General features: G+C 37.8%; 3 protein-coding genes, 1 long non-coding RNA gene and 2 pseudogenes across 4 annotated transcripts; 3 read left to right on the top strand and 3 right to left on the bottom strand.

Annotated features, from left to right (window-relative positions):
* Positions 1–7,208: 7,208 nt before the first annotated feature.
* LOC101351647 (olfactory receptor 51B2-like) lies at positions 7,209–9,387 on the bottom strand. Its single transcript, XM_012559277.2, has 2 exons — positions 9,317–9,387; positions 7,209–8,176 (listed from the first exon to the last, which is right to left on the bottom strand). The coding sequence occupies exons 1-2, from the start codon at positions 9,385–9,387 to the stop codon at positions 7,234–7,236; spliced, it is 1,014 nt and encodes a 337-aa protein (XP_012414731.1). The 3' UTR covers positions 7,209–7,233.
* A 1,054-nt stretch (positions 9,388–10,441) lies between these two features.
* Positions 10,442–23,556, top strand: LOC111822906 (uncharacterized). Its single transcript, XR_002825994.1, has 3 exons — positions 10,442–10,548; positions 20,623–20,735; positions 23,529–23,556. It is a non-coding gene; the product is annotated as an uncharacterized LOC111822906 (long non-coding RNA).
* Positions 23,557–25,079: 1,523 nt separating this feature from the next.
* LOC101351386 (olfactory receptor 51B5-like) lies at positions 25,080–26,124 on the bottom strand (annotated as a pseudogene).
* A 2,790-nt stretch (positions 26,125–28,914) lies between these two features.
* On the bottom strand, positions 28,915–30,186 carry LOC101351122 (olfactory receptor 51B5-like). The gene is given in 3 exon segments (XM_012559276.2): positions 28,915–28,944; positions 28,946–29,131; positions 29,133–30,186. Coding segments are annotated over 3 exon segments (957 nt in total). The 5' UTR covers positions 29,874–30,186.
* Positions 30,187–50,558: 20,372 nt separating this feature from the next.
* On the top strand, positions 50,559–51,792 carry LOC101356845 (olfactory receptor 51B6-like). Its single transcript, XM_012559300.2, is given in 2 exon segments — positions 50,559–51,209; positions 51,212–51,792. Coding segments are annotated over 2 exon segments (936 nt in total). The 5' UTR covers positions 50,559–50,854.
* A 956-nt stretch (positions 51,793–52,748) lies between these two features.
* LOC101350862 (olfactory receptor 51B5-like) lies at positions 52,749–56,889 on the top strand (annotated as a pseudogene).
* The last annotated feature ends 4,507 nt before the right edge of the window (positions 56,890–61,396 follow it).

Genomic DNA, 61,396 nt, shown 5'->3' with positions numbered 1-61,396 from the left:
ATTTCTAATTGTTGTTTTTGTATGATTTCTAATTGTGAATTTATTTTGGCATTTTGTTTCTTCATTATTTTCCTGAATTCTTCCATTTTTTATCCATATTTTCCATGAATTTATCTGCCTTTTCCATGAATTTGTCTAATTTTTCCTCATTTTTGTATGCTTTTTGCTTCAACTCTTGGATAGCTCTGAATTTTAGAGATTTGAATTCCCCATCAGGTAGTTCAGAGCCTTTTCTTCTACTGGAACTTCATCTGGTGTTTTATTTTGGATGCCAACTGGAACCATCCTGTTCTGTTTTTGTGTATGTTTTGATATTGTCTGCTATCTTCAGGGCATTTGGTAGTTATTTTACTCTTTATTGATTGTAGATTTGTTTGTTTCGTCCTGCTTTTGTATTTTGTTTGGTTATGTCTGAGCAGGTGGGCTGTGTGTTCTTTGTTGTTTGCTCATCTGTGGGTATGATACTTTTCACCTCCTTCTCCAATGGGCAGGGTCAGTCGCTCAAATATGGTACAGCAGGGCAGGTGTAGCTGAAGAGGAGTTGCTGGGATAGGTTGTTTATGGCACATACTAGGGCTAACAGGGCAGCCAGGAATCAGTGAAGAGCAGGTTCTGGTAGGCTGTGCTTGTGCTGATTGGTGGTGTAATGTTCAGCACATGGTGCAGGTAGGTAGGCTGGAGTGGGGAGATTTTGATATGTGGACTAAGATGGGTATGGGAAAGAGGAGAGAGAAGGGAGAGAAACAGGAGCTAAAAACATACAAACAAAAAAGAATGCTAAGGTAGCTTGATATTGGAGTGGAGAGATGAGAGACTGAGAAATAGAGAAAAACAAAAAGGAGAAGAAGAAAAAAATGAATAAATAAAAATTAGAAAGAAAAAAAGAAAAGAAAAGCCCCCAGGGATCCCACCAGTGTAGCTGCAAGGTCTGAGAAGGTGCTCCTAGGCCTTGAAGTACAACCTGGCAAAAGGGGTAGAGTTATCACTCAGTGCCAGATATTCAGGAGACAGAGAAGGTAAGTATAGAGAGATGATAAACTGAGTAATGAGAAAGACAAAAAGGGAAAAAGAGAGAAAACAAAACAAAACAAACAAATAAAAAAAAGAATAACCCCCGCCAAAAAAAAACAAGAAGAAAGAAGTACCTTCAGGGATACCTCTGCGCGTCTGCGCATCTGTGCAAACTGCAGGGGTAGGTCCCAAGTCACGCAGTACTGACTGGCTAGAATGGGCTCCCAATTAAAGAAAAGAAAAAGAAAACAAAGAAACAATTCAAAACAAACAAACAAACAAAAGCCCCAAGATCCCACCAGCATGGTAGCACAGGCTGGGAAGCAGTCCCATACTCGAGCGGTGCTTCACAGCCACTCAGGAAGAAGCAAAGATGGTGCACAGAGCCAGATGTTTGAGAGAAAGGAGAGGGAGGTGGTGAGATGTATGGAAGAAATCAAAAGAAACAGAAAAAAGCAACACCAGCAGCCTACAAATGGTGCTCTGGGAGCCGGCCAGTGTGGGCGGGTGGAATCCAAGCAGCAGGTGGCTGAAGCCGGTGCTTGCCGGCTAAAAGACTGTGGCCGCAGGAAGCAGAGGAGGCCAAGTGGGGGTGAAGAAGGGTAGGGGGTGGGAAAGCATATATTGCTGGTTACCAGTTGTTCTGCCTCCTGCTGGAAGCTCCATGAAGCTGCTTTCCTGTACCCCCTGTACACCGATCTCCAATAAGAGTCCAAGATGGCGTATCTGTGCTGCGTTAGCTGATATGGACCTCTGCATGTGTCTCTCCTCACTCTCTGTTCTCTGTCAGTTTCTTATTCTGTTCGTGCTTGGCTGAGTTCTTTATCTCTTCGTTTGATTCTTAGGGTTTCAGGATTGATGTTTTCTCTGTTTAGCTTAGTTTTTTGGATCTTTGCTTTGGAGGGTCAGTGTGGTGCTTCCGTCTATAGTGCCATGTTTCTCAGAAGTCTGACAACTTACATTTCTTCATATAGACTGAAAGACATTAAAATCTGCTTTGAAAAGAGACTTGTTGATATCTACATCTACCTATGGTTGTAATCAACTCACTCAAACTAGCCAATATGATACCCAAGAAGAGACTTTTATTTTCATTAAAGTACTGTCCCCAGAGGATATATTAACAGAAAATAAATGTTTTCTCTCTTTCTATGATTTATCAGCTCTGTCACTATATGTGTACAGAAATATAATCATATTTGAAATCATTGAATAGAACTTTGCATACAGGCAGTGTAATTAAGCCTGATGGTCCAGGAAGAAGTCTGAAAGAAGATGTTTTAGTGTGTTCAGGGTATTTAAAGGAAGATGCCTTGCCTGGAGAATATGAGGGAAAAAAAGTGTCATGGTAGATCTGGTCCAATCAGATGATGGAAAGTGGAACTGCTAACCCTGTGCTCATGGGGTTGGCATGATACCTGGGAAATATCTGTATATTTGTATTAGCAGAGTTGATAATTTAGAGCACTTACACTTTGAACTCCTGTTAAGTAAGAATATATGTTAACTAAATACATTGCTAAGGAATTACCCTCTCCCAGAGTCATTTTAAAAAGTTCTCCTTTAGCAACAATTGCAGCACCTAGAACACAGTGCACAATCTCTAAACCAAAGTTTGGTGACAACTTCATCATAAATCTACCTCCCTAGTCACCTCCCCCCATTTTGGAAACAACCCTGTTTATCCAACAGTGAGAGTTTCTCCTGCACCTCTTCAGAGAGACTCAAACACTGTCATGTTTCTAACTCACTATGTGCCCTAGCAAGCACATCAGTGATCTTAGTCGGCCATAGTTTGAATTTCCCTTCCTCTCACATGTAAGCGACAGAGAATTAAACAAAATTTAACTTGAAGGTCCATGACAGATAACTGGTATATTTTTCACTTAGTGTGAGACAACTACTAGAATTTTAACTTAAAGGGACCTGATCAATTCAGCTGAGGCCCATTCCACCAATGTAGCACTGTAAAAAAGGCAGCCCATGCCTAAAATTTAATTAACAGAGGGAGAAACTTTATCACGATAACTGGTGTCCACCACCAGAGCCATGAGTTTCTCATAGCTCTATTCTTCAAACATGACTTGCAAAGCCAGTCACTCCTCAGCCACAAGAGTCTCTGTACCTCAGTCGACAAATCTAGATGGACATGGCCTGGAGTGGGCTTTTCTGTGACCACACTTGCAAGCATTAATGGCCTCATAGGCACACTATGAGAGGACAGAGGAAGCCTTTGGGGGATAACTAGACTTTAGTATTTAGAGTTATATTCAGCTTCTAAGGCTTCAGCATTGTACTGTGGGATACATAGTTCTCCTTATGAAATTTGTGGAAGAATATTTCAGTTTCACAAGTAAATCTGAGAAAGTTTTTGTACATGGGCATACAGAAGTTCTCTCAAATCCTATTTCTTAGGCATTGCATGGATTGGATCTCAGTTCTCTCCAAATTTTTCTAATCTTTCCAATATAGAGATCTGCACAGAGGATGCCAGAGCAAATGTTTGGTGTATTGAAATTCCAACTTATTATCTTTCTTCTTGAAAAATGTATTAATAAAATATGGATGTTTTCTAGTTTTTAGTTCTGGAATGCTTGTAGTTTTCTTTTTTCTGTATAGTCTGGACACTCCAGCCACAGTCCTCAAGTCAAGTGAAAAGTTTATTGCAAAACACATAGAATTTTCTTCTTCGAAGAGTCAGTTTGGAAAACAGAACGCTCAAAGTAGGGGGAGGTGGAGAGATATATTTTGGTAGGATCTGGGCATATTGTAGTGAAGACATCCAAAAGGAACCAAAGTTTTTGTAAAACTCTCTGTTTGTGAGTGATTTAAGACATTATTAGGAAAACATGAAATGTAAATTAGAGACTCAGAGATGCACTTAACTTATACTACAGATGTATTTTAAAGAAGAGGTGGATGTTTTGATTTTAAAATAAATAAATACACTCATTTCACATCATTAAATTTACTGTTTAAGTAGAAATAAAGGAAATTTTTAATACCAAAAATGTTTAAAATATAAAAAGGTTGAAAACTTTATCATTGTTTTTATACATGCACACATACTCCATCACACACACACACATACACATTCAAACACCAGTGTAAATGCTCTTAGATTTTAGAGATGATTTATTCGTTTTATTCATATAAATTGACTATAATAGTTTATTCCACAAGTTCAGCTGAAGAAAAGAATTAAGTGTAGAATTTTTCAGTACCGTGTGGTCTTCCTCAGAGATCTGTAAACAGCCATCTATGAAGATGTGTCCAAGCTCTATGGTAACTTACTGAATCCCTTGTGAAAGATCTTCAATTTCCAGTGTATTATTGGTATTTGCTCAGAGAGTAACCCAGGCTTTAGTCATTCATCCTGTCTTCATCATTGCGTCTGTATCTGATTCTGTGTCTCTAACACATTGCATCCTCTCATAATTTATGTATTATCACATATCTGGAAATATTTTCATTGGACTACTGATTTAGAGCTAGCTCATTTTTTTTTTCTTGAATTCCCTCCAATAAGAATCACCAAAAAGAAACCCTGATGTATCCTGCTCTCTTCATGGAGAGGAACCCAAAGGTCTATGTGGTCTGTGAACTTATTTTGATATCAGCAACTTGTTTGTTTTTACTGTCCTGCACCCTGAAACTCTCAGCATATACTCACAAACGCCTTGCTTTGCCATGATCTTTTTATTGTTGTAAACATATATATATAATGCAACATTTGCTATGATTCTTAATGATCAGGAAAAATGAACCACATATGAAATAAGTATTTAATAAATATACTAATGTTTTGTTTAAAAAAAGTCCAGTCCTACAGCTTACAGTATTTTCATTTACACACTTTATTACATTATAACCTTATCATTTGGATTCATTCTCAAACTTCTAAATTTAAAAAGAAAATTATAACTATTCCTCTGATTGATGGATTTAATGCATGACCAAGTATTGCACTTCCATTGATCCTATACCCACCCAACCCATTGCCATTGAGTCGATCAACTCATAGAGACCCTTTCGGACAGAGTAGAATTGCTCCAAAGAGTTTCCAAGGTTGTAAATCTTTACAGAAGCAGACTGCCACATCTTTCTCCTGTGGAGTGACTGGAGGATTCGAGTTGCTGGCCTTTCCATTGCAGCTGAACACTTAACCTCTGTGCCACCAGAGCTCCTCCCATTGGTACTACCATACTTCAAATAGTATAAACTAGAAGTCTAGGATTGTCTTTGCTCCTTCACAGACTTTTGTTCCATATAATTTTTTAAACAACCAAAAAGCTTATTATTTTTAGACCCTAAAGATGTCTCATAGCTATCCATTACTTTCCATGTTCCCTTTCTTACATTAATTTACTATTGTCTCTTTTTGAAACAAACCCGATATCCTCTCATGGTTTTCTTCCCCTCTCTTACCTTTCTCAAATACATTTTATACACAGCTCAAATGATATTTAAAAGCATCAATGAAATTTTATTAGTCCATTCAATAACTTCTCATAATTCTTTGGTTAGATACAGAGTCCCTTGCCACAACCAACAGGATCCTATGTTATTCGGCCTCTTCTTCTTCTTTCAGGCTCTTTTCAAAGCAATCATCCCTTATCTTCCAAGACTCCATCCCACCAGAGTCTTCCACACATACCACTTTCTGCTACAATTATTATTTCCATTTTTTTTCAGTTAAGTTACACTCCCTCTTCAGATCTCAGCTTAACATACCCCAGGGAAACTTTCCCATATCTCAAGCCAGAAGATGGTGTATTTTGAGACCCACAGTCTGAAAGCAGTTTCTTCTTTCTGTTTTATCACTAATTCATGACATATTTTAAACTTGGAATTATTTGAATATTTGACTCCAGAACAGATGGATATCTCCAATAGGGAAAGATTACAGTCCATTTTCTTGCAGTAAGATCATTTTTGTTTAGCATATTGCCTGTCCCAGAGGAGTGTCTTAAAAAAGTGTCCAAGTGAATAACTGAGTATTACTGTTACTATTATGAAAATGGACACAGTGAGGACTGATGTGACATCCTTATTCTCTCCTAGTATAATATAGGATACGTAAAGTATGCTAAAATTTTAGGAAATATACAAACAAACCCAGAATCAGGAGGCATTTACCTGTATGATCCCAATATCTCAATTGATAATAAAGTAAATAATTTTTAAAATTCTATATATATGAACTTTAAAATAATGTATGTAAAAAGAAAAACACAAAACTGGGAAAATATTTGTGATATAAATAACACTCGGGTTAATATATAATGAGCTTCTACAAATCAATTAGAAAAGGATAAAACAGCAAAAATACCATCAGACAGGTCGAAGTGAGATATAAAATAGCTACAAAAAATCAAAAATTGTGCTTTATAACAATAAAATTAAACTGAATAAACAAAATCTACAATATTAGACTACATTTATCTCCCAGATATTCAAAGATGTTTATCTCCTAATCAGCATTTAAAGAGAACACAGGATGAAGAGAAATAAATAAAATCATAAAGTGAACTAATGGCAAATCAATGAATTTATGGAGACTATTCCGTAAAAGAAAGGAGCCCTGGTGGTTCAGTGGTTAAGCAATTGGCTGCTAACCAAAAGGTCAGAGGTTTGAACGTACTAGCCACTTCACGGGAGAAAGATGTGGCTTCATAAACATCATTGCTTGATTTGGAAAATCAAATCCTGCTTTCACATAAAGAGGATTTAAGATGTAGTGGAGTTCCATGGCCTTTGATTCACAATCTCTATTTTACATTTTTATGATCAAAATATGAGGCTAAGATTGCACATGTTTATATAGGCTATGCTGACCCAGGATGGCTACTTAACTTGGCCTCTTCTAAAATGGCCTGGTAAGACTTAGCAATGCAGGATCTGAATGATCCTATTTTCCCTGCATACATTCTAGGGTTTTTATCTCTATCCTTTTCTCCAAAGATAAATGGTGTGTATATATATATGTGTGTGTGTGTGTGTATGTGTGTATATATATGTATATATATGTGTATCTTCCATTGATATATAACAATGTATATGTGTTCATTGTATTTCTCCTTAATTCAGTTTGTAGTTTTATGTAAAATTTACAGCCTCATCTAACTCTGAAAAAATAGATTATGTATAAATCCAAGGCACCCTTCCAATAATAGGAAATCCCCAGTTGTCCTGAAGAGCTCAAAATTCTGAAATAGAGCCTCAGGCTCTATTTTGCACAGAGAATAAGCGAATGATGCTTCTCTGAATCTGCTTTGTCTTGATACTGTATATAATGGGGTTCATAAGTGGAGGAAAGAGAAAGTAGAAATAGCTCATGGTAAGATGGACCATACATGGTGCATGTTTTCCAAACCGGTGGATGAAGGTCAAGCCTATGACAGTGATGTAAAAAACTAAGACACGGCAAATATGGGAGACACAGGTGTTGAGGGCCTTAGCTAGCTCCTCTCTGAAGGCAATGCTCATAACTGTCTTAAGAATTAGGACATAAGAAAAGACAATGATCATAACATCTAGGAAGAAAGTCAAAGCAACCAGAACTACAGGGTACAGGCGATTAAATGTGATATCAGCACAGGCAAGTTCCATGACGTCTTGGTGGAGGCAGAAAGCATGAGAAAGAACATGGGAATGGCAATATGGGAAAAAATAGAGTGGCATAATTGGGGGCAGAAGCGATGAAAAGCCCCTCATTAGTACCCCCAGGCCTACCTTCATTACCCGGGAATTAGTAAGGATAGAGTTGTATCTCAAAGGGGTGCAGATGGCAATAAAACGGTCATAGGCCATGGCAAGCAAGACACCTGATTCTACGATGGAAAGCGAGTGGATGAAGTAGGCCTGCAAGAAGCAGACCCTCTGACTGATCTCCCTGTGATTCAACCATAAGGTGCCCATGACAGTTGGCATTGTGGTCAGTGTCACCATGAGGTCTGTGCCTGCCAGCATGGCCAGGAAATAGTACATGGCTTCATGGAGACTGTGGTCATCCTTAATGAGGTAGAGAAGGGTGCCATTGCCAAGAAGCACAGAGAAGTAGACTGCAAAGAAGGGGATGGAGATCCAGTGATAAGCTATTTCCAGACCTGGGAAACCAGTCAGCAAAAAAGGGGCAGCACTAATATTGGGCCACTTAGTTGGCCTACGGGTGAAGAGCAGCTTTCTGGAAACAATGAATTCAGTAGCCCAGCTTTTTCAGTTTTCACTACCTTGTTGTGGAAAGATATCACAGCAGCCTCAACCACAATCTTCATGCTTAGGGATAACTAACTCATAGGATTGCCATGGTTCTGCAACTACTTTCCTGCAGAAAAAGAGTAGAGATTTACAGGCTGTACTTGTGATGATGCATAATGGTGTTCAAAGAATAAGATAAGGCTAATTGTTAAACTGTTCTCAATTTTTTTTAAATTCTCAATTTTTATTATAACATCAGGCCCCTCTACTGTATGTATGTTAGAAAAATGTTTGCATCCATAATGATAATTTTAAAAAGGATAAATATATACAAACGAATAACAATCTTGCATAGCCAGAGGGCTTTTTTTTTTTTTTTTTTTTGGTTGCTCATTTTTTGACACATTTAAACTTTAATTTTATATGTTACATTTACGAAATAAAATTTTCATTTCAAACATAGTTTTTGGTTAAAAAAAGCTAGTTTGTTTTGACACTGAATGTCAGTGTTTTATAGATAGCTAAGAAAATTGGACCATCTATTGAGAAAAATGAACAAGGATATTTCCACTTTTAGCCTCAAAGAACTCACAATTTTATTGAAGCACATCCATGTGTTCTACTTTAGAAACCCAAACCTTCCATGATCACATTTGCTGAAAAGACAGTGCTGTAGGTATTGCAACCTCACTTCATATCTGTTCCTCTATACAGACTCTTGAAAATCTTTCTAACCTTTTCTTTTGTCTGGATCTAAAATCAGAAGAGAGAGAGATCATCCCATACTTCTATTCTTAGCACTCACCCAGTCCGCAGTCTTGTTGCTGTAATGGGGACCTGTTTCTGTCTTATTTGAGGACTCAGTCCAGATGCTTCCATCTGAAAACCTGTTCAAGAGGCCCCACTAGAGAGCTTACGTATATTGAAATCACCTCCCCAGAGTTTCAGCTTTCCAGCCACCCAGGAGATTCCTTGATCTCCCCTCCCTCTCTCTTCTTTCAGGCAGAATTTGGGCCACTAAACCAAGGTCTTCAGGCCTTTTAAGTATTTCCCCAAGGATGGGGCAGCAAAACTGAAAATTCAAGTGCCAGCAGGAGTAGGATACCAGAGCTTGGTTATGTGAGCCTCAAAATCCTTGGCATCAAGGTTTAGGAAATCTGTGCTAGTCCTTCCCATCGTCTACCTCAAAAGTAAAGAATTTACCACTTGTTCTCAGTGATCTTATGTGTTGTTGATGGTCATAGAGCTTATGAATTCTAATATCATTCTGCTTTCTTTCTTTTTCTTTTTTTTTTTTTTAGGGGGATATTATTTCTGATCCAGAGGAACCTCCAGGTATCTGTTAACAGCCATGTGAATGAGGATATCTTATATTTTGTCTTAAAATTACTTTGTTTATATTCAGTTCATTGCCTATTTTGTGTAAATTTCAGGGTGAGGGACATGTTTTGTTCATTCAGAGAACTTAGAAATCTAATTTGGATTAGAAATAAAATATTTTCCACAAACTTCCATAGTACTATCATTACCGCATAGAGGTATTGTGCAAGGGGGAACACATAGAAGGTATCTCTGGGATCCCAGAGGAAGTAGTATTTAACCTGAAAGTTGAACAATGAAGATAAAAAAATACAGTAGTTGTAAGTGTAGTATAATACTTGTTGCATGTAGAGGAAAAAACATGGTATGCTGGGGCTAGAGAAAATATGGTGAATGTGAGAAAAAAATAATTTTTATATTAAAATTATACTTAAGAATTTTAGTGTTGCTAGAACAACAGAACATAAGGGAAAGCTTGACATAAAATGTGTTTGTGGTAGCAAGTTTGGGTCACATAGGTTCTTACAAATCACGTAAGGAGTTTTGACTTTATACTAAGGCTCTGACATAAAAGGGTGGACTATGATAAGATAATCATTGTTTAAAGGTCATGTTGGCTACAGCATGAAGAGCATATTGGAAACAGGAAGAGTGAGTAAAAGTAACAGGTTACAGAAATCCAGGTGAGAAATAGTATTGATTTGTATGTAACTAGGGTAGTTAATAAGGTTGGATAAAATATTCTATTTTTCTGTCTTCCCAACATAGAATCTTGCACAGAGAATGCCAGAACAAATATTTGGTGCATTGAAAATCTGAGTTCTAAAATTTCTGCCTGGAGATGTACCTACAAAATGTGGATATTGTATATTTTTTGTTCTGTAATAATCATATTTTCTTTTCTCTATATAGCACCGACACGTTAGCCCCATCTTTAGGTCAAGTGAAAAGTTTATTTAAAGCATCGAAACTACAACCTCCTTCCTCCAGGAAGTGTGTCCAGTTTTCTCCTTCAAGGTCAGATTGGACAATAGAACATCCATAGAGAGGGGCAGGTGGAAAAAGATATTAAGCTTTTTTTTGAAATTATCTGTTTAAGTGACTTATGACTTAGGAAGAATATTAAATAAAAATTAGGGGCCTACAACTCTTCAGACAGGGATTGGACTGAACTGTGGGACATAAAGTGATGCTGGTGAGGAGTGTGCCTCTTAGCTCAAGTAGATACAAGAGAGTAAATGGGCAGCTTCTGTCCGGAGGTGAGACGGGAAGGCAGAGAGGGTTAGGAGCTAGTTGAATGGACATGGGGATCGGGGGTGGAAAGGGGGAGTGTGCTGTCGCAGTATGGGGAGAGCAATTAGGGTCACATAACAATGTACGTATAAATTTTTGTATGGGAGAATAACTTGAAGTGTAAACTTCATTTAAACGGCAACAATTAAAAAAATATGAAGAAAAAAATATTTAGGAGCCTAGAGTGACACCTAACTCAGACTAGGAGGTATTTAAAAGAATATTTAACCCGCTGCCATCAAGACGATTCTGACACATAGCAGCCCTATACGACACAGTAGAACTGCCCATAGGATTTCCACTGTGCACTTGGTGGATTCGAACTGCCGACCTTTTGGTTAGTAGCCAGCCAAGCTCTTAACCACTGGGCAACCAGGGCTGTAAAGAATACCTAGACATCATAAATTAAAAGTAAATTCAGAATACTAATTTATCTTCATTAACTTTTTTGTGACAATAACAGAAGAAATGTTTTCAGATCATAAATTATTTATAGAGAATAACAAATATGTATTCTTGTTTATTATACATATGTGTATTAACATATATACACACATACACATATAAGCACATGCACATACCAGTGCAAAGCTTCTTCTTTCCTAGAGATGGTTTGCTACATTTGCTCATAGAATTCGACTATGGTGGCTAATTTCCCAGGTGTACTTGAAGCAAGAATTTAAGTATAGACTTTTTCAATTCCATGTGGTCCTCCTCAGAGATCTGTGACTAGGCTTCTATGAGGATGTTCCCTAACTCTATGCTAACTTACTTAATACCTTTGGCGGGGGTGGGGGGGACTTCATTTTCCAGTGTATCATTACTATTTGCTCAAAAAGAATCCAGGCTTTAGTTCTTCATCCTGTCTTTATCTTAGTGTCTATGTCTGGTTTGTTTCTTACCCACTGTCTCATATCATATTTTATGAATTATTTTATTTTGAATATTTTGTTAAAGTTGTTCTTTTAACACTAGCTTATATTGGGGGAGAGGTCATTATAGTGAAAATTCCCCAATAGAAAGCCTGTTTTATCTTGTGCTCTCCCTAGACACGGATGCAAAGACACTTGTGTTCTCTAAGTTTCTTTTTGTGTCAACAACTTCCATTTGTTTCTATCGTTCTGCACACCCTAGTCTTCCAGCACATTTGCCTGGCTTTTACTGTGATTCTTAATAATCAGGCAAAAAGAAACACATGCTAAAAAATGATTTCAATGGATGACTATTTAATAAATACATTAATGTCTTCTCTTAAAGGCTCAATCCTACAGAATAGAAAGTTTCCTTTAGCAATTTTAATAAGTCACAATTTTATTATTTAGATTTTAATTCATCCTCATATTTCTAGAATTTTTAATTAAAATTCTTTTGATTAACAGATTTAACACTTTAATGACATTGATGTTTCTAAAGTAACATAATTCAGAAATATAAGATTCTCTTTGCTTCCTCCCCAAATTTCCTTTCACATAATTTTTTAAACTATCAGTAAATCCTATTAATCATAGATTCTAAATATTTCCCATTTTTATCCACTGTATTCATCTTCGCTTTCCTAATTTTATCTACGAGCATGTCTTCCTAGAACTACTAAAATATCCTCTTGTCGTTTTTCTTATATCTCTCTCGCCTCACACAAATCCACAGCCACTGAAATTACAATCTGTAAACATCAATGAAATTAGTCACTCTCCTGCTTAAAACTCTTCAATAGGTTCCTGTGATTCTTTAGGAGTATACAAATTGTGACTACAAACAAAAGATGCTATATGATTTGGCCTCTTCTCTTCAGTCTTTCCTCAGACCCATCTCCCTCTTTGAGTTCCCACATTCTCTGGAAGTTTCCATGATTCATTCTTCATAAGGCCCCTGCACATGTTCTTTTGTACTTAGAATATTCTTATTTCTATTTTCACCAGTTAATTTCTAATCCATCCTCAGACGCCAAATGAAAGAACTTTTTTCCAGGGAAAATTTCTGTTACCTCAGTCCAGATGTGGCCCTTTTTGAGACCCACTACCTCAAAGCAATGTGGGTTTTTTTTTTTTTTTTTCTGTTTGATCATTGATCATAGGAGTTATTTTAAATTTGGGTTTATTTGATTTTTGGCTTTCTGGTGGATTCCATTCTACATGAGGGAACAGTTTATGCCTATTTGTTTCCAGTTAGATACATTTTGCTTAGCATCATTCCTATCTCTTGCCCTAAAACATTGACCAAATCAGTGAGTGAATATTAGTGCTACTACCACAAAAATAGAGCCCTGGTGGCACAGTGCTTAAAAGCTCGGCTGCTAACCAAAATCTGGCAGTTCAAACCCACCAGCCACTCCTGGGAAACCCTATTGAGCAGTTCTACTCTGTCCTATAGGGTCATTATGAGTCAAGATCAACTCGATGGCAATGGATTCGATATTGGTACCACAAAAATAGGCACAATGAGAAATGATTTCAGTTCCTTACGCTCAACCAAATACTAACCTATCGTAACATGTTATTGTTAGGTGCCGTCGAGTCAGTTCCGACTCGTAGTGACACTATTTACAACAGGATGAAACGCTGCCTGGTCTGCACCATCCTCATGACCGTTGTTATGCTTAAGCCCGTTGTTGCACCCACTGTCATTCCATCTCATTGACGGTCTTCTTCTTTTCTGCTGACCCTCTACTTTACCAAGCATGATGTCCTTCTCCCGGGACTAGTCCCTCCTGATGACATGTCCAAAGTACGTGAGACAAAGTCTCACCATCCTTGCTTCTAAGGAGCATTCTGGCTGTACTTCTTCCATGACAGATTTGTATAGGATATGTATAAATAAATTAAGCAAGAAAAATAAGAAAACGTATAAATAAACCTGCAATTGAGGAGGCCTTTACATATGGCCCCAGAATCCTAATGTTGTTGTTAGGTGCCGTCGAGCTGGTTCTGACTCAAAGTGACCCTATGTACTACAGAATGAAACACCGCCCAGTCATGCACCATCCTCACAAACATTGTTATGCTTGAACCCATTGTTGCAGCCACTGTGTCAATCCATCTCCTGGAGGGTCTTCCTCTTTTTCTCTGATCCTCTACTTTACCAAGCATGATGTCCTTCTCCAGGCACTGATCCCTCCTGATAACATGTCCAAAGTATGTGAGATGTAGTCTCGCCATCCTTGCTTCTTAGGAGCATTCTGGCTGTACTTCTTCCAAGACAGATCTGTTTGTTCTTTTGGCAGTGCGTGTATATTCAATATTCTTCACTAACACCATAATTCAAAGGCATTAATTCTTCTTCTGTCTTTCTTATTCATTGTCCGACTTTTGCATGCAGATGAGGCAATTGAAAATACCATGGCTTGGGTCAGGTGCACCTTAGTCCTCAAAGTGACATCTTTGTTTTTTAACACTTTAATCTACTCACATAATTTTTTTTTATTACTCCTTCACCATCTGCTGGTTCTCTTTCTGTGTTCTGCCCTTTCCAAAATAATTTGGCATAACTAAATGCTCAGGTTCTTCCTTTATGTCTCCACTAATCTTTCCCTTTCTCTCTCTCTCCTTTTCTTCCAACAGTTAACTCCTGAGGAGTTATTACAGACATGTGACTGGTCAGATTCCGATGTTCCCACAGCCTAAGAATGTCAGTTCTCTCCACTATTTTCATTTCCTTGGGTGCTCCAACCCAAAATAAAAAAAGCCTATTATCTACAGTTGCAGTCATATTTCATTGTAAATTCAGAAGCGTGAAGGCAAGCATTCTGAGCAGTGGAATGCTTCCATTCTTCCTAAGATGGCCGTAGGTATCAATCAGAATAAATCACATATAATCTAACTCATGTGTGAGGAAATACTCTGAGGTACATCTGTATGAGACTGGTGTTCATTGAGATAAAAATCACCAATCCTGGGAGTCCCCTGAAATTAAAGGACATTTAAGTCAAAAGGAGATTTAAATTATGATTATTTCACAAATGTTGTTCTACTCCCAAAAACTCATTTAGGCTCAAAAACATAAGAAAGCAACCTATAAGGGGAAGAGAAGACTGCTCAGGGAGTTAGAGAATTAGTGGTATGTATCCTGAGGGTTGCCATGAGTTGGAATCCACTCAAAGACACCTAACAACAATGACAACTAACAACAATGACATCCTGAGGGTAAAAATAGCAGAAAGATATAAAGTCCTGGATTCATTTAAGAAAATAATTTCTAAACGATTAACTAGATTTCCAGACTAAAGAGACTTTGTAAAACTCAGAAACATTTTTCATCTTCTCTCTGAAAATTAATTGGGTCTCCTCAGAAACAGGTAATTCAACTTCAAGACAAAAAAGGTCACGTGCATTTACAATTTTCTTTAATAGAACGACTTTGAGAAACAGGGAGGCTACATTTCCTTACATAGCCAAGCTTGACTTATAAAAATAGTAAGACATAGAGAAGTTTACAGAAGCTCTAAGAATGTGAAAAGCTGGCCATGTCCCTTACGCTTTTGCAATAAAGGAAAAACACAAGTAGAAACTTGTCCAGGACTAAGAGAGGACTCCAATATTTATCCAGAGTAGGTATGTCGACTTCTAGGGGCACAAGATAGAGGTCCTAGCTATTTACCTCAGGGATAGGACCATACTGCATACGTCCTTACCTAGCCTACCCTACATAGCAAAAATTCCATAAAGAGAGCATGATTATATATGGGTTTGTTTTTTCACAACTATTAATAAAATTAGTTCAGAAGTGCAAGACCTAGTTTGTCTACATGGGTGTAGGTAAGGTATGGTTCTGAAATTGATAGTAGCTTCCAACTTAGAACATGTATTTTCTTTAGTGACTTCCTAAGGTCCTGGCTTATCAATATCAAGGGGTTCCTTACACACGAAACACCTATGAAAGCACCATTCCTCAATATCATCTGGGACTAGTGGAAATATCATTCCTTTGACTCAGCACAGAATTATTGAGGGTATGCTACATGGCTGCTAGTGTATTGCTTGCTGGAATAAGCATTTAATAAGCCGGTCTCTGTCCTGAAGAAGCTCACAATGTTGACCAGAAGTTTATAACTGGGCCTGATGACCACCCTGAATTTTTATGTAAAGTGTTGCCCATGGAGGTCTCAACAAGGTCCATGATGCTGAAACATGAAACAGCACAGAGCTGAGCCCTATTCCTGGACTCTTTCAAGGTATTCTACAAGCTGATTTTCAGATGATGGATTTTTTCTAGGTATATAGGATTCCTAGATGATATAACAATGCCCCCCCACAACACACATACACTCACATGCCTCCATGGAAACAGCTCAGTGTACTCAGTCTGAGAGAATAACTTGGCTCCAAATGGTTATGGGAAAAGGAGAAGGGACAGAGAGAAACTGGGTGGGTGAGAAACAAAAGATTAGAAAAGATATCTGGGACTCAAGAGGAAATATTGTATTCAACATGAAGTCCAAGCAAACAAATGAACATTTACTTTCTACATATGTTCTGTTCATCCTAAATGAGATGAGGATAGGCCATGATAGATTCTAGCATACAATGGCCAATGCTAGGGCCTCAGGGTTTTTTGGAATGAATCCTATTGACAGCAATCCATGCCCTTTCCAAGAAAGTAGTCCTTTAAAGAAAAAAAAAAATTCTACTTATCCTATTTCAAGATTTGTTGTTTGCATCTAATAAAATCTATAAATAAGCCTCTGCCCAGATAAATAGACAAGAGCACACAAAGTCACATTTAATTCATGGCATTTACAGTTGTCCTTATATATATCCAAGAATCCCAGATTAGAAATTCCAAATGAAACACAGTGCCTTAAACACATCTGTTGAAAAGAAGGAAAGTCTGGACTCTAGATGTTGCCCGCCTCAGCTGGGATATGTCCCTCTCTGCAGGCTCCTATAAAATTTTTCTATCTTCTTTCCTTGTCTGGATCTAGATTGAGAAGAGAGAGGTATCATTCCATATTTCTGTTCCTGCACTCACCCAAACCACAGTCTTGTTGCTGTAATGGGAACCTGTTCATGTCTTATCTGATGGCTCAGTCCAGATACTTCCATCTGAAAACCTGTTCAAGACAACCCACTAGAGAGTTTATGGATGTTGAAATCACCTCCCAGAGTTTCAACTTTCTAGCCACCCAAGGAATCCTTGAGCTCCCCTCCCTCTCTCCTCTCTCAGAGGAGAGCTGGGCAACACAACCAGTATCTTCAGACTTTTCAAGTATTTTCCCAGGGACTGGACGGGAAAAGTGGAAACAAATATCAGCTGATGTGGTACCCAAAGGCTTGGTTATGTGACCACCAGAAATCTTGGATCAAGGATTAGAAAATCTGTGAATGTTCTTTCCATTATCTGCCTCAAGGGTCAAGGGTATACCAGTTGCTTTCAGGGGTCTTATGTACATTAGTTTGTTCTCGAGCTTATGGATTCCAATTGCATATTTGTCTGTCCTATTTCTATGAGTAAATCAGTTCTGAACCAGAGGAACTTCAAAGGGTCTGTTAACAATCATATGAACGAAACCGTTCCATTTCTTGTCTTAAAATCACTTTGTTTATGTTCAAATCATTGCCCATTTCATTCCATATTTAGAGTGAGTGAGATGAGTCTTTTTATTCACAGAATGTAAAGATCTAGTAGGAATCAAAAAGAAAACGTTACTATAAATTTCCACAACACTATCATTACTACATGAATGGTAGTCTGCTAGGGAGAGCACATAAAAGATATTTCTGAGATCAGGGAAACTTTTCAGAGGAAGTGACATTTAAGACAAGAATAGACAAATGAAAGAAACAAGGTGATTGTAGGTGGGGTCAAGTGGTAGTTCCTCACAGAGGGAAAAATGTGAACAGAGGTATCAGAAAATATGATGAATTCAAACAAAAATAATTTTATCATAACTATGACAACAAAACATGAGGAAAATTTTGACACAAAATGAATCTGTGATAGCAGATTCTAATCATGTAATGTCTTAAAAATCATGGAAGGAATTTTGTCTTTATTCTGAAAGCAATGAGTGTGAAGTAATGGTGATCATGATTAGATAATCATTGTTAAAAGTTTGTTGTTGTTAGTTGCCATCAAGGGGTTCTGACTCACAGCGATCCTGTGTAAGAGGGTAAGTACAAAGTATCACCACAAAATCATAGAAACCTTTATTAAACAAAAATATTAAAATGTGAAGCTATTGTTTCTTGACAAATCCTCCATCTAGGTCTATACACTTCTGAAGGCATTGTTTCCATCTCTCTATCCCCTCCTCGAAGAATTCTGCCATCTTAGATTTACAGCATGTCAAAATGGCAGTTTTGGCATCCTCGAGGGACACAAATCACGTTCCTTTTAAATGTTCTTTGATTCTGAGGAACAAAAAGAAGTCTAAAGGGCAAGATCAGGGCTGTAGGGTGGGTAGGGTAAGGTTTCCCAATGAACCTCTCGTAGGGCAGCCCTTACTACCCTCAAAGAATAAACAGGTGCACTGTCGTGATGGAAAAAAATTCCTTGGTGCAATCGTCTTGGCCTTTTTCTCACCAATGCAGTTTTCAATTTTCTTAAAACCTCTTCATAATAAATCCCATGATCATCTAGTGTCCTTCGAGAAAATCTATTAAGATTACCCCTTAGGAAGTATGATAGTTGCCTTGTCCTAAACCCCTCATGGCACAAACAGTTAAGCGCTCAGTTGCTAACTGAAAGGTTGGCAGTTTGAACCCACCCAGTGGCTCCATGGGAGAAAGATCTGGCAATCTGCTTGTTGAAAGATTATACCAAGAAAACCATAGGGGGCAGCTCTATTCTATCCCATGGGGTCTCTAAGAGTCGAAATCAACTCAATGGCACCCAACAACAACGAACCGGCGTACAGTTCTGACCCCCAGAAGAGGAGAAGGCAGGAGGAAGAATCTGAGCACCGGTCCATGCTGCAACACCTCAGAATTCTCTAAAGTCAGCTTCTGGGGGGCCTGCACATCATGCCTTTCTGGCCCATCACCAGGACTCCCTTTTTGTTTGTTCTGTATGTTTGTTTTTTATTGTGGTAAATGTACATAATGTAGAATTTGTCATTTTAACCATTTTTAGGTGTACAATGTAGTGGCATTAATTAATTAATTATTGTCAACCATCACCATTATCTATTTCCAAAAGTTTTCATCACCCTAAACAGAAACTCAGTTCCCGTCAAGCAATAACCCCTCATCTACTCTCTGTCTCTACGCATTTTTCTATTCTAGATATTTCGTATAAATGGAATCACACACACATAAAAAAAAAAGGTTACCCCTTAGGCTAATCCCAAAATCTTCTAAGCAGTCTTCTCTCTCAGTTTGACCTTCCTTGAAATGCCTGAGCCATCTAAAAACTGTTGCTTTATGTGGGGCAGCATTTCCATAAACTTGTTGCAAAGCTTCAATAATTTGGGAAGATGTCCACTTGAGTTTTGTCAAAAGTTTGATATTAGCCTTAACCTCAAAATCATTTTTTCCATGGCACAAAAAGTATCCTTGTTTTTTGGAAGGCACCCTTAGGAGAGTCAGACAAGTGTATTCCTGAGACAACTTGTCAGCAGCCATCCACTGATCACAGAGACATGTTTAAATACATTTTGTTTGGAATAAACCCGTGCATGTATGAACTAGAACCCTAGTAGCAATATTTTTTGACTTAGCCTCGTACATCAGAATGAAACACTGTGCTGTCCTTACAATCATTCCTGTGTTTTAACCATTGTGTCAATCCTTCTCATTGAGGGTCTTAAAAGTTTACTATGGCTAAAGTATTAGGAAAGAAGGAAGAGTGAGTGAGTGGAGTAATAGGATACAATTGCAGTAATCCAAGTAAGAAGTAGTGTTGGTGTGGATGAGACTAGGTGTTGTCAGCAATGTTGAATAGAAATGGTCGGGAGAAGGATTCTATGATTTACAAAGAAGAGAACTTGGTGATTGATTATTGTAGATTAAGGAGACAGAAAAATGAAAGATGACATTGGCATTTCTGATTTTAGCTGAGTGGGGGGAGTTTCTATTTACTAACAGGGATTATAGCAAGAAAGTGGCTTAATTCATTAGTCAAAAGTTAATTGTTGATTGACTACTTTGCACTAAGCATTGCTTTACATGCTTATTTTGGATTTATATGCTGAATTTGGATAAACTTATTTATATGCTGAATTTGGATAAGAGGGAGGAAAATCAATTAACTTTGGGACATTCTGTGTCTGTAAACATCCAGGTAGAGATGTCTCCTAGCAGTTACATACGTGATGCTTGAGTTTAGAGAACAACTATGAGCAGAAGAGATTTAAGAATGATTAATAACCAGATTAGACTAGATTAGATTAGAAAATTTATTGCAAATTACTAGAACTAGTTGTTACGAACATGGGGTCTGGAGGAGACTGCCTGAGTGTGAATCCCAACCCTGCTTCTTACAGGTTTTGTGTCTTTACACACTTAACACTTTAGCTTCCTCATCTCTAAAATGGGGATGATGAGTTCTTGAGAGGATTGTCGTGAAAATTAAATAAATACTCCGAAGAATTGCAAAACCTGTTGCCTTGGAGTTGATTCTGACTCATAGTGACCCTTTAGGGCAGAGTAGAACTATCCCATAGGGTTTCCAAGGAGCGGCTGGTGGATTTGAACTGCTGACATTTTGGTTAGCAGCCAAGCTCCTAACCACTGGGCCACCAGGACAATGGGTAAAAATTATAGTAAAGATTAAATTAGTTATTTATGTAACTGTTAAGCACAAAAGTACAAGGTCTAGCAAATATTAAGAGCTCAATAAAAGATTGTTTTTTTTTTTCCTCAGAGCGTATAAAAGCGTGAAATGTCTGGAATGGATTGAAAATGGGCAAAGGGATATAAGATATTGGCATGAGATTCTCTAAGGACTAAACAACACAATCCAGCTAAGATATGAAGGTAAATGAAGAGAGGAGTGAATCAGAAATATAAGGGTCAACAGATATGAGGACACAATGATGTAGAAAAATTCTATATTGGGAGCAATAGAGGGAGAAAATTGGAAGAAATATGATTATTTGCAAAGATTATATAAAATTTTTCATAGTATTAATCTCATTTTTTGCATATTTAATCAAGTGAAAGATTCGTAATATATTTAATAATTTTCCATTTGCTGAATACTCTTCCCCCTAAGTATTTAAGTGCTAAAAGATCAAGATATTTAGGTGTTTGTCTTTGTCAATGATAGCAATGTTAATATAGTAAGAATAACATAAAAATGTTCACATCTGTAGAACACATTTATAAATATTGAATTACCTTTTCTGCTTTATAGCAAAGGAGCTCTGGCGACACAGTGGTTAAGTACTCCGCTGCTAACTGAAAGACCAGTGGTTGGAACCTACTACCCACTCCAAAGGAGAAAGATGTGGCAATCTGCTTCCAGAAAGATTGTTGATGTTAGTTGTTGTTAGGTGTCGTCCAGTTGGTTCCAAACTCGTAGTGATCCTGCGTACAACAGAACAAAACACTGCCCAATCCTACGCCATCCTCACAATCACTGTTATGCTTGAGCGGATTGTTGCAGCCACTGTGTCAATACATCTCTTGAAGAGTCTTCCTCTTTTTTGCTGATCCTTTACTCTATCAAGCATGATGTCCTTCTCCAGGGACTGGTCACTCCTGGTAATATGTCCAAAGTATGTGAGACAAAGTCTCACCATCCTCCCTTCTAATGAGCATTCTGGCTGTACTTCTTCCAAGACAGATTTGTTCATTCTTCTGTCAGTCCATGGTATATTCAATATTTTTTGCCAACATCATAATTCAAATGCATCAATTCTTCTTTGGTCTTCCTTATTCAATGCCCAGCTTTCACATGCGTATGAGGCGATTGAAAACACCATGGCTTGGGTCAGGAGCATCTTAGTCCTTAAAGTGACATCTTTGCTTTTTAACACTTGAAAGACATCTTTTGCAGAAGATTTACTCAATGCCATGTGTCATTTAATTTCTTGGCTGCTGCTTCCATGGGCATTGATTGTGGATCCAAGTAAAATGAAATCCTTGACAACTTCCATATTTTCTCCATTTATCATGATGTTGCTTATTGGTCCAGTTGTGAGGATTTTTGTTTTCTTTATGTCGAATACAGCCTTGTAAACCCTATGGGGCAGTTCTACTCTGTGCTATAGGGTTGCTGTAAGTCAGAATCGACTCAATAGTAATGGGTTTGGTTTAACGAGTTTAGTTTATAGCAATATATACTCTTTCAAATCTTCACAAGAAAAACTACAAGGTGCATTTGGTTATTGTTAACTGATGGATGAGATTACTGAGGGGCAGTGATTAAGTGACTTGTTCAAGGTCACAAAGATTATAAATGAATGAAACAGAGGTAGAACTGCTTTTTTCTTCAAAGTTACAATCTTTTCACAATACATTTTTTTTACAAGTTTTATGTATTCCTTGAGGAAAATTTAGCAGAAGTAAAATTACTGTATCCAAAGATATGAAAATTATTACAGTTTTCAGTTTTAACCTTTTTAAATGTGATAAGAATCTTTTTTGTGTCATTACATATAGTTTATTTATGTTACCTAGGAAGACCAAAGAATAGAATGAAAGGGTCTTCAACAGGATGGATTGACACAGTGGCTGCAATAATGGGCTCAAGCATGACAGTGATTGTGAGGGTGGTGCAGGATTGGGCAGAGTTTCCTTCTGTTGTACGTAGGGTCACTGTGAGTCAGAACCAACTTGACAACACCAAACAACAATAGGAAGGTGAGGGTAAAGGTTGCTTTTGTTGTTGTTAGTTGCCATTGAGTCATCTCTGACTCATGGTGATCTTATGTTTAACAGTATGAAATATTGTCCAGTCCTGTGCCATCTTCATGATCATTGGTATGTTTGAGTCTTTGTTGTGACTGTTGTATCAATGCATCTCGTTAAGGATTTCCCTCTTTTTCACTCACCCTCTACTTTACCTAACATGATGTCCTTATCTAACATTGGTTTTTCCTGATGATGTTTTCAAAGTAAGCAAGTTGAAGTTTCTCCATCCTCGATTCTAAACTGCATTCTTGTTGTATTTCTCTAAAAGTGATTGTTCTTCTGGTAGCCCATTGCATATTTAATATTCTTCATGAACACCGCAATCCGGATGCATCAATTCTTCTTTTGTCTTTGTTTTCCACTGTCCAGCTTTTACGTGCACATGAGGTAATTGAAAAGACCATGGCCTAGATCAGGTGCGCCTTACTCATCAAAGTGACATCTTTGCTTTTTAAAGCTCTAAAGAGATTTTTTGCAGCAGATTTATTCAATATACTATGTCATTTGATTTCTTGACTCTTGCTTCCATGGGCATTGATTGTTGATCCAAGTAGAGAGAAATCATTGACAATTTCAATTTCTTCTTATCATTTTACAAATATATATTGTAAAAGTTAGAATATATAATAAAGTGATGCACAGCATTGATTGATAATTACATTTCTATTAATATCTTCATACTTTTCTCAGAGGTTTTGCCTTGTATATTTTGATAATAATAGAATAATGACATTCCTGTTTCATCTTCTTTACATATTTTATAAATACTGAATTAACTTGTCTAGTCTATAGTTTACCACTGAATTCATTTTCAGGTATTACTATATTAGAGATAATTATTACATTAAACTTACTAATTTCATTTTCTTTTATGATTGTTTTAAATATATCTTTTTATTCTTTTGCTTTTAGGTTCCTGTTACATAAAAAACCAAACCCATTGCTGTCGAGTTGATTCTGACTCATAGGGACCCTATAGGACTGAGCAGAACTGCCCCCATATGGTTTCCAAGGCTGTAATGTTTATGGAAGCAGACTGCCTCGTCTTTCTCCTGAGGAGCAGCTGGTGGATTCAAACCACTCACATTTTGATTAGCAGTCGAGAACTTAACCATCGCGCCACCAGGGCTTCTTCCTGTTACTAATCTGTTCTTTATTTCTAAAGTGAGTGGATTATACACGTCCATTGTTGTGCTCATTCTCTTTCCTCTTAAAAAAACAATGGGAAAATCCTAATTAAATTGAGAAAAAAATCTGAGTAATTTAAGAATGAGAGCATACAGTGATGGAAGATTTAAGTCAATGGTTTTCAATGTTTATTTTTTTAAATAACCATTTTCAATGGAGGGATAAATTTCCTTGAAAGATAATCTATTAGTTATAGAAAACCATTCTAGGAATCCTGATAACACATAAGAAGTATTCAACTCCTTCTCAAAAATAAATGAATAAATAAATAAATGAATGAATAAAAGTCATGAACTAATTGTTGATTGAATGCGTTGGCATTTTATTTGCCAATACACTTCCTATAATTTGGCTTAAAGTGCATCATTATCCCTAACCCTGCTTACTTTGATGACCTAATAAAATATAGCTTATCTTCCAATGTTGCTAATGTGCAGATTCTTATCATGTTGACCCCTGCAAGAAATAAAATGAATGGGAAGCCATACCTGAAATTTCCTTAAATATCTTGTTTGTTTCAAGATATTACAATTACAGTATTTCCTGAAGACAGTTTATCCCACTACCCTCAATCCAGACTATGTCCAAAATATGTCATGAGAATTCCTTGGTGGGTGGTAACTCTTCTTCATTAAGCATGTATAGAGGCAGTGAATTGAAGACCACAAAACATAAACTCAGGTGTGCAAGAATGGAACTTTATTTTAATATAAATTATTTGCAGTCCTCATCCCATCAGATGGCAGACACCAGATCTCATCAACTCAAAGCCTTCTAACTGACAATTTGTGATCATCTAGCCACATTGGCCTTTGCTGGAATCTGAGTTCTTATTTGGTATTGATTGTTTTGAAAGCAAGGACTTTCCTGGTCTAAATATCTCATTCTCATCTACTTCTGATTCACTCTAGGGTCATGCAGTACCAGTGGGGTTATCTAAGACCCCTTTTAGACACTGTCAGTCACACAGAAAATTATTGAACTGGTTTTCACACAGCATTGGGGAATTCTATCAAACTATCTCATCCTCTTCTGTTTCCATAGACTCTGCAACCATTTCATGTTTATTATCCTCAGATAGCCATAGAGACAAATGACACTTTCAGAGCAGAAAATGACAGAATAAAGCATTCAATCTACCAGAAACAAAGCAACAGAACTAATAAACTCTTGGGGTGGAGAGTGGGGATAATCTGAGAATTAGAGCAATGGCTCTATGTCTCTTAAATGACATGAATGTCATTCTGAATGACATTGGCATTGAGTAGTTCATCCTCCCAAGAAACACATCCCATAATGCAGAAACCCCCAAAGTCATCAATCTGGCTCAAATTCTGTGAAAAGAGAGGAATTGATTGATACCATTCTGGATCTCCTTGGTCTTAATACTATAAATTATTGGATTCATAAGTGGAGGGAAGAGGAAGTAGATTTTGCTCATGATAATATGAAGTATATGTGACACATATTTCCCAAACTGCTGTGTAAGAGTCAGCCAAGTCACAGTGACATAGAAAACCAACACAGCTAATATGGGAGATACAGGTATTCAGGGCCTTGGCCTGCTCCTTATCTGATGTAATTCTCATGAGAGTTTTAAGGATTAAGATGTAAGAGATAAGGATAAGCATAGAGTCCAAGAATGAGAGTAGGTTATAGGATAGAGTCTATTGAAGGTGATGTCAACATAGGCCAGTTTGATCACATCCTGGTGCAGTCAGAAGGCATGGGAAAGTACATGAGAGCTGCAGAAGTGGAATTCAGGGAGGGTACAATGAGTATAAATCCCCTCATCAGAACCACGAACCCTATTTTCACCACCTTAGCATTAGTGAGGATGGAAGTGTATCTCAGGGGATTACAGATGGCAATCAAATGATCACAGACCATGACAAGCAAGATTCTGGACTTAATAAAAAAAATGAGTGGATGAAGTAAGTCTACAAGAAAGAAGCCCCATGGCTGATTTCTCTGTCATCCAGCCACAGAATACCAAGCATGGTGGGCATTGCTGTCCAAGTTAATCCAAGGTCTGTGGCTGCCAATATAGCCAACAAGTAGTACAAGGGCTCATTAAGAGTGTGGTCTTCTCTGATAAGGTAGAGAATGGTACCATTGCTGAGGAGTATGGAGACATAGATGAGAAAGAAGGGGATGGAAATCCAAGGATGAAAAATTTCCAAACCTGGGAAGCCAGTAAGTAGAAAAGGGGCAGAGCCGATGTTTGAACACATGGTGGGTCCCTGAGAAGAAACAAAAAGAAAAATGTCTCTAAATATTGTGTAATCTCCCTTGTATGCAATACCTAGAACAGGCAAACGTATAGAGATCAAAGGTCAGTAATGGTTACCAGTGGCAGGAGGGAGGGGGGAAAGTGAGAAGCATTGTTTAGGAAGCAGTGAGTATCTGTTTATGGTGATGGCAAATTTGACAATGGATATTGGTAATGGTTGCACAACATGATTGATGTAATTGGTATCACTGAATTATACATATGAAAATGTTGAATTTGCAAATCTTGTGTTATCTATATTTTTGTAATAAAAAAAAGCTGTCTCTAGACTAGCATTACCTAGTAGAAATATAATTTAAGCTACATAAGTAATTTTTAAATTTCTAGTCGCCACATTAAAGAGAACAAACAGGAAATGAGAGAAAATTAATTTAATAATATATTTTATTTAATCACTATATCCAAAATTTTGTCACTCTAGAATATGATCAATATAAAATTTTGATGAGATATTTTACATTCTAGTTTTGTATTAATTCTTCAAAATCTGGTTATAGTTTACACTTATAGCACATCTCAACTCAAACTAACCAGAAGCTATAATAACGGATGGCGTAACTCTAGACAATGAAAATTATTTTTACCATATAATTTTTAAAAATAAATCACAGAACCTCTATATGGAATTGTGCCCAACTTATAGTCGCCTTTATAGATAAATTTCTTACTCCAGTACTATAATTCTACTATTTTCTAGTTCCCCTGTGGCTTGGTTAGAATCCTCTGCTAAATCTTCCCCAAAGGTCTGTCTAAATCCCACATAAAACTCATTATTACACTTTGTTCATGTTCTGCTTTGGTATTGATTTCACTCATATTTTCTCCAGCACCAGCCCTCTAATGTTTGTTTGTTTTTTCCCCCCTCTGTACTAGAAACATATCTTATAGTGAAGGAAAGGAGTCAGTACTTTCATTTTGGATATATCATTCATATCAGTCATTCGATGAATCAACAAATGGTATTGAACACCTATTTAAAGGAGAAACTAGACTGCAGCTTAAGGATACAAATCTCATGATCATATGAGAAACAAAGATAAGCTCCCCTCGGGTTATATTATCTCTACTTAAACCGAAGTTCACATTGTAACATTTTGTATAGGTAAATGAATTACGAATCCTCCAAGTCCTAACTTCTCAGGGAACCCCTAAGTGGTGCTTGAACTCTTTTTTTTTTCCCCCTTCTCTGCTGTGAATAGATCAGTTGATTCTGATCTTGCTGAACTGTTATATTACTAAGCTTTATGGAGTTTATAGTCTTGTGCTTCAAATAAGCATGTGCATTTGCCTCCAGGGGATAGAAGATAGAAATCTTGAAGTGGCTCTGCTCAGTTGTTAAATTCTATCTAACAGCAGTCGTATTTGTCTCTTTCTACGTGAACTGACATTTCTTGCTTCTTAAAATCTCACGGCTTTGTGCTAAATGCAGTGACTGTTCTAGTAAAGGAAACAGGTAGCATCCTTGAACTCTTATATCTAACAGATTAATGCGATAGATGCGCATTAAACATTTGATAGTCTTAATAACCTTATATGAAAAATAAAAATGACAATAGCGATAGAATGCCTACATATCATAGCAAATGCAGAATAAATATTTTTGTTGGTCTTGTTAGGTGCCATCGAGTCAGTTCCGACTCATAGAGACCCTATGTACAACAAAATGAAACATTTCCCAGTCCTGCACCATCCTCACAATAATTGCTATTTTTGAGGACATTGTTGCAGCCACTGTGTCAATCCATCTCATTGAGGATCTTCCTCGTTTTCTCTGACCTTCTACTTTACCAAGTATGATGTGCTTCTCCAGGGACTGGTGCTTCCTGATAATATGTCCGAAGTATATGAGACAAAATCTTGCCATCCTAACTTCTAAGGAGCATTCTGGTTGTACTTTTTCCAAGACAGATTTGTTCATTCTTCTGGCCAAAAACCAAACCCAAAGCCACTGCTGTCGAGTTGATTCCAACTCAGAGACCCTATAGGACACGGTAGGACTGCCGCATAAGGTTTCCAAGGAGCAGCTGGTGGATTTGATCTGCTGATATTTTAGTTAGCAGCCATAGCTCATAACTACCGTGCCACCAGGGCCCTGATTCTTCTGGCAGTCAGTGGTATACTCAATATTCTTCGCCAGCACCACAATGTAAAGGCGTCAATTCTTCTTTGGTCTTCTATATTCATTGCCCAGCTTTCACATGCATATGAAGCAATTGAAAACACCATGGCTGGAGTCAGGTGCACCTTAGTCTTCAAGGTGACATCTTTGCTTTTTAACACTTTAAAGAGATCTCTTGAAGCAGATTTGCCCAATGTAATGCACCATTTAATTTCTTGATTGCTGCATCCATGGGTGTTGTTTGTGGATTCAAGTAAAATGAAGTCCTTGACAATGTCAAACTTTTCTCCATTTATCATGATGTTGCTTATTGGTCCAGTTGTGAACATTTTTGTTTTCCCTATGTTGAGGTATAATCCATATTGATGACTCTGTTCCTATAACCCATCTTTCTAACCTGAAAGACATATATGTTAAGTGACATTATAGAAATACCTATAGACACCTAAGATATTTTTATCACAGGTACTGAGTAGCTGGTAGAGAAAGATATTCAGTAAATAAGAAAACAAAAAAATTACACAAACTAGGTCAAAAATCTGGACATAAAGAGATACCTTAGGGCAATCTGTAGCTTTCCCACTACAGCTATTTTACGAAGGCTGCTAAGCATAGGTATGAGACTCCTTTGCTCCTTTGCCAAAAATCAGAGCTCTTACAGAATGGGGGAGTCTGTGATCAACCATAATGACCAAATATCAAGCTCCAACTCTATAGGTAGTAAAAAAAATGGAAAATGCCATGCTGGGTCTGCTTGGTCTTGACACTATAGATTATAGGGTTCATTAATGTAGGGAACAGAAAATCGACATAACTCATAATAAGGTGGACAACATGTGGAACCCGCTTCCCAGACCGAAGAATCAGAGACAATCCAATCACTGTGACATAAAAACATCAGGACACAGCAGACATGAGGGACACAGCAGACATGAGAGACACAGGTATTGAGGGCCTTGGATCTCTCCTCTTTGGAGGCAATGCTCATGACACTCTTGAGTATCAACACATAGGAGATGAGGATAGTCAGAGAATCCAGCACAAATATGAGGACCACAAGTACAACTGGATACAAACGATTGAAGGTAATGTCCGCACAGGCCAGTTTGATGACATCCTGGTGAAGGCAGAATGCATGGGAAAGGATGTGGGACTGGCAATAGGGGAAAAAATAGAGGGGCATGATTGGGGGAATGACAGATACAAATCCCCTCTTCAGAATTCCCAGTCCAATCTTCACCACTCTAGTATTGGTGAGGATGGAGGTGTATCTAAGGGGATTGCAGACGGCAATAAAGCGGTCATAGGCCATGGCAAGCAAAACACCAGACTCTACAAAGGAAAGTGATTGTATAAAGTAGGCTTGGGAAAAGCAGGCCCTGTTTCCTATCTCCCTGTGATCCAACCAGAGGACTCCCAGCACTGTGGGCATCGTGGTTAAGGTCAGCCCTAAGTCTGTGGCTGCCGGCATGGCCAGGAAGTAGTACATGGGCTCATGAAGATTGTGCTCTTCCTTGATGAGAAGGAGAAGGGTGCCATTGCTAAAAAAGACAGAGATATAGACAAAAAAGAAGGGAGTAGAAATCCAGTGGTGAGATGTCTCCAAGCCTGGAAAACCAGTCAACAGGTAGGAACCAGAGCTGCTGTTTGGCCACATGTTGATTTTATCCTGAAGTAAATGTCTTTCTCAGTTATGACCACAGAAATGCAGTTCTACTTTCAAGGTATCACTCCAGTTATGCCATCTCAGAATTCTTTCTTAAAGGTAATAATTACGTCAATATAAGCCATTGTTTCTTAAATATAGTCTTAGGACAACTTGTAGGTTTTGTGTTCTTAATTGCACACTCTTAGGCCCAGTTCCTACTTAATCAAATCCTTGGTACTTCTTCTGAGCATCTGCATTTTAATAAGCTCTTATACTACAACTTAGAAACCATTTCTATCAACTATGCAGATTACATAAAAGAATCCACACTCTGGAAGGGATTGTAAGGAAGCCAACCTTAATCTTAGTCCAATCTACTACTCAGAGCTATAATTACCTTCACGGTAGTGATTTCTATCCCATATTATCCTGCATATGAACTATTTGTCTGAATTCTCTACAAAGTTCCATGAGCTTAACGGAGAAAATACAAGAAGAACAACTGTGTCACTACCATTTTTGCTGAGGAGAAAACAGATGTGAGGAAGAGACACTTTACCCCCTCATTCTATGTACTGTTGTTGTCGTTAGGTACCATCAAGTTGGTTCCAACTCATAGCGACCCTATAGGACAGAGTAGAACTGCCCCATAGGGTTTCCAAGGAGTGGCTGGCGGATTTGAACTGTCGACCTTTGATTAGTAGCCAAGCTCTTAACCACTACCAGGGTTCCATTCTATATATTAGTGTTTGGGAGAAAAAAAAAAATGTGTACATCAGGTATTTATTAGCTACTTCTGGGACACTGCAGAATTACTACCTGTGATAACAGCCTAGAGTAATTGTAAATTAGACTATTTTAAATGCTGGGGCTGGAATAAATGCTTGGTTCAGCCAAGGAGATGACTCGTTATAGTGCTTATCCTTCAGTTTGAAAATTTTGTTTTCTTGGTTTTCCATGTAGTTTCTTTCTCTTTCCCCATTCTCTTTCTGTAGTTCCACTGAAAAGAATTCCCCAGAACCTGATCTTCTCTCTCCCTTCAAGTTCTCCCTTTGTAGTTAAACAACCATCTTCCTGGTCTCCCTTCATTTACCCCAAGTCAATACTCAGTAAGAGCTCTATTGCTGCCTAAACAGAGAGTTGTCTGTAGAAGAGAGAAGATGCATCCTTTAAGCAGATGTTGGAATTAGTGGTTTTAACATTTCTTCTGCCACCAGACTATAGGCTCCTTGTGTGTAGAAACAATATTGTATTTGTCTCTTTCAAACCAACAAAGTAACTAACATGTGGCATGCATTCATCTGTTAGTTCACCCAATAAATATTAAGCACCCACATGTGTTAGTCATAGCACTTTGAGCACTGGAATTAAATAGTTTCCAAGATCAAGTGTCCAACCTTAAAAAAAAACCTACAAACTAATTTAGAAAATAAATATGACAATTATAGATAAATATAAATGCAATTTTAAAATAGAATAATGTAATGTAATAAAGATTCATTGGGATGGAATGAATATACTTTAACATAATACTTTGGGTTGTCTGAGACTGTACCTCTGAGAAAGTGGCACTTGAGCTGAGACCTGACTAACAAAGAGGAGCTGACCGTATGAAGATCTAGAGGAAAAACTGTTTCATTCAGAAGGGAAAACCAGTATGGCTGGGGCTCAATGGGCAAACAGGAGAGGGACAATAAGTAATGTTAGAAACTTAGGAAGTGGTCAGGTTTCATAGGGTTTTATAGGTCACAAGAAAGAGTTTTGTTTTTATTAAAAATGTCATGGGAAGTCATTGGAGAGTTTTAAAAATCAGTGTAGAGAAGGGAGTGGTGATATAGACTGATTGACATTTCAAAATTATTTACTTTGAGCGCTTCGTGAAGAATGGATTATAGTGAAGCAAGACAGAAGAAAGCCATGGAAATCATCCAGGTAAGAAGTGATGATGACATTGACTAGGACGGAAGTAGTGAAAATGAAGAAAAGTTAACAGATAGGGATATATTTTTGAGATAGTACCAAGAAGAGTTCCTGATGACTTGGAAATGGAAGTGAGGGGAAAAAGAATTGAGATTAATTCCAGATTTTGACTTGAGCAAATGGAAGGATTACTAAGTCATTTACTCAGGGTGGGAAGTCTGGGAAAGTCTGAGGATGTGGAAAATCCAGTCATGAGTAAATATGGCTACGATGGAGCAAATGCATGTCCTGGTTATTTCTTGTACTATACAAAAACAGTTTCTTCAAGCTTTTTAAAAATCAAATTCAAAAGATGGTCACATTCAAATGTTACCCTTTCAAGTTATTTTCCAGTATAAGCCACAGCCCTTAAGATGTCTCCAAAGAGAACTTCTTTCTACCTCATACCTGTACAGGTGAGATCTAACTGCAATGAATTCCAGCAGTGAAGAATTGTCCGACAACTGGGCATGAGGAGATACTTCAACCCTCTTGCCTTGATTCTAAGGTATGAAGAATTAACAGAATCATTTCTAAGTCTCCATGCTCTTTCCCCAGTCATGAAATACATAAAAATGTAGTATCCATTGAAAATGTAATGAGTAGTCCTTATTCTTTGCTCACTGGATACAAAGATAATACCACATAGATCCTCCTCTTCTTCTGTGCTCTAAACATAACTGCATTCCTCTGTCCTCGCTTTTACTTTCTTAACCCTTCAACAGTTATATTTTTTAACCCAATCTCTTGCCATACTGAATTTTGTGAAGAATTCCTTCTTGTAAAATAATAGGTAGCACAAGTAATGAAGAACTACAGAAAAAGCTACCCAAAGTGAGAGGGATTCTTTCTATTTTGCCACTAACCTGCAACTCAAAGCTTTTCTTTCTCTGTTACCAAGAATGTCATGTATATCTACCCTGTTCTGAAGCTATAAGAGAGAGCTATAAAATCACCATACTTCACACTGTGAGAAATGCATGTGTCCTCAGCTAGAAGCTGCTCTTGGTTTCTGAGAAGGATTGTGAGGGAAGAGACAAGAGCTGAGCAAAGATCATAGAGAGGGAAAGAGATTAAAAAGGTTGAGGATTGCATCAAGAGGAAGAATCTATTGTTGAGTCTGTGGAAAGTCGAGCAATTTTCTCCCATTTACATCAGTACCCCTTCTTCCTCATTTAAGTCTGGTAGATCAAGAGATGCCTCTGTTTTTATCTCCCAGATGGGAGAGAAGCAAGGAAGAGGGTCATCCCCACCCCTATGTGGAGAGGTCACAATATGCACACCATGGGCATGGTAGGAGTTGGCTACTCATGGCCAAGTCTCTTTCCAAGTGCTACCAACCTCTGGCTGAGACCTATGCACTTGTCCAGCACTATGGAGTATGGAGGGACTACTCTGCCACTCTTTATCTTTCTTAGTAGAGAGTTTACAGAGGAGCCTCCTAATACCTTCTTTCTGCATCTTCTGGGAATTTCCCTACACTCACCTGTACCATAGCTTGTTTGCTGGGTTGAGAAGTAGAGTTCTTAGGTCCTGCCTGAAGATTCAGATCAGATGGCTCCTTCTCAAAGTCAGGTAAGACACTCAGTCAGTGAGTTTATTAGTACAAAAAACACCTCCCCAGAGTTCTACCTTTTTTAGACAATTGGGATCTTGATAAATATTTTCTGTCTCCTAATCCCTCCTAAGAAGGAGATGAGACACTTGATTATCTCCCCAGGGTTTTAAAGCATCTTCTGCAAATAAGGTATGGGGTTACTAGAGCCTCAGGTGGCAGGTTTGTGCATGGAGAATCAGAGTTGATTCTCATGGCCCCAGCAGACCCTGTTATTACCTGTGGGAAGCCATTTATTTCTCTACATCTGCCTCAAAGGACAAACATTTCCCAGTTGTTGCCAGCAGAAATTTATGCATCTTCTTGGCATAAGTCTTTTGAATTGTAATTATATTTTCTGCCTGGTTTATCTCAGAGCCAGTTTGAGAGTGGAAAATTAGATAGAGTAGAGTCAATGCAGTAAAAGCCAGGCAGTCATCCTTAGGACACACATAAACCCACAATCTGCAATCTGTACTTACTATTTTTCCTAATTGAATTCATCTTGCTAGCATTATTCTTGTTTCCCAGATATGCAGAGAACATACTTATTAGACAGTGCTGCAAATAAACATGCTCCATAGCTTTAGCTCTAGAGATATAGTATCTGGTTTTCCCTCCAATCCTGACAGGACCCACCCTGCCTGTTACAGGTTTTAGGGGAAATAAGCATATATAACAAGAAGAACAAATTTCCCGCCCATGAAGAAATACTTCAGTCGTTACCACACTTTGTTACAATTAAGGTAATGTTTAATGTAAATCAGAGACCTAGACAATTCCTACTGAAATCATTAACTGGTTACTCTCAAAGTAAATTTAAACAAGTTACTTAACCTCTTTAATATTAAAGTGCAATTAGATGTAAACTTACTTAAATGCGTATAATCTGATGCAGAAAATTACAAAATGTTAATGAAATATATCAAAGTAGACCTAAATAAATGGAGAGGCATACTATGATCATGGACTGAAAAACTCAACATAGTAAAAATGCCAGTTTTCCCCAAATTGATCTATAGGTTTAATGCAAGTCCCATCAAAATCCCAGTAAAGTTTTTTTACAGACATAAACAAGCTTATTCTAACAATTATATGGAAAGACAAAGTCCTAGAAGAGCTAAAATAATTTCAAAAAAGAATAAAATGGGAAGGATCATTCTACTTGATTTTAAGGCTTGCTATATAGCCGTGGTAATCAAGACTGTGTGGTGTTGGTGAAGGGATAGATCAATGGAATAGAATAGAGAACCTGAAATAGACTCACACAAATATGCCCAACTTATTTTTGGCAAAGATGCAAAAGAAATTCAATGGAGGAAAGGTAGATCTTTCAAAAAATAGTTATGAACCAACTGATTGTTTGTTGTGGGGAGACCTCAACTAAGATATCCTATTTATGCAAAAAATTAACTCAAAATAGATATGGATCACATACTTAAATGTAAAACATAAAACTCTAAAAATTTTAGAAAATAAACAAGGTAAAATCCTTGGGGCCTAAGTCTAAGCAAAGAGTTCTTAGACTTGACACCAAAAGATCTTATTAAATAAATGAAAAGAAAAGTAACAGACTGGAAGAAAATATTTGTGAATTATTTACCCAACACAAGTGTCTAAAATATTTGAAGAACTCTAAAACACAGCATTAAAAAAAAAAAAATCCAATTAGAAAATGAGCAAAATTCATGAAAAGACATTTAATTTAAAAGAATACATAGATGGCAAATAAGCACATGAAAAGATGTCAACATCATTAATCAACAGGGAAATGCAAATTAAAACCACAAATTAGATATCACTACACATCTTTCAGAGTCCCTGAGTAGTACAAATGGTTAATGCACTTGGCTGCTAACTGAAAGGTTGGAGATTTGAGTCCACCCAGAGGCACCTCAGAAGAAAGGCCTGGAGATCTAGTTTGTAAAACTCAGCCATTGAAAAACCCCATGTATCACAGCTCTACACTGACACATACGGGGTCGCCATGAGTCAGAATTGACTTGACGGCAACCGGTTACACACCTATCAGTATGGCTAAAGTAAAAACAAATGAATAAAAAACAGTGATAGCACCAAAATTTGGAGAGGACACTGAGAATCTGGATCACTCATCCATTGCTGGTGGGAATGGAAAGAAGAAAATAAGTGACAGTTTCTTATAAAATTAGACATACACTTACCACACAACCCAGTAATTGAAATGTTGGGCATGTACTCTAGAGAAATAAAAACTTACGTTTATATAAAAATCTATACATGAATTTTCATAATTGCTTTTTTATAATAGCTAAAAACTGGCAACAAGCTAAGTGTCTTTCAATAGGTAAATAGTTAAACAAGCGATACAGTACTTCCATACCATGAATTACTACACAGCAATAACTGAAGGAACAAACACATGATATAAACAACTTGGATAGGTCTCAATAGAATTATACCGAGTGCCAAAAAGCCAATGATTCCATTTATAAAACTTCCTTGAAATACCAAAATTATAAACATGGAGAACAGATTAGTAGTTGCCAGGGATTACAAATAGGGAAGGAGGAAAGAAAGAAGACTGATATGGCTGGCTAGAAAGGGGTAGGATGACGGAGCCTTGGAGAAATAGATCTCTGGTTCTGTAACTTGATTCTGGTAGGTCTTATATTAATTCACACGTGAAAAAATTGCATAGAAATGCACACACACACAAATGAGTGTACTGCATGTAACACTGATGAAATCTAAATGTCTTTCAGTTGTACTGATATGTATTTGCTGACTTTGATATTGTACTATGTTGTTGTTGTTGCTGCTGGTCGACATCAAGTCAATTCCAACTCGTAGCTACCCCATGTGACAGAGTAGAACTGCCTCATAGGGTTTTCTTTGCTGTAATCTTTACAGGAGAAGATTGCCAGGTCTTTATCCTGAGAAGCCACCAGGTGGGTTCAAACTGCCAACTTTTTGGTTAGCACCCAGGCACTTAAACTGTGCACCATCTATAGTTATGTAAATGTTACCACTAGAAAAATCTGGGTGAAGGTTGCACAGAACCTCCCTGTATATATACAGTAATGCATGGCTTAATGTCCATGATACATTCTCTGAAACAGGATGTTATGTGATTTGAACATTGTGCGAACACTGTATTATATACAGGCAATATTTGGGTTAACTGAACTTCTGACTTATGTACAATCTGTAGTCAAGAATCAGCCCCCTCCAAAGCCTATAATATTAAAAATTCGAGATACATACAATGGTTCATAATAACAAAAAGTGTGCTACTTTGTGATGTGCATCAAAACATTATTATTATTATTATTACTGTATTATTATATTACACTAAAGATGTTTTAGTGCATCTGAAAGTGTTTCTTTGATGTTTTTTATGCATAGACAGGTACATCAAAAATACTATATACTAAGAACAACATTTGACTAACATTAGATATGAACCATACCTAACTGTTCCTACTTAAGTACAAATTCTACTTAAAGACAGACTTAGGAACAGAACTTGTTCTTAAAGTGGGTACTGCGATCATAACTTTATGGGACCATGGACCTATATGTGGTCAGATATTGCCCGCACAGACATTATGTGGTGCGTGACTGTATTTTTACAACTTATGAATCTATATTTATTTTAAAATAAAAAGTTAAGAAAAAAATACCCTTAGAAAAATATTAAAAATTAAAGTCTTTTTGTTTTGTTGTTGTTTTACTGTTTTCTTCTTTAATGGTTAAAATAGCAAATTTTATTTCAAGCATATTTTACCACAATTAAAAAGAGGGGGGGAGTACTACGAAGGACATACTTGTATTTGTATCCTCATGCAAACGTCAGTATTTCTGTATGCAAGAGTCCCTGAAGTGGAATTGTTGGTACACTTTTTAAATGTGTACTTTATTTACTTATTTATTTTCAACAACATTCTATTTATTCTCAATATAACTTGTTCTGCAAAGAGCCATTTGGGTTGCCATGAATCTGAATTGACTCTCCGGCAACAGGTTTTTCTTAAGAATGAAGACTTCCTTAATATTCTTGGTATACCTGGGTTTAACATGCTGCTATATAAGCGTTTGCTTATTGGCTGTATTTTTTCTTCTTGTTTTTTTTTTTGTCATTTTCTTTTTCTCTTTCTTCTTTTTTTTTATCGTACGTTGGATGAAGGTTTACAGAACCAATAGTTTCTCATTAAACAGTTACTACACGTATTGCTTTATGACAATGGTTAACAACCCCATGACATGTCAACACTGTCCCTTCTCAACCTTGGGTTCCCTATTACCAGCTTTCCTGTCCCCTCCTGCCTTCTAGTCTTTGTCCCTGGATTGTTGTGCCCCATTATTCTTGTTTTGCTTTGTGAGGCTGTCTAATCTTTGGCTGAATGGTGAACTTCAGAGGTGACTTCATTACTGAGCTAAAAGGGTGTCCAGGAGCCATACTCTCAGGGTTTCTCCAGTCTCTGTCAGGCCAGTAAGTCTAGTCTTTTTTTGTGAGTTAGAATTTTGTTCTACATTTTTCTCCAGCCCTGTCTGGGACCCTCTGTTGTGATCCCTGTCAGAGCAGTCAGTGGTGGTAGCTGGGCACCATCTAGTTGTACTGGACTCAGTCTGGTGGAGGCCGTGGTAGTTGTGGTCCATTACTCCTTTCAACTAACTAATCTTTCTCTTGTATCTTGTTTTCTTCATTCTCCCTTGCTCCCGAAGGGGTGAGACTAGTGGAGTATCTTAGCTGCTCACAGGCTTCTAAAACCCCAGACACTACTCACCAAGGTAGAATGTACAATATTTTCTTTATAAACTGTGTTATGTCAGTTGAGCTAGATGTTCCCCAAGACCATGGAATCCACAGTCCTCCAACCAGCAATTCACTCCCTCAGGGAGTTTGGACATGTCTATGGAGCTTCTATGACCTTATCTTGTACAAGTTGTGCTGGCTTCCCCAGTATTGTGTACTGTCTTACCGTTCACCAAAGTTACCACTTATCTATTGTCTATTTACTATCTCCCCTTCCCATCCCTCGTAATGAACAAAGATTGTTTCTTTTTGTGTGTAAACGTTTTTATGAGTTTTTACAGTGGTGGTCTCATATAATATTTGTCCTTTTGTGATTGACTTATTTCACTCAGCATAATATCCTCCAGTTTCTTTCATGTTATGAGATGCTTCCCAGATTCATCATTGTTCTTTATTATTGCATAATACTCCATTGTGTGTATGTACCATAGTTTGTCTATCCATTCATCTGTTGATGGGCATCTAGGTTGTTTCCATTTTTTGCTATTGTGAACAATGCTGCAATGAACGTGTGTGCGTATGGTCTATTCGTGTGACTACTCTTATTTCTCTAAGATATACTCCTAGGAGTGGGATTGCTGGATAGTATGGTACTTCTATTTCTAGCTTTCTAAGGAAGGGTCAAGTCATTTTCCAAAATAGTTATATCATTTTGCATTCCCACCAGCAGTGCATAAGGGTTCCTATCTCCCAGCAGCCTCTCCAACATTTGTTATTTTCAGTTTTTTTTTATTTGTGCCAGTAATGCCTGGGTGAGATGGTATCTCACTGTGGTTTTAATTTGCATTTCTCTAATGGCTAGTGATAGCAAGCATTTCCTCATGTTTATGTTGGCTGTTTGAATGTCTTCTTTGGTGAAGAGTCTGTTCATTTCCTTTGCCCATTTTTTAATTGAATTATTTGTCTTTTTGTTGTAGAGGTGTTGGGTTTTCTTGTAGATTTTAGAGATTAGACCTTGTCTGACTAGTAATGTCTAAATTTTTTTTCCCAGTCTGTAGGTTCTCTTTTTACTATTTTGGTGAAGTCTTTTGAGGAGCATAAATGTTTAATTTTTAGAAGATCCCAGTTATCTAGCTTATCCTCTGGAGATTGTGTGTTGTTGGTTATGGTTTGTATCCTGTTAATGCTGTGTATTAAGGCCTCTAGTGTTGATCCTCTTTTTTCTTCTATGAACTTTATAGTTTTTGGCTTTATATTTAGGTCTTGATCCGTTTTGAATTAGTTTTTGTATATGGTGTGAGGTATGAGTCCTGTTTCATTTTTTTTGCAGATGGACATCCAGTTTTGCCAGCACTATTTGTTAAAAAGACTGTTTGCTCCCCATTGGATGGACTTTGGGCCCTTATCAAAGATCAGGTGACCATAGGCAGATAGATTTACATCTGGGTTCTCAATTCTGTTCCATTGGTCAATGTATCTGTTGTTGTACCAGTACCAGGCTGTTTTGACTACTGTAGCTGTATAGTAGGTTTTGCGGTCAGGTAGTGTGGGTCCTCCTACTTTATTCTTCTTCTTCAATAGTGCTTTACTTATCCGGAGCTTCTTCCCTTTCCATATAAAGTGAATGATTAGTTTTTCCATCTCTTTAAAGAATGTTGTTGGTATTTGTATCAGGATTGCATTGTATTTGTAAATTGCTTTGGGTAGAATTGTCATTTTCACAATGTTGAGTCTACCTATCCATGAGCATGGTATATTTTTCCATGTATGTGGATCCCTTTGGGTTTCTTTCAATAGTGTTTTGTAGTTTTCTTTGCATAGGTCTTTTACATCCCTGGTTATATTTATTCCTAAGTATTTTATTTTTTAGGGGCTATTATAAACGGTATTGTTTTCCTAATTTCCTTTTCATCATTTTCTTTACTGGTTTTTTTTTTTTTATTTTTTTAGTAGAAACCATAAAGAAACATAGAAGCAAGCAAGCTTACTCTCCTATGAAACTTAAGGAACCAAGTACATTGTTAAGAGCTGGTGAGATCCTGGAGGTATTGCTTTTATATCTGGAGAATATGTTCCAATTGTCTATTGGTCTGTGAGCCAATGGTAAAGGTAATTAGATTAGGGGATATGAATCTGAAAGGTCTTGAAAAATAGCCTCCAAATATGGGATATCAACAAGGGAACTGTTGTAGACATGGCGATGTGCAGCCTAGATTCCCCTTCAGTGAAAGACTTGCTACCCAGCTCTGGAAGTGTAGTCAGCTGAATCCTCCAACTCCCAGTTAATTCAGAGTTTCCCTCAGCTGCAGAGAGCTACTGTCCCCCAGTCATGACCTTCCTGGGGCAGTCCACATTTGGTGACTAAACAAGAGGGATTTTAAAGGCCCATCTTTTCAGCCCAGCATGGGGTAATACTGACAGGTAATACTTGCTCAAGAGCTTCCTGCCAGGTTGTTGAAAGCCTTGGCAGTTGTGTATCAGTTGGATTTCATCCTCTGCCTAATTCTTCTTCCTCTTTCATTCTTTCCAAGGTTTTGATCTCTAATAAGCACATTTTACCTCGAGCCCTGTCTCAGTGTCTGCTTCTGGAGAGTCCAATCTCTTCCAAGAACATGGTCAGATATCAAGTGGCTTGGCCATCTGTGAAAATATAAACTTATTGCTTCACAAGAACATAAACTTTCTGGATAGAGAGCTACCATAGGTAATAAAATATGACATCCCACAGTTAATACTATAACTGTTCTTGCTAGCAAGATAATAATTGTGACTATGTAAGAGGGTGCATCCTGGAGTCAGAGAAGAATGCAAGCTGATCAAAGTCACAAAATTAATCTAGACACAAAATCATTCTTGATTTCTAACTGACACCATAGATACAATTCATATTGTGGGGGCTTTTAAATCTCAGGTGAAAGGTAAAACATAGATATTATAAGACAACAGAAAAATTTAAATTCATTGATTTAAGGCCATCAGAAATGTTTTTACTGCTATACTACAAGCAACATAAATAAATCTGCATTCAAGTTAATAACTTTTGTGAAAATATATCACTAAGACAATAAAAAGACAATCTAGAAAGTAGAAAAGATATTAGCTGTGTATATATCTAACAAAAGATTAATGTTAACAATTTATAAATAATGCATAAAAATCAATAAGAAAAAGACAACCTTTTTTTTAATGGGCAAAAAAATGGAATAGTCATTTCACAAAAGGAGCAAGCGATCAATAAATATATGAAAATGTGCACATTATTAGCCATCATAGAAATTCAAATCAAAATTACAATGAAATAACACTACACACACACTCACCAGGATGGGTTTTTTTTTTAAACATCTTGAAAATACTCAATGTTGTTATAGAAGTGAACAAACTGAGTCTCTCTTGAACTGCTAGTGGAATACAAAATGGTATAGTTACTTTAGAAACTGTTTGACAATATCTACTATAGATGAACATACATTTGCCCAGGAATTACATCCCTAGGATTAGGCCCAACAGAAATTCATATCCAGATGCACAAAACAAACAAACAGGTTCCAGAATGATCACTGTGGCACTGTTTATAATACCCCCAAAATATTGCTGTTGACTGCTAAGAATAGAAAAGTAAATAAAAGTAAATAAGAGGTGTATTCATACAATGGGATACTGCATAGGAATTAAAACAAGCTGTTGCTAAATGTAAAACCATGGATGTTTCACACAAACTTATGATGAGAAAAACAAAAAACGTAAAAAAAACCCATTGCCATGTTGTCGATTCTGACTCATAGCAACCCTACAGGACAGAGTAGGGTTTCCAAGGAGTGACTGGTGAATTCGAACTGCTGACTTTTTGGTTAGCAGCTGAGTTCTTAACCACTGCGCCACCCAGACACACCCAGACACTACATACAGTATGATTCCACTTACATAAAGGTCAAAACTAGGCCAAACTAACATATGGATCTATATAGTGGACAGGTGCAAAAAGAGGCTTTTGAGATGCTGACAAAATTCTATTCTTTTGCTGGGTGGCAATTATATTGGTGGATTTACTTTGTAACAAATTAATTGAACTATGCTTTTACGATTTGTGCATATTTCTTTATGTAAATTATACTTCAATAAAATTTTTACACACACACACAAATGCTTGTTGAAGTCTTTCCTGTCTATGTTTATCTATATTTTCTAACAACTATTTTCTTCCTCATTGCACAAATAATTACATGCATACTTGCATCTCATCATTTGCTTTATGAGAAAATGAATATGTCTGTGTGTTCATTCTTACACTTTTATACACGCATATATGACTAGCACATAGGAGACAGTAAAAAAAAAAGAAAAATCTCTTTGCTAAGTAGAAGAATAGTCTTCATGAGAAAATGATTTTAATCTGGAAGTGAAAATATTTGTCTCTACCAATAAGAGACATCATTAAATTGCCTGTAACATCACCCATCTCCAGTACCATAAGTTTAGGAATATGACATGGATACTCTGGGTATCACTTGGATATCTATGTGGCATGAAAGATAGAGTCTATTTCTCGAAGAATTCACGTTAATGGGGGAAAATAGTCCAAAGCACAATGATTAAAATGAATGTACCTGGTCATGACAGAGATAACAATAGGACATTGATAGAGTGCATATTACGTGTTGTGTTCTGTTCTGTCTGTTTTCTATTTAAATTTCACAACAACTTTATGTGATGTCGGTTATCATTATATGTATTTTAGAGATAAGGAACATGAGGTACAATGAGATTAAGTAGTTTGCCCAAAGTGACACAGCAAGAGCCAGAGCCACAATTTAAAGCAGCCGATCGCTTAACCACTGCACCACCAGGATTCCTTGGAAAGAGGGTAGAGTGGGGGGAGCTCTTTTGCTGCACCAAAAGTGATGTCTGCTCAGCTTCAGCATTTACACATTCCTCATTTTAGGGACAGTGCTTGTGAGTTCTCACGGATAGCTCGGGAACGTGTTATCCCAATAGTTTGTTTCAGTCCAGATTCCTAACTGGTCTACTTTTTCTTCCATATTCTGATAGATTTAAATAGCGAATCATACTCCCAGCAACAAGGATCAAGTACAAGCAGGGACACAGACAGAGACCTTAGGGACTACTGTTCAAAATTTCAGATCCCTAATGCTAAGGGAGCCAAGGAGTGAGGGCGGGAGAAAGGGGTGATGAGGGGGTTTTCTGAGTGACTTAAACCAGGAATGGACCTTGGAGAGGAGCTTCTAAATAAATGTTCCTACCAGCCAGGTTTTTGTGCAGTCTCTGAAGAAATGGTGTTATGTCCAAACCCTCGATGAGGCCAAGGATTCAAAACTCATGACTGTGGTACTGAAGAGTGGGAGAGAATCAAACTTCAGGTTAGTGAGGATATCTAATGAGTCTTCTCTGTGAGCTCTCACCGCAGGTGGCTCCAGTGCAGGGTAGTGTAGGACAAGAAGCAGAGATCTTGTTTCTCAGACAGAGAAAAGTAATAGCGGTATCTGCCAAGAGAAAAGGGAGAATAGTCACGATTTCTAAAGACTCCTTGACATCTCTAAAAACTGACTTCTTTAGGAATTACCTCCCAGATGTTTAAAGTAAGGCCAAGGATAGATTCTTAAAAGCATGAGACAATGAGTTATGAGAGCAAACTGAAGACAGGCCTAGACTCAGGGGTAAATTATATGTTCCAACTTCTTGCTGTCTTCGTATCTGAACTTTCAGCTTCTCTGGCCCCCATTCTAACCTTGCGAAAACCTCCATGGCCTTTCCCCCCAGAAATCCAGATAAGCCCCAGGATAGACTCTCTTCTAAAACCTTGAGGAGGGGTAGGCCTGTAATCACTGGAAAGTCCAAAGACTTTCTAGAGAAAGTCACTATCTGACAATGAGATAGATGGTAAGCCAAGTCAAAATTAAGCTAGGATAGAACCTGGGCCATATGTACCTCGAGATCAGGGACAGTGATTTATGTAGGTGTATACCTCCAGAAGGAAGGAGCCCTGGTGGCACAGTGGTTAAGTGCTCAGCTGCTAACTGAAAGGTTGGTAGTTTGAACCCACTGGCCACTCCATGGAACAAAGATGTGGCAATCTGCTTCTATAAAGATTATAGCCTTGGAAACCCTATAGGGAAGTTCTACTCTGTCCTATAGGGTCACTATGAGTCGGAACCTACTTGATAGCAATCAGGCTTTTTTTTTTTTTTTTTTGGTTCAGGGGTGTCAGTTACTGATGAGATGCATTACCTCACTGAATCCTCATCAATGCACAATGCAGCAGGAGTGTGTCTCCCTTTCCAGGTGAGTAAAGTATAACTTGTAAAATGTAAATACATTTCCAAACATTTAGTAGCTAGTATGTAAAAATAACTAATACATAACTTGAAATAAATTTTTTTATCTTATAAAATACTGTATATTGGGCCTGAATATGTTAAATAGTGGTGAAAGATTTTGCAACATTTTCTAGGACTTTTATAGTGGTGGATAATATAAGAATGAGATAGCTTGTTTCCTTAGTGGATAACTCTGATTGTTAGAAATGTTTTTCTCATGTTGTGCAAAAAATCTACCTCCTTGTAACTTGCCATAATAGATATTAGATATTAATTCATTTATCCAAAGACACTCAGAATGTGGAGTATTATTCTTCCTTGAAATATTGCTTTTAAAAAGAGCTGTTATCTACTTTTTTTTTAAATAAGTCTCAGTTCTTAAATTTCTTCTCATTTTTTATCTTTGGCTACAAGGACTTTGTCGTTCTCATTCTGTTTCCCTCTCTCCAATTCTTATGTGTTTATAGGTTCCTATACAGGGTTGCTATGAGTCGGGAACGACTTGACGGCAACGGGTTTGGTTTTTGGTTGGCGATCTCAATTCAAATTGAACAATAGGCTAAAGAATGCATTCCTACTGTTCAAAGACAGATTTAGCTTAAAACATCTAACCAGGATGCATACTGCTTTTTAAAATGTCTTTGTTGCATTAATCTGTTTCGTCATGGCAACATGATGAGAAGATACCAGAAAAGAAATCTATGGTGTACTTTCCCTTCAAAGTCACTTCCTCTTAATTAACTTGACTGCCACAGGCAACGTGAGCTGATCATCCTTTCTAGGATACCAAAAGTTTCTGATAAATGTGCTGTATTTTCTTCTACATCATTTCAGTATATAGCAATTATCTCTTTGCACGTCTTTCTCCTAACCAGATAACACATCTCTTGAAATTAGGAATTACATTTTATTCACCGCGTTTCTCCAGTATCCGTTATATGACCTAGTACAGAGTAGGTACTTAATGAATTTTGATGAATGGTACATATTAAATAGTCCTTCAGATATTTATTAGATATCTGTTATAATACACACTTATCATGGAGGTACAAAGGAGTACATAGAGAATACACTCCTACAAATTCTGAGTAGTTGACACTCCTAGTCACACAGAAACTCCCATGAACATACAGGCACACTTCTGCACACACATTATTCATAAACTTCCTTTCCTTTTTTAACAGAAAGGGTATCACCTACCCTCATACATCTATTAAATTTGACACTATGAGTTACCCCTCCCCTCCCATAATGAGTCTTCAGCAAATATTCAGTGTCCCACTTACAGAATGGTGGATGAACCAAGTATTCTATCTCAGTTTTGGCCTGACCAGTACTGGAAGAAAATGCTCCTGTAACTTGCACCAGATACTTTGTTTCTATAGACAAATCATTTTAAACTCAGCATTGTGTTGTTTTGGAGAAATTACTTTATTTGAGTAACCTACCTAGTCTTCAGTCTCCTAATCTGTATGTTATGAATTATAACAAAAGCCAACTAATGAGAAGCGTTTCTGTGGCAATTAGATACAAAGTGTGAAGCTCTCTAGGCACTGCTTAGCAATAGTAAATGATGAACACATAATTGATCATGTTCTATTATTATTATAACTTGGACTCATATGAGGACCCAGGTTCCACAACATGTAATCCTTTCAAGCCACCTTAGAGAAATTTCTCTATTTTCTACTTGCTGGAGTTATGGTGTTGAATTTTAATCATAAATGCGATGACTTTGTTTATCCTTATCACTATTTGCTTTACTAGTTTTGTTCCCTGGTCCCCATCTGTCAATAATACTTTTGTATCCAGCTGTTCCACAGTGATAGCATTTGATAATGATGCCAAGAGGCTTGGACGGGCTATCAGAGGAGTCAGGACTAGCAAATGCAGCAGGGGAATCAGTAAGAAGCCAGATACAGTGGTTGAGGATGGTTTCTCATGAGGGAACATTCACAAGATGGACACAAATAAAGAAAGGAGGAGAATCACAAATATAAATTAGAGAAGCCAAGGCACAAATGGTTTCTATTAGGAGTATAAGGAAGAGACTTGGAAAGATAAGAGGACCTGGCATTGCATATTTTGGGCTTGGGCAGTACTGGCTGAGGAAAATGTCCAGAGAGTAGTTCTAGGAAAGGATGGTCAAACTGGAACAGTGCAGACATGATTCCTGCTTTCAGGTCCGCACTGACTCAAGACGCTCTGTATAAGAGAATCCAAGTGTTGACAAACAGTTTAGTAGGGCTGAAGGCTGGAGGACTAAAAGACTTGTCTGGAAGCTGCATTTGTTTGAAAGGATGCTGATTTTAAATAAATTATACAACAAATGTCCTTAGATATAACTGGATCAGTGGGTGGATGTTCACTAATTAAATGAAAAAATTTTTCAAAGCAAGAAATAAATGATAAAAGGAACATGTATGTATGAGTTTTATTTACATTTAAGATCTATAGATGTACATTTATTTCATAAAATCAGTAATTTCCACTGATGAATATGAATAAGTAATAACATAGTCATTATATTTTTCATTACTTTTTGACAATTGACACAGGTTCAATAAAGTGTAAAATCATATTATGCCATCCTCTGCTATCACTTGAGTAAATTTGGGCTTCTCAACTTGATTCCATCACTTCTTCTTATTTATATTTAGATACCACTGTTTCCTTTACTGAATGTATGAGTTTTGTATCATAACTAATTTTACTTTCAGCACATTGCCTTTAAATTTGCACCACACATTTAGTTTATGTATGCATGTATTATGCATTTATTGTTAGTTTTTTGTACATTGTCTTCCTGTAGCTATTAAGGGTACAACGTTGAAACATCATTCTAACAACTTTTTGGAAAATAAGGCTATACGTTACGCTTTCCATATTTCCAACAACATATTACTGGCCTTAACATTTTTATTACCACCATTTTTTCTTTTTCTACACTCTTCGTTCCGTGTAGTGCCAATAGGGATGCAAGTTCCCCTATGTCTGGTTTATGTTCTGGGACAATATGTGTCTCAGACCAAATGATAAGGTAACTAGAAGCCCATGTCTGTAAATGAAACATACTTGATATGCCTAATTTAAAAAGGTAAATAAATAAATGGTACAAATCAAAAGACTATCACGTTGACAGTGAATGAACCCACAGGTCCAACTTTCCAACTTTCCAAAAACTATCCCAAACCAGCTGCATGATGACTGAATCCTTCAGGAGTGGGGCAGTTCTACTCTGTCCAATAGGGTCACTATGAATCAGATTCAACTCGAAGGCAATGGGTTTGGTTTGGTTGGTATCTCCAGCACCTGGAAAATGCACAACATGTAATTCAAGGGCATTCAATAACCCCTGAATTAAAAACAGGATAGAGTTTTTCATTCTACAGGTAGCCCTATGCTTACAAATGAGATTCTTTCCTAACTATATCTTTAAGTCTTTAAGTTGAATTTGTAGATTAAATCAGAACAGGTGCATATGGTTCTTATTTAGCCTTACTGTTGTACAAAAAGGAGCTCTGGTGGCACAGTGGTTAAGAGTTCAGGCTGCTAACCAAAGGGTCGGCAGTTCAAATCCACCAGCTGCTCCAAGGAAACCCTGTGAGGAAGTTCCTATTCTGTCATATGTGGTCACTATGAGTCAGAATCGACTCGATGGCAGTGGGTTTGGTTTGGTTTTTTTATTGTGCAAGAAAAGGCTGGAAGTCTTTTCAATAATTTAAAAGCTGCATTGCAGCAAGTGAAGATAATTGTGATGAAAAATTTGTTGCAAGTAGGGGTTGGTTCAATTGTTTCAAAGTGAGGGCTAATTTACATAACTTTAAAGTACAAGTTGTCCATAAGTAAGTTAGGCATTCATAACCCAAGGACTACCTTTATATCTCTCGTAAGCACCTTTGAGGTCTTTCTAGATGCTGGAGATGCACAGCTATTCAAAGTTAATGAATTACTGTGGAAGATATACGGAACAATCTAGTTGTTTTTATGATTTGAAAACCTGCTCAGAGAGGCTGGGATGTAAGATGGTCAGGAAATCAATTTGTATGTATAGGCCAATCAATCAGTCAATGATTCTAAAAATGAACACAAGTTATGTGCTAGGCATTGTGACAAAAATTAAGTATTGAGAACAGATACATGGGAAGTTAGGTTTGTTGTTGTTGTTAGGTGCTGTTGAGTCAGTTCTGACTCATAGTGACCCTATGTGCAAGAGAATGAAACACTGCCAGGTCCTGATACATTCTCACAGTCATTGCTATGCTTGAGCCCATTGTTGCAGCCACTGTTCAATCCATCTTGTTGAGGGTCTTCCTCTTTTTCATTGACCCTCTACTTTATGAAGCATGATGTCCTTCTCCAGGAACTGGTCCCTCCTGATAACATGTCCAAAGTATGTGAGACACAGTCCTGCCATCTTTGCTTCTAAGGAGGATTCTGGCTGTACTTCCTCCAAGACAGATTTATTCGTTCTTTTGGCAGTCCATGATATATTGAATATTATTCGCCAACCCCGTCGTTCAAATGCATCAATTCTTCTTTAGTCTTCCTTATTCATTATCCAGCTTTTGCATGCATATGAGGTAGTTGAAAACACCATGGCTTGGGTCAGGTGCACCTTAGTTTCAAGGTGACATCTCTGCTTTTTAACACATTAATGAGGTCTTTTGCAGCAGATTTGCCCAATGCAATGTGTCATTTGATTTCTTGACTGCTGCTTCCATGAGTGTTGATTTTGGATCCAAGTAAAATTAAACCCTTGACAACGTCATCTTTTCTCCATTTATCATGATGTTGCTTATTGGTCCAGTTGTGAGGATTTTTGTTTTCTTTATGTTGAAGTGTAATCCATACTGAAGGCTGTGGTCTTTAATTTCTTCAGTAAGTGAGAATAGATACACGGCAAGCTATGTAGTTAGAATAAATAGCAGAGTGGATTAGGATTTTGAACTCTCCAGAAAAAAAGGGGAGGTGAGGAACAAAAAGTTACGGAAGATTAAAAAAAAAAAGGACCAAGGGATTGAGTGTTTAAGACAGAGAAGGAAGTATCAGGAAAGATAGAAAAGAGTCCAAGGGGAGTGAGGGAATACATGAAAGGTAAAGGTCTGAATGAGATATCTCTGGGTCTGCATGAAGCCCTAAGTTTATGTGGCAGGATATGAGACTTTGGAAATTTGCTCCTCGTTAATGAAAGCCCAAGTCCATCCTAAGATGGAGTCCCTCTCTAGTAGTGAATGAGTGGCTGCAGGGCATGGGACAATAGTCTTAGATTTTTAACCCCTCCCAGAATTCATAAATAATCTCACGTACCACAAAGATAGCTCTGAGTAAACCTAGTACACTTAGTTTTTCAGTGAAAATAGAAAAAAGAGGCAGCAATCCCAGCTGTGCTCCTAAACACTACAAAAGTCAACCATGTCTTAAGTCTTCCTAGTCCACAGTGGATAAAAAGGACTCTGCCATTTGTTTACTGCATCACTTTAGACATGAACTAATTTCTACCTTCATATCTTCAAATGGTAATGTGCCAAAGGTCATTTGCCTGGTCACGCTAACAAATAGCACTCTCAAATGCCTATTATCCAATCCATTTTTATAGCTTATTTTCTTATCTATACTATGAGATGTTAGACAATTTTTTGAAGCATTGCACACCAATAACTAGAGTATCACTATGTTAGATGACATGAATTTAGACATTTGTGTATTTTGGAGAAATACTTCGGTAATTCTTATGTCATTTTTACAGTCTGCCAAAATCTCCAGAGCCTCATAAGTAAAATTTCCCCTTCAGCCATGTTACGTATCAGTCATTCCCTCAAATCAACTAAATTTATTTTATTTTATTTTATTTTACTTACATACTTTCTTTTCCTTAGGACTTTCATGTCGGCTCTTCCAATACTGCTTAGAACCAATTTTCTATTGATCTTCTAAGCCTCACATATTTTGGGAAACCTCAATAGCACCAGTCAAGATAAAGAGTATCATGAGAAAAAAAATCTGAAAATTCCAGTGTAATTATAGCAATAGTCAAATATAGTAATTTCTTCTTTTACTTTTTCTTCATATCTGGGTTATAAGATCTACAAGGATGTCAGCCAGGTCTATTCTGCATACATTGACTGCTGTATCCCCAACATATTGCCCAATAGCTTTACATATAGTCAACTCTAAATAATAGTTGGTCATGAAGTCTATAGGACTCTCCAAGGAATGATTGAATTATCATCCTTACTGTTGCTGGAAGTTGGGACAGATGGGCCACTTGTGAACAGGTAGCACACTCAAGAAGGACTTCTAAAGAACTAGAGGATTCTATTGCTTTACGTGGAGGAAATAATTCCCTGTTTATAAGGCCCACATGTGGCTCAACACCACTGCTTCTCCCTTCCTTCTGACTGGCTTCCCAGGCATGGAGAAGGCACATCACTGGATTTCCATCCCATTGTTGGTAGTCTATATCTCCGTAGTTCTTGGCAATGGTATCCTTCTCTTTCTCATCAGGGATGACCATAACCTTCATGAGCCTATGTACTATTTCTTAGCTATTCTGGCAGCTACAGACCTCGGGGTGACTCTGACCTCTATGCCCACAGTGCTGTGTGTCCTATGGTTAAATCACAGAGAGATTGGCCGTGGAGCCTGCTTCTCTCAGGCCTACTTTATGCACACTTTTTCTATTGTGGAGTCAGGTGTGTTGCTTGCCATGGCCTATGACCATTCATTGCCATCTGCAACCCCTTGAGATATAACTCTATCCTTACCAACACCCAAGTAATGAAGATTGGGGTGGGAGTATTGAAAAGGGCTTGTCTGTCAATAATGCTAATAATTATTAGACTGCACTGGTTTCCCTGTTGTCAATCCCATGTTCTCTCCCATGTTTTCTGTTTACACCAAGATGTTATCAAGCTAGCCTGTGCTGACATCACCTTCAATCATCTCTATCCAGTTGTGGTTGTGTTTGCAATGGTCTTGTTGGACTTTCTCATCATCGTTTTCTCCTACATTTTGATTCTCAAGACTGTCGTGGGCATTGCTTCTGGAGAAGAGAGGACCAAGGTCCTCAACACTTGTGTCTCCCACATCTGTTGCATCCTGGTCTTCTATGTCACTGTGGTTGGTCTGACCTTTATTCATAGATTTGGAAAGCATGCTCCTCATGTGGTTCACATCACAAGGAGCTACATATACTTCCTTTTTCCACCTTTTATGAACCCTGTTATCTATAGCATTAAAACCAAGCAGATCCAGAGTGGTATACTTCGTTTATTATCTCTGTCTCATTCTAGAGCATGATTTTGAAACACTACTCTCTGAGGAGTAATTCAGGGAACCTGAACAGACTGACAGGAGCCACTAGGGAAAGGCATTTCAAGGAAAACCAACCATGCTGCCATTTAGAACATCATTTCATCCTACCTATTACTATTGCTGAGTCATCTATAAAATTATACATATGTAACTATATACATATATGTGTACATATAATTATATATTTTATATATATACCTATATGTGTATATATATAACATTAATTATGTAACTATATACATACATGTGTACATATAATTATATATTATATATATATATGTATATATATACCATTAATTAAGCACATGTCTCAAGTGTCTAACTGACATTTATTGTTTTCCCTGGATAATTCACCTTGTTTGGTGAACCATCACACCCTCTGGTCTATAGCATGGGTCAACAGTATTTGAGACAAGGTCTATTGTTTTTTCATATGGTCTGCATGTATAGGCCGTGACATATCTAACAGTAAGACGCTCCTTACCTCAGGCATACATCCAGCTTCCTCACTTACATGGAGCAGGGTACTGTTTTAAAAAATTGCACTCAGTGAAGTAATAATCCTTACGCTGTCCTCAATTCAAGATGGTAACTCTGGAAAAGCATATCTATAAGTAGTTGAAATTTTTGTACATATTAGTTAACAAATAATAATAATGGAAAGACAATTCCTGATCCAGATTACCATTGTCTTGATGAGTTATTCCCAGATACTGCTGAACAGAGATATGTATTTTTAAAAGTAAAGAGGTATTTGAAGTTCGTTTTGGAAGTATATCATAGATAAGTCTAGGTAGTTATTTCTGGTATGTGTAAAATTCCAGTGTTGAGAAAAACACGGCCAGATGTGTAGAGAGAGGATGGAGTCAATGCTCATGACTGTAAAAGATAATGACCTTTTCTGTCTCCAATATCTATCAAGGTTTGGTCACAGCTGAGGCATGGAGGGTAAGAGACGTGGTGACATGGTCAGCTGAAGACTTGGTGTCCATGACTCAAATGAAAGATTTTCAACTGAATAAAGAGATATATTGCTATGAGCTAAAGAGAAGGTATGAAATGCTAGAATCATACAAGGGGTCACCGAATATAAGTCACTCCTCTTAATATAGATAGCCCCAGTCCCCTGGGCTATAGCACACTGACAATTAAAGTGGCTTCCGACAGTAGCATTTACCACAGTCACAGAAAGGAGGGGAATTGGAGAACTCCTGAGATTTAGAGAAACATGGAGAAAATAGACTTGAAAACAAAATTTTAGAGCACTTATTATGCTAATAAATGATCTGTGTCTGATCAGCCCAAGGGACTCTTTTCTGGGTTTTGTTTTTGTTTTTTTCAGTCAACTTGTTTGTGTCTGTTTGTGATTGTTTTTCTCCTTTTCTAGCTTGTAGCATGTCTGATCCATGAGGATAAGGATCATATAAGTCTATTTGTTACTGGATTACAGAATCTGCTGCAAAGTTGATCCTTACTAAAATAAAATTGTTGATTAAAATGAATGAGATTTAAATTGATCACGTGCCTCTGTGTGTCTTTTTGTTCTTCTGTCTATGTCTCTTAATATGCATATCCCCTCAGGGTTTCTGTTATATTGCATTGTAATGCCTTCTACGATTTGGACATCCTAAGTTGTCTTGTCATTTGATATCCTCAGAAAATAAAAGATCACAATTCTTGAAGTCAGAGATTATTCCTTCCTTGTGCTTTTGAGAATGACTTCAGGGGGACCCTAAGCCACATCAAAAGAATTCTTTCTTGACTTTTCCTCTAGGCCCAGTGATATTGGGCCCTGAAGTAACAGACTAATAAGAAGGGGATTAGGATAACAGTATACAATACTTGCAAATGCGTACATTTGAATGATACATTCCAAAGTTTCTCCTTTCTCTTCTTGCCCTGAGTTATCTTACAGAGACAGGATGGAGGAATCAGAGGAAGACCCCATGAGGGAAAAAAAAAAGATTGAGACGTTCAGTTTCTCTTTCATTGAGTCGTATCTTATGAAACAGAGCAGAGCTCTGAGATCATGATGACCCCAGCTGAACATCTCAACAATAGGGACAATGGGATAGGTTGAGAGAAACTTTCCTAACAGATAGACAGTTCAATGTCCTGCTTTGCTCTCCACATCCATATATGCCTCACTGTAGGAACAAGGTCCTGGGAGTTGTCCCAAAAAGCTGGAGCTAAAAGGTCACCTTCCCATCCTCCACTCTAATCTATTTTCTTTCCTACCTTGATGTAATGCTTAAATTTAATCACTTTCCTAGGGTAGTTCATGACCCTGGGATGGATTGTCTGTTTCCTTTGTTGTTTTATTCAGCTGTTTGAATAAAACACTACTTCCACTCTGCCCCCGTATGTTCTACCAGGCATTTACTCCTTCAGAAGCTTAAATCAGATTGAGGAAGGGAGACACTGTAATGACCAGGGATATGTACTAACAGAAAGAAAAAACTTGCCAGATAGACTGGGCTCAGATAAAGGTAGAAGCCAGCTTTGAGGAATTTCATATTAGAAACTATGTTAAAATTGCTGCATGTTCCCGTAAGTGAGCCCAGTATACAGCAGGTAATAAGTGCAAATACTGCTAAACTGAAGTCGGGGAGAATTTTGTTCATTTCTCCATATTGAGATCCAGGTCCTCCATATTTTGAGGGTTTAAAATCCTGCTCAGATAGTAAGTGATGGTGGATGTTGTGTTGGGTGTGTAGGTGAAAGTGGTCACCATTTTCACCAACAGGGAATTATACCCGAGGAAAATACTGCTGGGTGCTTTGGACAGAAGTCCATACAGAGCCAATATTCACTAGTAAAACAGTCAAAAATTTAGGGTAACTGTTGGCTAGTTGATCAGTCAGTCCATAGCTTTGGAAAAGTAAAATCATTATATACTGGGTCTTACAATGAGAATGTGGTGATTAAATACAATCTACTGGATATCATGTAACAGGATAGGTAGCATTGTTAGTTATAAATTACATGGTCAGGTGAACAGAAGATAATAATAAAGAATACAAGGCAGGCAGGGGTTGGGGAATGAAGACTGAAAACAAGAGGGAAAAGGACTGACCTGAGCAAATGCAGATATTGTAAAGTTATTTGTTAAGTGTCTGGGTGATGTCTCCCATGAGAAAATGTTTAAGGGAAAAAGGAGACTGAGAGTGTCGTCTTGAAACTTCCAAGTTTGGGGAACAAAACGATTGCTTTGGGGAAGTGGTTTTTTATCAATATAAGATTTCAAAGGCTTCTCAAAATGGATGTCTATGATTTTCAAGGCCATGAGGCAACAGTCTTAGAATTATGGGTCTTCCTTCCAAGTCATGGCATTGAGTACGTAGCTGTAATCACCAATTGTTTCTCCAACAATACCCTTTCTCACACATACACACACACACATACACACACACATCACCATCACCCAGCTCCACAAAGTATGCCCATTACTTTGTCTGAACAAGCACAAATAAACAGTGTGATCGTAAACACAGAAAGGATATAAGGCTGGTTGTGCTCACAGATTCTACTGAGAAGATCATCATATCTGGACTTTCCTTTGTCTAACTAATGTGATGGAGGAAAAAAGGACTCTTCTTACATTCTGACTTTGTGAGAGTTTTTTAAAAATAGGAAAAACAGGATTCTTATGGGCAACATATTTAAAAAATAGTGACAATATGTGACACGAACAAACCATTGTTGTATGATAGGAAGTAATTATGATTCCTAGCTTTGTTGTCCTTTTCTGGCCCCACAGTTTGCCCCAGCATGGCAGGACCAATAGCACTGACTGGTGTTGTGCAACTATATAACCCAAAACTACCTCTGGCGAAGCAAAGTGTTTTTTACATTTTTATTGTTGTTGTTCGGTGCCATTAAGTTGGTTCTGACTCATAGCGACCCTATAGCAGAACCCTGTAAATCTTCTATCATAGATTTTTTTTTCTGTCACTGCTATTTGTTTTTTATTCTGTGAATTTATTTCTAAGTGTTAAGATCTAGAAGAACAAGAACAAACTCTATCTTGCACACTCACTACAGTATCCTCATTTTCTAGCATATTGCATGACACATATATTAGGCATTGATTTTGTAATTTATGTTCATATATTTCTTTTTTTGTTCTCTAGGGTTCTCTTAAAGAAAGCAAATCTTTATTGTTTTCTTTGGTGTCACTGAAATTCAAAGACTAATCACAATAATAAACCTAATATTTGTCATCAGAGATGACCATAACTTCCATGAGCTCATGTAGTATTTCTTAGCCATGCTGGCAACCACAAACCTCGGAATGACCCTGATTACAATGCCTACAATGCTGCACATGGTGTGTGCATGAATCACAGGAAAACTGGCAATCATGCATGCTTTCCCCAAGCCTATGTCATCCACAGTCTGTCTATCACAGAGTATGAAGTCTTTTACTTGCCATGATCTATGATCGTTTCATTGCTATCTGCAACCCTCTGAGACATACGTCCATTCTCACCAACACTCGCATAATAAAGATTGGGATAGGGGTTTTTACAAGAGGCTTTGTTCTCATCTTGCCCCTAATACTGCCTCTCTATTTATCTTCCTGTTGTAGATCCCATGCCCTTTCTCAGGCATTCTGCCTCCAACAGGATATTATCAAACTGGTCTATGCTGACATCACCTTCAATCATCTCTACGATTGTGGTTGTGGTTGTGTTTGCAAGGTCCTGCTGGACTTTCTCGTCATCTTTTTCTTCTACGTTTTGATTCTTGAGACTGTCAGCATATTGCTTCTGGGAAAGACAGGTTCAAGGCCCTCAACACTTGTGTCTCCCACATCTTCTGCATCTTAGTCTTCTATGTCACTGTGATTGGTTTGACATTTATTCACAGATTTGGAAAGAATGTTCCCCATCTAGCACAATCACAGTTAGCTACATATATCTCCTTTTCCCACCCTTTATGAACCTCATATCTATAGCATCAAAACCAAGGAGATTCATAACAGCATACTGCAATTATTATCTCTGCCCTGATCAAGAAACTGACTTTTATTCTCTTCTGTCTAGGAAGGGTATAACAATAAACATAATGATAACTTGACTGGAGTGAGTTTTTAAGAAACACATAATGTTAAATGATCAAATCTCAGAAAAATTGCCTTTCATGTATAACTGTTTCTTCCACCACACTCTTTTTTATGAAGATAAAATGTAATAAGACATATAAAACACTAAGCACAGTGTAAGGCTCTCAGCATGGATTCAATTGATATTTTCTTTGCACTCAGATCTTCTCATTTCACTAATAACTTAATCGAGTGCCATCAAGTTGATTCTAACTCATAGAATCCCTATAGGACAGAGTAGAATTAACCCACACGGTTTCCAAGGAGTGGCTAGTGGATTCAAACTGCCAACCTTTTGGTTAGCAGCTGTAGCTCTTAACCTCTGTGCCACCAGGGCTCCATAGCAGCTATGATATAACTCTGAGTTCTGTGACATGGTTTAACAAAATTAAGACAGAGACCATTCATGGCCTTTTGTTTTCCATGTGGACTGGGTATCCCTGCAACCAATGGCTTGCATCTAGTTTCATCCCTTATGCAGACCTCATTGTCTTCTCTAGATAATTGTTCTCAGTGAAGTAAAGTGTCAGTTTTAGCTAATTTCCAAATGATTACTACTGAGCAGAGTACACATATAAGACAACTATGTATCTCAAATATTAATGCTTAATTTTTACCAAATAAATATAATTAAAATAAAGAAGTAAATCAATTTCTGGTCCAGAGGAAGAGGTCCAGTGTGGATCTTGGTGATAGACTACTAATTAGATATGTATAACCAGAGCCTAAAGAGGAAGCAATTTCAGATTGAAACTAGACATGAACAAAACTGGTATGGATTCCTTGTGTATAAAACACAGAGATACTAGAGATGAGGTTGTGTGTGTACAATTATTTTGGAAATAAAGATAAAGGAGGAGAATTTTATGCTGGGGAAGGGAGAAGGCCCGGGCTGGAGAGCAGGGTTTCACAACAGGCACTAGGGATAGGTTTCACCCATATATAAGGTGAGGAGGAACTCTGGGTCAGGGAAGATCCCATTCTCCAAAGCGACAGTAAAATTGGCTATAAATTTAATACAGGAGGAGGTATCTCTAGGCTGAGGAGAGAGTGAAATTGTCAGGTTTCCATAAGGCATCACCTAAGAGCAAATAATTTCCCTGAGGATTGACCAAATCAGGGTCCTTGGTTGTGCCCATAGTTAGATGAGCCTCTGAATGCTGAACTTGAACTTTCCCCTGCCCTTGATTACTAAAAGATGAGAACGTCACAGAAACATTAGGATTTTGAGTATTATGGAGGCAAGCCGAGAGTTCAAATATGGGACCGTGTCATATGCTCTGTGGCATTTTACAATGACTTATGTCTGATAGACTCATGAGATCTGTGTATCTTTCTGTTCAAAAATACCTGCCACACTTGTAATTCCCTATTTCATGTTGTCTACCTGCTAGACTATGTAATTCTCTGTATTCCAGCTCAAGCACAATGTGTTGACTGAATTAGGTGCTTAATAAAACATTGCTTGTTAAATTAAAGAATAAACTAAGAATTAACAACATTTCTGTATCTCTATTTCTTTTATTCCTGTGTTATCATGTTTATCTCTGGATGTCCCCATCTTTGTGAACTCTGAGACATCATTCTAAGCTGTCTGCTCATTCACTGTGTGACAGGAGACTCTGCAAAATGAGTGATCAAAATTCCTTTTGTATAGACCTCACTTCTTTCTTCCTGGGAAAATATTCTGGGTATGATAAAGTTAACCTCACAGGGCATCTTTTTCAACTTTAGTAGGTTTCCATCTGTGAATTTCTCTTTTAATGTGGTTATATGAAAAGTTGGTTTTAGTGAATGCTTTTCAATCATTGTGGCCTCCATATTTTTCTAAAGAGGTTACTGGATAACTAAGAAGGAAAGGAAGAAGAGATTTAAAAAGGTACAGAAGAGGAGACTACAAGGGCATTGTCTAAGCTAGTGCTGCTTCTTCTCATCCTTGCCAAAGCAACGACCCAGTGTTGGGCAAATAAGAGAAATTTGTTAAAACCAAATGTGATCGTAATAGTGCTTATAATACCTTTCAATTCAAGTGATGGTCTTTGTGGTTGTTAAATAACTTTTGTGTCTGGTGAGGAGTTCCGTGACATTTAGACCATAGGGCCGGGCATTGTGCTTAAAATGAGATATTTATTAAATAAGAATTTCATGGAAGCATCTAGTGAACTTGAAGAAATGGTGGTCACTCAGCCACAGACTCAGTGTCTTGAGAGTAGAGTTATTGGAATACCACTGGTGCTTGCCAGCTCTAGAAACCATTGGATCAGAGCATACAGTGATGCCAAGGCAAAATAACATTAGCTGGTTCCAATCTTGGAGTAGGTTCTCAAATATGGGAGGAGGGATAAGATCAATTACATGGTAGGAAATACTGTGAAGAGATTCATTTGGATAGATATTTAAGGACAGCCCAATCTATTCTAACCTACCAGTCAGCTACTAATCTTCCCTTTATGCACAAGAATGGATATAGTAGTACTACATAGAAGGTCTTTTCATAAAGCATTTTCATACACAAAAGCATGAAAGAGATATATATGTCATCTAGTTGCCCTGCAAGACTCTGGGTGTGACATTGTCTACCTGCTTCACATGATTCCTGGTGTGTTGAGAACCTGGTGGGGTTTAACACTGCAATAAAACCACCTGATAATATTCGACCTGATTGAATACATTCAAACTGTATAGTAACTTTTTCTGTCTCTTGAAATAAACTTTTGAGAACATGGGTTAAGATCCAGACATCACCTCCACTTCAACCCACCATATCTAGAACATCATTTATGCTCACTATATGCTGACTTTATAGCAGGGTGGAGTCTCTGACCCTTATTATTTTTAGAGGAACTCTGCCTGCGTCTCTGGGATTCTGAGGAGTCTGATTGTGACCAGAGAGGTATGAACGTGAGCTGCAGGGGGGAAGGTCAGATTTGTCAACAGCTCTGGGCACCACACAAGTTGAAGAACTGCTCTGTGCTAGTCAGAGAGGGACATAGAACCAATCAATCACCCTGTAGAACAGTCAGGCAATCAGTAGGTTTGTGGGTCACTTGGTAATGCAAGAGTTCCTATGAGGCCTGCATTGCTTGCCTATCTTTATGCTAAAGATTAGGTGACTTAGAGATGAGCCCAAGTGGGCAAGATTAAAAATGGTGTGTGAAGAGGATGGAGCAAGCCCTAAGTGACAAGTTAAGGGGCAGGGAAATGTTGACAGAAGGGTAGGAGACAAAGGAGGGAGGATCAGAGAGACAGAAATGAGGATCAGAAAAAGAACTCTAGGGAAGGTACGTCTGTGGGTAGGATGTTAAAGAAAGAAGGAAAATCAAGGCATCCCCTGAGACCCAAAAACCTATGGGAAAGAATCTGAAATTCAGGAAAAAAGTTCCTCATCAATGACTGATTACAATTCACCCCCAAGCAGGAGCCCCCGTGCATGCAGGGTTGGGAGAGTTGGGTGGTGGGTGTTATCTGGGTGATGAGGACAACAGGCCCAGACTTCCAGCCACTCCCATGACTTGGCATGTTATCTCTTGGGCACATGCCTTCTAGACTCCAACCCTTTCCCTCCCAAGCTTTCCACACAATGACACCTCCCTACAGTGAATGAACTAGGAGAAAGCCCTTTTCACTGGGGACAGGGGCCAGTCTCTCAGTCTCAGTGTGGCTTAGAAGGAAGAGAAACTCTATCACATATACATATGTCACCTTGCAAAGTCACTTAACTACAGCATGCAAGGTATTCTACCATAAAAACTTGCATTGCATTCTCTCAACTACCCTGTAATGAGGCAGTGCAGGGGACAGAAAGTGGGAAAAGAGACCTTGGATTCCTGCCTCCAAGCCTCCTGTGCAGGTCATTCTGTGTCACCAGGTTCTTTCTTCACATCTCCCTCTGGGGTGGCCTCCACTGAGTCAGTTGCTCTGTAAACATCTCCTGCCATCTTGTAGTTTGTACAGCTTCAACAGACTGCTCCCGGAAAAAGACAAAGAAAATGGCATAGTGAATTGAAAAGTGATAATGAGAGCAGTGATCATTAATGCAGTTTTTTATTATTTCTATCATTGACAGTCTCAGCCTTTTGAAGTGAATCTTAAAGTTCAGAGTCCGGGTTTTGAATGCCATGAAACGTTAAATATGTGAAGAAGTTATCCTTTATGATGACTGATCAAGATTGGAGCTGCTACAGTAAAGTAAGACAAATTTTACATATACTCCAAACCAAACGCATTGCTGTCAAGTTGATTTCAACTCATAGCAGCGATCCTATAGGACAGGGTAGAGCAGCCCCATAGGGTTTCCAAGCATGTAATCTTTACAGAAGCAGACTGCCACATCTTTCTCCCATGGAGCAGCTGGTGGATATGAACTGCCAACCTTTCAGTTAGCAGCTGAGCTCTTTAACCACTGTGTCACCAGGGCTCTTAAGAGTAAACTAAAGTAATTGGATTGTTAGACCAGAGTTAGTTATAGAGAAAATTAGTCTC

Source organism: Trichechus manatus, unplaced genomic scaffold (genome assembly GCF_000243295.1).
Source record: "Trichechus manatus latirostris isolate Lorelei unplaced genomic scaffold, TriManLat1.0 scaffold00232, whole genome shotgun sequence".
In the NCBI taxonomy this organism is placed as follows: domain Eukaryota; kingdom Metazoa; phylum Chordata; class Mammalia; order Sirenia; family Trichechidae; genus Trichechus; species Trichechus manatus.
Note: the sequence above shows the minus strand (reverse complement) of the source record. Positions and strands in the feature narration are given on the sequence as shown.

Excerpts from the sequence above, each read along its gene's own strand:
- LOC101351647 (XM_012559277.2), bottom strand. The coding sequence starts at position 9,387 with ATGGGAAGGACTAGCACAGATTTCCTAAACCTTGATGCCAAGGATTTT. Across the intron at positions 8,177-9,316 it reads GCTCACATAACCAAGCTCTG|GCCAACTAAGTGGCCCAATA; the intron begins GTATCCTACTCC and ends CTTCACCCGTAG.